Here is a 72089-nt window from a genome sequence, read left to right as displayed (position 1 = left end):
ATATACAGCCACAAACACACACACACACACACGCGCACGCACGCACACACACACACACGCGCACGCGCGCGCGCACACACACGCGCACACACACACACACACACTTACTGGCTCCTTTATTCCTTTATTTATTACTGCATGTCTGACAACCCAGATATTTACCTAGTTCTATAAACAATTGTTAAATATGATCTTAATTGTATCCATATGTTATACTATTAGACTTACTTAAACTAGTACTTGAAATTTTCGTGTAACAATCTGTTAATTAAGGAAGAGCGGTGTTGCCCAACACAGGCAAATTTTGCTTACCGGGCAGCACTATCCCCTACTTTATAAACACGTGTATATTTTACGAAAATAAATAATTTTAATTTTTTAATTTTTTAATTTAATTTCCATGATAAAATGAGTAATATTCCCGCCGCATTTGCACGATTTTCATTCCATTACTCATTTTATTATAGACCGCGAACCAGTGAACGGAAATAAAACATGGAAGCATTCTGTCCGCTCGATTATAGCCCCACGTCAACTAGGTACCCTAAGGTGGGCGGTACTTACAATCTACCCAATTGGCCACCTCAGTTCGACCGAGATGACAGTCAGTGACGGATGGCTCAATTGGTTTACAAAAACAACGTAATTATAATAATTTAAAAAAGGCTTTCATTTACCATTTCATTTTGTATTACTATTTTGCTCATACCAAGGACACAGCGTCACTTTTGATGTGTAAGTAAACAGATAACTTCAGTAATATTTGGAATAAATATGACGACATTTTTCCAATACTACCTACCGTAGCACGGTAAGCTAAAACGTAACAACTGCATACGACTTTCATAACAACATACGATTTATTAAATTACGATTTTTGATTTAGGTATTTTATATTATGTTGTAATAAATTCCTTTTTATAGATTTGTTATTCCTTTTTTTTTTCACGGGATGGAGCTATAAAAACTGTCTAGTTAGTAGTTCGTATTTACATTTTACATTATATTAAATTTCGTATTTACACTTTACATTATAGTATTTGTTATACTTTCCATTCAGATTCCCACAAGATGCTATTCGCAGAGAACTATGGAAAAAAGCTGTCAAATTTGAGACATGAAATTGATTCGATGCCTGGCAAGATATTTAGAATATGTCCCATTCAAAGAAATAACCCGTGAGATAAATTAACATTCATAACATATATTAGAGATATAAGAAATTTGCAAACAAGACTAATTAAATTCCTAGTTAGTAAAAAAGTTAAGCTAGAATGTCAAAATGATTATGATAAACTATTTCCCTTAGGTAAAATTTTACCCGTAGATAAGAAAGTCACATACCTCATAGGTTTAGAGTATTATTATAGTGAAAATTACAAATTATTAATTACCAATAAATATAATACTAGGAGTGTAAGAGAGAAAAAGCTAGTGCAACCGAAAATTATAAACTATTATGGCAAAAGAAGCTCAAAGTACCTGGTACCAAAAATATTAAATAAAATTAGCTTACTGAGACAAAGTCCTAAATTAAGTAAATGCATGTTAAAAACTAGATTAACAGAATATCTTCTCAATATAAAATGAAAAAAATAATGTAAACAAACCAATTTATACACTTAAATATTTTGTTAAAATCTATTTATTTTTAAAGTATATGTTAATTATTAATATTTCAGTGAAAATCTGCGTAAAAATTTCAGATTATATGTCAAATGCTGACAAATACTGACATATTTGTTTACATTATTTGCCATTTCTATGAAGCAATAGTTTGTATTTTGTATATTATATACATACATGTGTGGCCTACGTTAAATATATAATTAGTTAAATAGGTTAAGTGTATAAAAACTAAGCGCATCTCGCCATCAAACGTAACAGTTTGGCGAGAATATAAATGTTTAGTACGTAAGTTGTAAATTTAAATATATATATTTAAAAAAAAACCATACCCGGTCGCTTACATGTAGATATGTTTTTTCGGTCACTCTTTCAATGAATTAGTTTAACAAATACACACATTAACTGAAAAAAAATGATCGTTTGAATCCACCCTCTACTGTGACATATATATATGTAAAATATTATATCCCTGTATGGCTAAAACTTTATGACAAATCTTTCTTCCGTGCATTTTCATTTGCAGTTGCCCAGAAATCTTTCCACCGTCTTGCATTTACACAGCGCACACAGAGATGGTGACCATTTACTATAACATCTATCTATCTAGACATATTATAGCGGAATATGTCTACACAACAATGAATACTTACTTATGTTGGGTTAGTCTGTGATTTCATAACAACATTTTCACTAGTTATCTTTTAATCTGCACGGAATTAGTATGTGGATTATTTGACTGGTTCTTCAATGTAATCCATAAACCTATCCCTGTCCAGGTCATATTTTAATCAAATATGAACCGCCAACTCTCAGCGGCCAGTACGTATAGCAAGAAGGTTATTAGCGAATTAATGGCGCTGATTGGTAGTTATTGACATTATATGCATCTCATCTTCACTTAGCGGTGTACATTAGTGTAATAGAGATGACTCTGTAAACGTATCGTCTTATTTAAATGTAGGCGTAATTGTGTGTGTGCTAATTGTCCCAAGAATTTGAACGGTAATGTTCTCAAACGCGGCGTCCATGTTTTATTTCCGTTCACTGCCGCGAACAGATTTCCATGACCAATAATGAAATAATAAATGAAACTTTGCTCATAGCATTCCATCAGACGTTTTCATAAACACCTTATGGACTTTTTACAATTAACGCATACTTTGCGGACATAAAATAGTAAGGCTCGTATTTTTTTACATGTTCATACCACCAGCTGATGGTCTTTCCACTGCGATACAACCGGCTGACGGTTTTTTTAATTCAGAATAGCATCTAAAGTATTATCTGACAAATTATCAATCGGGAGGGATGACAAAAAGAAATTACATACGGGAAGAAGACTAAACAATATTCTTTTCACCTCAGCAGCTCGAACAAGGGTACTTTGCTTCTTAAAAACAGTGAGCAAAATGCGATTTTGCTCACTGAGTCATTTTGTCTCACTCAGTGAGCAAAATCGCATTTTGCTCACTGAGTGTGTCTTAGTCAGTGAGCAAAATGCGATTTTGCTCACTGAGTGAGATAAAATGACATTCTAGTACCATAGTCAAATGTCATTTCAACATGCGGGGTCTAATACAAGTTCGATATACTTGGGTTCTATTATCTCTGTCCCTCTAGGTATGTTCTCATTGCTTAGGGTGAAAAATTTTGTGTACTACACGAGATCAAAGTTATTTACATCTCGTGCGCTTTTGAATCCCTTACTACGCTCAAGATTCTAAATTAGATTCACTAGCTACGCTCGTGAATCTATTATAGAATCTTTCGCTTGCACGGGACTCAAAATAAGCACTCGAAGAAATATCAAACTTTGATCTCTTGTTGTACAAATAACTATTGGGCACTTTCCGAAAGCATCGATCAAAGATCTATGTAACTCCGTCTATTACTCTATTCTCTTTGCATCGACTTATTTCAAAATACCTTTAGCTACATTACCTTTGTGTTTTTCGATCTTGTCAAAAGTTCTGGTTTGCGCTGTGAAGTGAAACAACGTTCAAAATGAATTTATTTTACAATAAATGTATAATATCTACCGTAAAACGGGGTGAGTAGGTTCGCGGGGAGAGGTGGGTTATGAATGGCGAGAGAAGGTTTGAGAGGGGGGTGAGAAGGGATTTTAAGGCTACTGCTATAAAAATAATGTATTCCAATTTTAAATGGAGCTATAGTAATACGCATATTAAAAAAAATCGATCCAACAATCTTCCAAAATCACCTTTGTATGAAAACCCCTCTCACCCCAAATACGAGGCACTACGGGGTGAGGTGGGTTTTCCTCATTATCGTCAAAGTTATGAAATGGTTACCCAAAATAAAATAAAAACTAAAATACAAACGTCCGGAACACTTATTATATACACCATTCAGTTTTCATATGTAAAAATAAATGGTTATCGAGGTTTGAATTTCAGTTTTGACCCTACTCACCCCATTTTACGGTACTTATGATTACCATGACAACTTATTTAAATTAATATGATTCGAGTTGCATGAGTTCTTAGTTCATGCACGTATTCAGTAACTACAGTAAGCAACTAGCGTACATACAGTACATTACGATACAAGTGCGAAAAGTAGGAAATTCGTAACGAGTGGCGATAAATTGAAACACGACCGAGGCACCATAATAATATGTACCGTAAATGACTATTACAGTAGGTACATATGGTGCTAACTACTTTACCGCCCTAGGGCGGGATTAAGGACAATACGTGCCTAAAAGTAAAAAATTTAAAGGACCATAATGTACTGTAAAACGTTGTACAATATACGTGCGAAAAGGTACCCCGTATCTCGTGTTGATTTAAAGTAGTCCCTCCGGACGTGTTTCAATTTATCGCCACTCCACCTTTTCGCACGTGTATCATACATGGTTTTGGCATTTGTATCAATTATAGCAGAATACCTAAACCTACCTAGAGATCTTTTTAAGTTAACATCCGACGCAATCCAGTGGATCCGATCCCTAAATGTGGACTTATAATTATAGTTATGTAGCTATTTATTGTAAAAATGTTTATGTGTATACGCCATACGATAAATAAAATACCTACCGCCAACTGTAAAATGGAATATATCAAATTTAATGAGATGAATTTAAGGCATGGAATTTTTTACTAGTGGTATCCTAGTAACTCACAGGCCTATTCGGATTTCGAGATAATCACAAGATCTTGAGACGATTTAGAGATCAACTAGATCTACATTAGATATCGACTAGATGTGACTTGGATATCTAAGTCATAACTTGTCGAAATCGTTCAAGAGGACCTCCAGAATCGCGGAAACGTCAAATTTGACATATCTATCTTACAAATATCTTTAAATTATCTGTATAGTAACTTGTTGAAGTCTAGTAGAAATCTAATTCGTTTTCCGAATCGAGCCGTCAACTTCTTGAGGCGCAATATACAAGGTGATTTTGTTACCTGTGACCAAACTCTGAGGGGTGAATAATATGTAGGTCATACTGAATAACTTTTACTATGAGGCCAACTTCGAAATCGCGAAAAAAAAAACTGCTGTATAGAAAACATCGACTCTGGATTCACCGAAATGTATGAGACAGCAGATTTCTTTTTTCGTGATTTCGAAGTTGGCCCCATAGTAAAAGTTGTTCAGTATGACTATGACCTAAATAGGTACATATTCACCTCTCAGAGTTTGATCGTAGATAACAAAATTAACCTGTAGTAATAATTAATGACCTTGAATGACAGTACACTCATCACTTACTTACGCATTTCTTTTTGTAGATTCTCTAACCTTTTGTACGCCATCTGTCACCCAAGAACGTCATTAACACGCCAATATCTCTGGCTTTAGCTAGCAAATATAAACCATACTTACTGGAAATGCTGCAGGTTACTTTGACAACATACTTTATATGCGTTCTTGGCGTCACGGCATACTTTATATGCGTTCTTGGCGTCACGGGCAGAAGTTCTTACGACGCCTGGGTTCTTGGCGTTCAAAAGGTTAAAGTAGCTTAATAGGTAGCTGCTTTCAACTCAATGCAATGTTAGAGCTATTAATAGTAAAATATTGTTAACCAAGGACTGAAATGATGTCTTTCACCCGAGTTAAACACTACTTTTCATTTCGAAGATAAAAATATAGGTACATGTGTTTTTTTTAATAACATGACTAATAAGTATAATTTTTTTATAGCAATTCTTTGGGGGTACTTTCAATTAACCATTTAGGCAAAAGTATCGTTATTTGTAGGATCGTAAGATAATATCAGAATGGAAATTGTACATATAACAAGTCCATTTTAAACCAAATTTCAGTTGATTATCGTAAAAAAATTAAAAAAGTCGTACTTGGAAACTAAAATGACAGAATGAAGTACAGAAACGTATCACTTTTTGCACATATTTTAAAATAACAGTGACCCTTTTTTAGAAAATGATTGAAAAGTACCTACATATTTTGTTAATATATAACTTACTCTTTCGAGTTGCTCCTCACATTCCTCAAGTAATGTTGCAAGTGGTATGTGACTTCCAATGTTTTTTCCAGTCTACACAGACAAAAATATTTAGGTATAATATATAATACGAGTAGAATCACATAATGAGCACAGATCCTCCTCTCATTCGCGAGAGGGCTTGGGTTATAATCCCCACGCGGGCCCAATGCTGGTTGGGGACTACACATGTATGTATGCAGGTTTCCTCGGGATGTTTTCCGTCACCGAGAAGCTAAAAAATATTTGAATAGTTATAGTTAAAATGTACCAAAGGCCAAACAACAAGATACAGTGTGTAATCCATCCGACCGTTTCTACTTAAGTTATTATGATTTGATATATTTCATAATATAATAAATTACGCTGTCATCACGCATTATGATCATCAATATTTTATATAACAACAATATAATTCGCTTAATATACAATAAGAATGACCATTGGAAAGGAATACAAAATAATATGATGATTATGTCCTCCCAGACGTCTCATAAACTTATTTTATTATTTATATTGGTTGCTATACGTATCTTATTTAAGATCGTAAAGTTTTTTTTATAAAAAGGAACAAAAACCAAAATTAAAAATAACATTACAACGCATAACATTACATACATAACATTTTATTTTATTTTATTTAAAAGGTCTGGAAACAGCGGTTAAAATGATACAGTGTTAGATATAGGTACATTTTGATAGGTGTCTTAAGTTGATTGCACAGCTAATTATAGGCAAACACCACTCGTGTAAACTTAAAGTTAAAGTTAAATAGGAAACGGAAATACGTTGTAATTATACGGTTTAACTGAGGTGATGGATGGAATGGAGGTGATGGAATGCTTGGCTGGGTGGAGCTGATTTCTTATAATATAAGTCAAGTGTGTAAATTAGGTTTTAGTCCAAGAATTCAGCTAGCCTCTACCAGAAAATCACCAAGCAAGTTCCTTGCTAACTTATGTGATGAGTGGTAAGTACTTAAATGATCTTACATGTAATTCAATTATATTAATATTAGTATAGTACAGGAATGAAGAGGAAGAATGCAGAAAAACAAATGGCACAATAATATATAGTGACTCAGTCTTGGGTGTTAGTCCGGAATCTAGTTACTGAAAGAGCCGAAGTAAACATTGCCACATTTTTCATTTAGCAATCTAATTAGGCGGGGAGTAGGGGAGTTTTTACCGAAAATAGTTTTACGAAAAGAAGGGTTTAGGGGCTTTATTGGAGTGCGTGGATATCTATGCGGAGCTATGAAATGAATTTTCTCTAATATTTGGGGGCAATCCTTTATATCAATTCTTTGAACAATTACAATTTTAAAACTTTATCATGAACACGATGAATTGATATATCAACACGGTGTATATTATGTCACATTTAACATTTGTCTAAATTTAAAGAATTTAACATGACCTAATGATTTAGTCAGGATATCCGCTACATTATCTTCAGAATTCACTTTTAAAATATCTATAACACCATTTTTAAAATTCTCATGTAGGTACATAATGATAATGCACTTCAATGTGTTTTGAGTTTTACGTAAAATTACCGTACTTGGCGATAATCATCGCACCTGAATTATCTTCATATATATTGACTGGATCATTCAACGTTAAAAACACATCATTAAGCACACTTCGTAAAAGAATGATCTCAGTTACGGCTTCGGATAACGCTATATATTCGGCAAATGTTGAAGACTTAGTTACACTGCTTTGTTTATTTGACTTCCAATACACAGCGTTTCCGAATAACCTTATTACAAATCCTGTGGTAGGTTTCTATCTAAAACATCTCCGGCCCAATCGGCATCTACGTAACAATCCATAATATTAGCCTTCAAGTTTTGGCAGTACGTGAGCGTAATTACTTCCTCATTACAAACTAATTTATTTGGTCTAATATACGGGCCCGACACTATCCATGAGTAATGACATAACTTGTCATGACATTCCAGCGTTTGGTCCAGTCCTTTCATGACATTCTTAAATATCCCCGGATGGATTTCAAAATCCGGCGAAAACTTATGGTTCGGTCTTTATAAAAAAAACTAGTAGATTGTACGAGTTGCAACTTTTTAATATGTTTTTAAGAACCATTATCTTAATGTTCCTTCAATTACCATCTCCAATAACCTAATAGTTTTTTTTATATAAAATGTTTCATGTGTCTAAAATCATCACCGTCTACCGGCAAAATCTAAACCTTTTTGTTTGCAGTGAAAATTATAGCATACCTATCGTACGACTGCGATTTTTCTTTTAGTTATATCTTTTCCATGTTGTTGTTTAACACATGAAAAAATATGTAATAATTCCTTCACCGAGAAAGTACATTTAAAAATATTTAAAATTTTGTCACGAATATTCGTCAACACCGTCATGGTAATGTCAATGTGAGCTTATCTCCGTGTATAAACAACAAAATACCGCTAAAGGACCTTGCCCTATTTTCCACTTTAATATAAAATGCAAAAAATGATTTCACTATAAATTCACATCATTGGATCGTGAGAAATATGACGAACAAATTTGTCAAACGTAGTTTTGTCACAACAGAGCATCATCACCGTTATGCTTTGGTTTAAAGAAGTTACGAATGATATATTAGAAATAATGACTGAAATGAATGGCAAACTACATGAAATTTATTGTGTGACATAGACATTAACTACTATTATTCGAATTCTAGAAATAAAAACAAGAAACTCTCAAATCGTCAACACCATACCCATCATCACCGGGAAAAAATGACGACTGGTGATGATTTCATGTGTATGGTGATGACGGTTCTCAGAAACTTTTCTAGTTATTTTGCTTTAATTCATTATGAAATTAAGCTGTATGTTTGAAAAACGTTCTCTATGTCTTCTAACACTATATAATGTCTACCTTATAAATGTAGAATAAATGTAGAAAAAGATATAACTATTCCTTTCACACTAGAGTATGGTTAGGTTTTAAATAACATTTTGAATAAGTAGGCAACGGTAACTTCAAATATAAGCCACAAATGATTGTATAAATACCATGAATATCCTCAATATACAGCCCTCTATTACTTTACACATCTAGATTCGTGTTAAATTAAACATTAAGAAAAAAAATTGTATGGTGAAATTTTTAGTGATGAAATCCACCCCCACACACACTTGTCAATATTTTACATCATTACTTAGCGATGGGGAGTTTTAAGTTATTATTTTCCTAACCGTTTGGCTTACTTATCTTGTAGAGTAAGTACGATTTGAAGAACATAAAAACCTAAGTATTCAATCAACGGTTCTAAGCTAATTCTTCTAACCTGTCGTCGTAACCATACTATATTGTCGTACTCATAACTCTATGCCCGATGAGACAGAAAAATGGAGATACAGAGATAGGTAGGTAATTAGAAAATGATTTAGGGTAGTGGCACCAAAGATGACCGAGCCCCAGAAGATGTGAACGTTTGGCTTTAAAATCGAAATAATCAAATAGCATAATTTTACACAGAAAAGATTCTTGACTAATTTTTGTTGTTCAAAATTACAGATTTTATCTTATATTATTAAAATATTAGTATGGACAGACGACCTTGTTAAGGCCGCCTATGTTCAGCAGTGGACGTCTTATGGCTGAGATGATGATGATTAAAATATTTGTGTTTAACAAATAAAAAAAAATCCACATCATTTTGATTTTTAGTCTGCTTTTATATGATACCCCACACGTATATGTGCAATTGTCAGAATTGTGTACTATATAAATTTTGAAAATGGCGCCCGCTAATGAAACATCGGAGGGGGGAGGATTGTTTTTTTCTTACTATAGCAATATGGGTACCTACCTACCAAATGAAAGCTAGTGAAAATACCATTTCAAAAATATATGTAAACTGTCGGGTTTTTTTGTTTGTTTTAATAAATTGTATGTAAATAAATGTTTAATTTAGTTGTTTTAATAATAGTTGCAGTTACATTAATGTAACAGAAAATTATACTTTTTTTTCAACTTGATGTACTTTTCTTATTTTTTGATATATCTGGTAAAATATTTTTTAATATTATAAAAAGGATATTCAAAGTCACTTGATATGTATTTTGGCTAATCTATTCAGCCATTTTCAATTTAGAGCAATTCGAAGTCAGCTGTGGATTGTGAAATTTTTGAACGTTTTCTAATAATTAGTTAGACCAAGTATTGAACATGTTACAGTATGTTATAAATTTGTGATCTACTCACAAAGCCCTTTTATTTGGTACCCTACATGGTATGTTTAAAAGAAAATAAAAAAAGTGTGTACTGCTGACTTTATGACGCCACAGCAACCACCCCCACCACTTTCGCGCTAGTCATCTTATATGTTTGTGTTCCGGGCATTACACTTAATGCATCGATAGCATATTCACCCACATCCGAGACGACATGAGCGAAAACTAAGCTAAAGCCTGTGCGGCCGCTCTACTAATGGAGCGACGAGCGACACAGCCTTCTCGTCTCAAAGCTGGCACACGACTGCCGGCCCCCCCTTTTTGAGATGCATACGCACAAAATGTGGAAAAAAGTTCGATTTCTTAAAAACATTTTTGTTAGTTTAAAATAGTAGATTGTTAACCAAGGGATGAAAGGCATTCATTTCTGCCGAGGTAGTTTGGCGCGCGAACGCAGTGAGAGCGCTAATTGTCCGAGGCTGAAATGATGCCTTTCACTCGAGTTAAACACTCTACTTTTCATTTCGAATACGAGGAAAGTAAAATGCATGTGTTTTTTTTAAAACATGACTAAGTATACATTTTTATAGTATTTTTTTAGGGTACATTCAATTAACAATTTAGGTAAAAGTATCGTTATTTATGGAATGGGGAGTCAAATATCAAAATGGAAATAGTATAACAAATCCATTTATATATACCCATATTTGAATTGCTTATCGTAAAAAAGTTAATAAAATCGTACGTGGAACCTAAAATGCTCTAGTGCAGAAACGTATCATTTTCTGCGCACCTTTTAGAACAACAATGACCCTCTTTCAGAGCATGAGAAATGAAAAATAAAAAGCCGTTTAGTAGAAATAAGCAAAGTTAGCTGCAAATTGGCCTGTCGTATTTTTGTTAAAGGTGAAACTATAAATTTCAAGAAAAAGTCAAATTTTACAATTGTTGTACATATTTAGAATGAAGATACATAATAAATATTTTTTTGTTGACCCATTTAGAAGAAATAGGCTCTAGAAAGTAACAGTTTTTGGCGGAAAACGGTGCCTTAAAAACTGTATTCGCCGTAAAATATGTATTGTTGTTGAAGAGATATAATACTAAAAAAAATTATAAGCGAAAATAATTTTGAATTTAAAAATAACTTACTTTCTTAGGGGGTGGTTGGGTCTGTGTTAGAACCACCAATAGACACAAAACCCAAACGTACTGCATGGTGACGGTTAAAAAACAACGATCACTTCTACAAAATGCCACTTGCCACTTGCCTTTATACTATAAACATTTCAAATCTTAATTGAACATGTCATTTCTTTCAGCGAATAATCAATTCTTTAGGAAATTATTAATTAACCGTTTAATGAAACATTCCAGCGACAATGAAAATAATGCAAATAATGATTTACGTAGGTAATTTGCGAGCTACGACACAAAATTAAAAAATGTAGAAGTGCCTCCTTTAATCAAATTACTTTAAGATGCACACACTTATTTAGATAATTAAAAAGAAGCGCGAAACGTCCAGCAAAGCCAAATTGTAAAAAAGGTCGCCATTTTGATTTTCTTAATTTTTGATCTTACCGTGTCGATAATCGTTATCTGAGGATCCGAACGAATTTTCCTTTAACCTCTCGTGTGCCGTGATTATTTTTTTCTAATATTTTCCTCGTACGCGGATCCTCGCTCCGACGACGGCTGTTACGACGGCTTAATCTGAAGCTGAAGGTAAAATTGTTTAGAAATTATTAGGCCGCTTAGGCATCTTGTATTACTTCAATGTCCGATTATGTTTAAAATTGATCAGTCAAAAATTCGATAGTTATTTTCACTCAAAATTAATTCCAGCAAAACGTAAATTGTGAAAATGGGAGTTCAGTTCAATAAGTTCAATAAAAATAAATGCTAAGTTCTGTAAATAAGCTGATTTGTTGATGTGTGATTTTTTTATTAGGCGTTATTACATTTACATTTGCAATGTTATACAACAACTTTATATTAAGGTATTTCTATACATTCTAAACTTTTTCAGAATAATCTAGATAATTGCAATTAGCTATTCTTTTCGCCGTACACATTGCGTTTCATAATAATAATAAAAAACCTTAAATTCTTAAGCATTCAGGTTAAGGGCATCCTCCCTTGCATGTACCTAACGTTACGAGTATATTATTATAATAGTTATTTATTTTGTTTTACAAGTACGGCTACCATCAGTTTGGCATTGACATAAACGCTATCGCGAACGTAATTTACTTTCTATATATGTATATCTTTCGCACTAATATGTCAGTAGGTACGAGCGAGATGCATGGAAAGTAAATTACGTTCACGATAGCGTTTATGTCAATGCCAAACTGATGGTAGCCGTATAGGAGGCAAATTTGTTGTTTAACTCCTCGTGCTAAACCTTAGCAAGTGTAAGATTCTAAATTTGAACCACGAGCATGCCTAGCCGATCCTTTCCAATTCCGATATAAAATATTGTAAAACCGGCCAAGAGCATGTCGGGCCATGGGTACTCAGTGTAGGGTTCCGTAGTTACCCTTCCGTCACAATATGCCAAACTGGAGCTATTAGTAGGTATAGAAGATTGTTAACAAAGGGATGTAATCATGCTTGGTGCCTTTCACCAGTTTCACCCGAGTTAAACTTTCAACTAACTTTTCGTATCGAATAGGTACGAGGAAAGAATAACAGTTTGAAAAACATCCTAATCATACCAACACCTATCAATTGTAAATTTTCCTGTAAATAAATTATGCTTCGTTAATAATCGTTTCTGTGATTAGCATGACCATTACAGGCCCGGAGGAAAAACCATCACGTATATGGTACAGACTATTACAGTAATTATACGAGTATGCGGATTTTAATACAGAAAAAGATATAATCTTGGGTGTAAATGAAACGGGAATTAGAAATACATAGTACAAAGACATTATATTATTTATTTCTATAAATAAATATATTTATTAACAAAAGCTTTACCGTCGTCAACATCTTTATTAGCATTAACAAAAACCTCAAATTCACATAAACAGTGAGGTTTTTTCACTAAGTAGCTATATATTTTCTTTGCACTAAGCTTTATGGTGGGAAGTCTGTATCTTTAGGTATTGGCTGTTACCAGCCACTGTGCCAACTCGCGTCTTATGCATTTCTCACTTCCACCCCTGGAGCATATAGCGCGACTCCTCTCTGGATGACCAATGAAGGCAAGCCAGAGCTGAGACTCCTGCGGGTCCCCTTGGGGTCCACTCCGACCGACGAAGACACTCCGGAGACGGAGAACCTGACCGACTCTCGGGATCACTCGGGTCCGTGGGGTTGTTACTCCCCAACAGCTCGCCACAAGCTGCCCATTTATTTTTATAAATAAATAGGTTTACTAATGTGTTGCAGAAAGATTTTTGACATATTTTTGTATTGCATAATGTTACTTGGCAGAAATGTCGTTTGGCAGAATTACCTTTCCCATATATAATTTAACATACAATCATTTCGCAGAGTTTTAAAATCCAGAACCATATTTTGGCATACTGTTGATGATCATAATAGTCTTTTAAACGAGTATTAATTTCGCAGATAAATGTATTGCATAATATTTAGGTAGCATAAAGTTATCAAGATGCATTAAAGTTAATCAGATAACCTAACCTAACCTAACCCACTTTTCTGGTGGCCGTTCGTTTTGTATGAGGTCGCAGTTCTAGCCTAACCTAACCCACTTTTCTGGTGGCCGTTCGTTTTGTATGAGGTCGCAGTTCTAGCCTAACCTAACCCACTTTTCTGGTGGCCGTTCGTTTTGTATGAGGTCGCAGTTCTAGCCTAACCTAACCCACTTTTCTGGTGGCCGTTCGTTTTGTATGAGGTCGCAGTTCTAACCTAACCTAACCCAATTTTCTGGGAGCCGTTCGCTTTATACAGGAGGCCGCAGTTACAACCTAACATAATCTTATCTGGCACAGGTTCAATTTTGTTTGGGCGTCACAGTTCTTACTTAACGTAATCCACTTTTCTGTAAGTAGAAAAACATTATGCCATAATGAAATTATGCTGCAGGATGATTATGGTACATAAAATTATGCTAAACCAAAGTCTGCAAAAGTAATCTTCTGCTAAATAATATGCTGCAAAATGTATTGTATGCTTAGTAATAATAATGCAAAGTAATATTTATGCCTAATTATCATTCTACTAAAAGTGTTTCTGCGATACATGTTATGCGAAGTGTATTATTTCTGACAAACAATATTATGCCAGAAGAGGGGAACCCAAATAAATATTATAGGACATTTTTACACGAATTGACTGAGACCCACGGTAAGCTCATGAAGGCTTGTGTTGTGGGTACTCAGACAACGACATATACACGGTGTAACATGAGGAAACCGAATAATTTTAACAGAGTATTCCTGATCATATTTAGAGACAAAAATGTCCCATAAACTTTTTTGAAATTCGCCTAGTTTCAGAGTTAATGCCAATTTACAAAAAGAAAAACAAGTTTTTATTGTTACATAGTGCAAAACGCTCTTTTGATGGCGTTGTGTGTATGTTGCTACTATGGGACGTAGTCTAAATGTGCTTATTGATAGATGTCAAAAAGTTATAGAGTTAGACCAAGAAAAGTCTGCAGCGATTTTGACAGCCCTCGCAGTGCCAGTGTTATTTTAAACGTCAAGCTTCTATGAAATTTTGACGTGTAAATAACACTTGCACTGCGTGGGCTATCAAAATCGCTGCAGACTTTTCTTGGTCTAACTATAACTTGTTATAAGTAACACTTTGCAAAAACTAGGTTTTACGAAAAAAAAAGTAATAAAAATCCATTTTAAGTGACAAATTTACCAAAAACATTTACTTTTCATGTACAAATACATGATACAAATACGTTCAAAAAAGTAAAAAAACAAAGCTTCCGGCGCTTACTTTTCTATGACATGACAGGCGATCACGTGATGCTTTCCATAGAAAACGATGTGACGGAAGCTCCGGCCCGGACACGGCCGTCACGGCCCGGTCTAACGTGAGTCATCCTTTCTGAGTGACTAATCATATATGTTACTTAAAATGGAAATTCTTGGCAAAGTGACTATTATTTTGAAAACATCAACGAGACGAGAATGTGAAATATATCGAGCATACGAAGTCTCCTAAAAAAGTTTCTCTAGGGGAGATTGGAGAAAATTGGAACCTAAAATAATTTTTAAGAAAAAAAACCGACTTCTATGGGGCCCGGTGAAAGATTATGGTAGATGGTGCACTATGTAGAAAATGAGGTAGAACCACTCTCTTTTCTATTACCATTTCGTTTCTGTAAGGGTTGTAGTTCTAGCCTAACCTAACCCACTTCTCTGATAGCACTGCAGTTCGGTTCTGTGATGATCGCAGTTCGAACCTAATCAAACCCACTTTTCTAGTAGCATTTCGTTTCTGTAAGGCTCGCAGTTCTAACCTAACCTAACCCACTTTTGTTCGGTTCTGTAAGGATCGCAGTCCTAATCTAACCTAACCCACTTATCGAATGCGGTGCGGTGTATGGGGGTCTGAGCGGGAGGGGTTTGGCATCATCATACTTTATACCTATATTTTATGGTAGATAATATATCATAGTGGTTTATTTAGTTTAGGTATCATAGTGGTTTTCCGTGTCGAGTTCCGGGTCTGAGTCCGACTCCGACTCCGAGTCCGGGTCCGAGTCTGGGTCCGAGTCCGAGTCCAGGTCCGCGTCCGAACCGGATCCGGGTACTAGTCCGGGTGTGGGTCCGAGTCTGGGTCCCAGTCTAAGTCGATATAAATCGAAATTCGAAATCACCAAACGTGTACTATGCGTCGTCATCAGCGGTTCCACTTTATCAAATGTAAATGCTTGATTTTAATGTAAATGCTTGATTTTATGATGAAAATACAGAAAATTCTATACGTATGCCTTTAAGATTTGAGGAGTTCCCTCAATTCTTCATGGTCCCATGTTTAGAACTTAAACTTGTCATAAATATGGCTAAAAAACCTGACTTGCTTAACAAACATAACGAACAGGAAAAATCGCCAAACGTGAACTATGCGTCGTTGAAGAGTTCCGTTCTTATCATCATCAGCAGTTCCACTTCATCAAATGTCACGTTTTTGAATGTATATGCTTGATTTATTGATAAAAACACAAAGATCACTATATTTATGCCTTTAAGATTTGAGGAGTTCCCTGTATTCCTCATGGATCCCATCATCAAAACTGGGTTTTGACAAAAACGGGACTAATCTGTATGCAAATACATACAATCAAAAAAATAATTTTCAAAATCGGTCCAGTAATGACGGAGATATGGAGTAACAAACATAAAAAAACATACAACCGAATTGATAACATCCTCCTTCCATTTAGAAGTCGGTTAAAATGCTAACATTTGTATTTTCGACAGCTATGGACATAATGTACCACAGCTTCCGTTAAAAGTATCGTATTGGGCTAAACTTTTTTCATTATTAAAAACATGAAAATGTATAAATTATAACGATATATTTATTTAATAAGACATTGATTTTTGTCCAGATTTCATTCCGCATACGTTTGTGTGTATTGGCCTTAAAAGTTACGTCCTGTGTTAGAAAAATAATCAGATTAATTTGATGCCTCCTTGATATTGAGGAAAAGCGTGTGCATGCCCTGTAAAGGTACAACTAGCAACACTCTTAACGGTCCATTAGTGGACCTTACGCCTTTTGTAATGACGTTTACTTTAACAGTGCGGGCGATGGTGCCATTCGGATTCATACTTCATGAGCATTATTGCAGCTAAACATCGAGTTTGACATTTGCGGCACCATTATGACTAAGTAAATAACTACCTACAGATGTAGTGCATACTTGTTGTCCATCATGGTATAATAATATACTCCGCCTGGTACTCCATTCCCGTCTTTTCTAGGTCACCTAACTGACACGGGCCTACGTCATCATGCGACAGCGCTATATGATAATATGCGATAGCGCTATATATAGCGGCCATGTTGTTGTGACGTAGGCCCGTGTCACTCTGGGAATGGAAGACCATGTTTTATTAGACTATGGTTGTCCATCTTATTTTCTCGGAAACGTTCGTATTTTGTCAACCTCAGTACTTTTTGTGCCGAGACTGGCTGAAATAGCAAGAGACGTTCGTACGTTTCCGTGAAAAATGATCGAAAATAATTATGCGCTACATCTGTAGGTATATGTCGTGCCGCATTACTAGTGCACTCTAAATTCGAACGTCACCTTTTGAATTATTTTGTTCAGGCTTCTTTGGGATGCAACCAGGAATACGGAGATGAGGACGGATTTCCAGGAAGTAAATGATAAAAATGATATATAAAAAACGAAATGAGCACGAAAAAATTTATTAAGTCATTTTAAAATTGGTCGACATGTAGCTGATGTCATCAGGCACTGAAACAAAATTATGCTTGTATTAAAACTTCTACTCGCTCTAATTTCTTTGTATTAAATTAACGAAAACTATATTATACTTGGTCAAGCGAATCTTGTCAGTAGCAAAAGGCGGTAAATTTGAAAAATCGCGCGTTAGCAATACTGTTTTTGAATAATTCCAAAATCGCGTGTCATCTGAGTTTTATCTGTGCAATTTGGATCGTGAATGACAGCCATCTTGTTTGTTTACATTCTGCAATCGTTGCTAGGTATTTCAAGAGAAATTTCTGCTGTCACCATTAAATACCAATATATTTAATAAGATTGTGCATGAACTTAAGCAAAGTCAAGGTGCCTACAATGTACAATCATGCTCGTTGATCGTAAATATTTGTAAAATTTGAGGTTATGATAATTACATGTTTTGGTTCGATGTAGGTACATTGCTGCTTATCTTAGCGCAATACTGCTCTTTAGTGTTGCCCATCTTCACTTTGCTGTACATTGCTACTGACATACTTTGCTTGACAGACTATAGTTTCAGACACAGATATATGTTATTTGAATGTTAATGTCAAATTTCATGTTATTTCATGTAATTTTAAAACGAGAACTTTGATTGTATGGGAGCGGTTATTTGGTGGTGGACGTGTGACTCTTAATGCCCACCTAGCAATGCACGCACGAGAACTTTCCAAAGTTGCGAAACTTTCCACATGAGAATTTCTCGGTAACTTCTGAGAATGTTCTCGAGAACGAGAATTTATTTATTTATTGTAGTTTATACCATGAATATTCACGATAGTTTAGGTGTAGTATCCTTACCCCCAGAAAATTCCGACTTTTGGTCTACCGCTTCCGGTCAGAAAAATGTATGACGGCCCGGCCAAACGGTCAGACCTAGGTGGGGGGGTGCTCGACCAAATGTCATAGAGGGACCCTGGCAGTTTTTTTCAATATGGCCGACTTTTTTTTAAATTTTTTCAAGTTTGTCCTAGCGCGCTGAAATTTTGGTCACGGAATCTCGGAGTCCCCTAGATACCTATTAATTAGATATATATATATTTTTTGAAAAATGCTAAAATTGCGGGAAAACTGGCCACTTCTATTTTGTATGGCAACTTTTAAACAGTGCGCGATAGGTGGGGGGTGCTCGACCAAATGTCATAGAGGGCCCCGAGACAAAACAAACTGCATTAAAAAAAATCAAATTGGCCGATTTTTTATTTTATTTTTTCAAGTTGGTCCGAGCGCGCTGAGATTTGGCATGGCGGGAGATAGAGGCCTCTAGATGCCTATGACAAAATTTTTTTTTTGGAAAACATCCAAGATGGCGGAACAATAAATTTCCATGTTGCAGAATGTTCTGAGAACATTCTCGAGAACGTTTCCGCTTTTTGGAAATGTTCTGCAATCTGTACATTGCTATGCCCACCATACACCAGATGTAACAGATTTTACAGACACGTCTGTACGTGTACGTATTAATATATCTCTAGCTAATAGATCGGGCCTAAAAAGATTGCTTGCTGATGATCTGCCAAAAATCAGCAATATGTGTCAGCGAGTGGGTACTTTTTAAGGACGTATACGAGGGTCGCACTGAAAGATTCGGGAATGGGACACTTAGAAATAACATAATAGAAACAGGCATATAATTTATAAAAATGTAACTCTTTATAAAACTTTTAAGGTATATTCCATTTGGTTGTCATTTGTATTTAAGAATTACTGGCAATTTGAAAATTGTATGTCGAACATTATTTGAATTTTTGGCCAAGTGATTTTTCGGATCATATTTTTAAACGGTTTTCAATATGCCCTCAGCGAACAAATAAAAGTTACAATGGGCTTCTGTTATTTTTTTATGAACTAGAGTTCATCGTACGCTCGTTTGCAGTTAAAATTAAATATGAAAGTCACTTTCATTTTATCCCATGGGTGATCTTAAAGAAGCATGTCATTCCAAAGCGACGTTAAAAATTTAAATCGCATTTGTGCTGTTAATTAAAAAGACTGCCAAAAAAGTTGCATATCGGCAGATTTCAACATTCCTAAAGATTCATATGACAACAGTAAAAACATCTTTTATATATATATATATATATGTAAAAAAACTTCAATTCCGTTGGCTACTCCACGAATTTCATACAAAACCACTAAGGCCCCAAAATCGCCATACAAAAAGGACTTTGGGATTATGAGCCGTGTGCATTACAGAATGATTACTTTCAAAAGAAAATTTATATGCGTGGTCAGTTTGAGTTTAAGTATGCATTAAAATAAAGATTGACTGTCTAGATGCGACAGTTTTCTCTATTCCCGACATTTTCAGTGCAACCCTCGTACACCTACTCGAACATGATCAAACAGAATTGAGCAGTTTTTATAGATTTGTATAGTTCATTTTATTTATTATGAAATGGAATTTTGATGTTTAATTATAGTATACTAAGGCCCACTTGCACCATTCCACTAACCCGGCGTTAACCGGTTAAACCAGTACAATTTGACACTGGGTTAACGGTTTAACCGCTTAACCCCGGGTTATTGAGATGGTGCAAGTGGGCCTAAGTCGGTTTGCTGCTGACTGACACATATTGCTGATTTTTGACAGGAAGTACCACTCGGAAAATTTTGATGTTCTGGCAAATAGCAGACCAGTATATGACCTACGATCTGGTATGAAAAAAAATTAGGGATGTCACTACTTCACAATCACCAAAAAAATATCAAATTTTTTATTTTGTCTTAATTTTCTTTTTTTATAACAACCAATATTGTTATTTTTTGTGGTGAAGCCAATCATCATAAACAACGTTATTTCAAAATTTGGAATCAATCGTGTGAATAAAAATCGAAAAAAATTGATAAAAAACGCTTAAAAAGTGCAGTGGCTGTGAGGTTGTCGAGAGGTGAGTCTGCGGTAGCCAGATCCCGGTAATCGGTTCAGCGGGCCGCCGGCGTTATGACATTTTACACTTCCAACCTGGAGCATAGGTCCCGCTCTTGCGACTCCACTCTGGCCGGCCAATCAAGGCAAGCACAGAGGCGAGGGCCAGATGACAGGAACCTCTGGAATAGGGATCCGCGGTGTCGCCACTCACCGCCAGCTCGCCACAAGCTGCCCCCGCGGGGTTATTACTATTATTATTTGGAGCCTGTTTGTGTCCCACTACTGGGCCTTTGCCTCCCCCCAATTTCTCCACAAATCTCTGTCTAGTGATATGTCTGGCCACTCCTTTAAGAAGGAGTCCAGTTCATCCCGCCATCGCCGGCAGGGTCCACCAGATCCCCGATTTGAGTTTTCGGGCTTCCACTCTGAAGTGATGTAACAAACCCGAACATAATTAGGGCTGGCGGTGGCGTTGTTGATCGGGTCGCCACTTTCCCGAATGAAGGTTGAGGGAGGCGATGGCTGAGATACGGGTCATACAGAACGGGTGCTGTTTGTGGAGGCTGGTCTGTTTAAGCTAACATGAGCTAATATACTTATTGTTAGTAACTTTATTTTTGAGTTTAATTACAGTGAAACGCCACATTCTGCTCTCGTATGTTTTATTTTCTCTTAATGAATGTGTTAATTATACAGGATTTTGACTCTTGGAGACCCTATACATCTCTAACAGGGCCGGATTAACCCTAAGTCAAAGTAGGCAACTGCCTAGGGGCCCCGCCTCGGCTTGGGGGCCCCGCCTCGGCTAGGGGGCCCAGGCGGCTCAGCGCGCACCAAATAAAATTTTGTTCCATAGGCTCAAAATTCATGAGTAAATTTTTTATTCTTATAATAATGAATAACAAATTATTGTTTTTTTTTTTCATTCTTTAAATTAATGAAATACTGTAATAAAATTGAAGCAATACGTAAAAGTTTACGAGGCGCATTCTGCGTAGGACGCGTAGGTACCTGTTGTAAAGTTGTAATTTGAGGTTTTCAGGGAAAATGGTTCGAAAAAAATTTCGAACAACCAACAACTTTTGGGTTATTTCGACTCAAAATCACGAGGACTAGATTGATTAAAACAAAAAAAAAGAAAGAGACGAAAGTGTTCCCAGTTTTTCAAAGGAATGCTCGACCTTCAGCCTCAATTTACCATTGGTTTATTGTGTTCCACATCTCCTCTACTTCAGCTTAGCCTTTGGCGTCGCTGCGCCAAGCTCGGCCTGCGGTCTCACTTTTTAATACAAAGGACATTGGTTCGTGTCTGTGCTGAACTATTTATTCTGAAGCCTGATGAAGCACGGCTTTGACTTTGCATGAAAGCTCGCCTCATGCACTCCGGACTTTTAGAACCAGATGAAGATCGATACCGATCGAGCCTTTTAACACGGTTTCACAATTTGCGATATTGTCAAAAAATTTCGCGCTCGCTGCGCTCGCGTTTATTTTTGCTTCTTTAATTGACCCGGTATCTACATGTTAGCTTGACTGGTGAATTAATAGAGGTACCTAGACCATGAAAAGTCTACAATGATTTTGATAGCATACGCAGTGCAAGTGTTATTATACGTCATAATTTCGTAGAAGTTTTGACGTTTAAAATAACACTTGCACTGCGATTGCTATCAATATTGTTACAGGCTTATCTTGGTCTAACTCTAGTAAATTAAGTAATTTTAATATATGGAAATTCTTTATTATTAGGTTGATTCTAATCATGTGGCTCGGCGTTTGGTCTTATGGTCGGACAATGGCTGTTCAGCCTCTCAAAATATTAACTATTGAGAAAATCAATTTTGCGGCACTAGTTGAGCTTAGCTTTTAGCCTCGCTTAAAATTGGCTATTAGAGGTAGATAAGAAAGTGACGCTGAAGCTCTCATCTTTGGTATTCCACTGGGAATTGGCCTTAAGCCTAAAGGGCTCTCCCCACACTTGACGCGACGCGGAATCGGCAAAAATCGATAGGATAAAGCTTTATGTCCACGCAATAAGCGCGAAACAGACATCGTTCGATTTGGATCGGCTCGGCCGACGCCTGAAGATTGAAATTAAAAACGCAAACTTTTTTTTCCCTGTACTGAATATGCTCTGTGCAGAATTTACTGTAGGGGGCCCCGAGCTTCGCACTGCCTAGGGGCCCCGACATGCTTAATCCGGCCCTGATCTCTAAGGATAATTTGATAAACTATATAATCTTATAGTTCTGACACCTAGAGACATTTAAACCTCTAAATATTATAGTTTCTTTTTTGTGTTTTTGTATCTGTATTTTTTATATTATATTCTCTTTATTTATTTTTCGTCTTAAGTTAGGTATTTTTATAATATGAATATAAAAGTAAAATATAAAAACACTTACAAAACAATAAAAAATACATATAAACACATTATAAAAAAAACCTAACCTAGGGTGCCGCCGGCAGCGGGGCAGGGCCCAAGCTGCCGGTGGTCAGGGCCGCAGAGTGAGGAACCGACGTACTATACGCGCCGTGTCCAAAATTACCGCCTTCTGCATCTGACCCTTGATCCAACCACCCAGCGAGAGTCTCTCTAGGTGTTGATCGAGACTCTTCGCTATGAGACCGTTCGCTGACACGACTATCGGAACAATGATCGTCGAGTCAACATCCCACATGGCGGTAATCTCATGAGCTAAGTCTAGGTACTTGCTGGACTTGTCCTTCTCGGCCTTCACGAGATTCTCATCATGGGGGATGGTGACGTCGGCGAGCACGACCCGGCGCTGCGATCGGTCTATCAGCACGATGTCAGGCTGATTGGCGACAATAGTCCGGTCAGTGATGATAGATCGATCCCAATAGAGCGTGGCACGACCATTCTCGAGAACAGGCGCAGGTAAGTACTTGTAGTACGGTACTTCGCGGTCCACAAGGCCGTATAGAAGAGCAAGTTGCTGGTGAATAATCCTGGCTACTATATTATTATTATTATAGTTTTTTTATGTAATTATACATTAAGAGACCATATACATCTCTAAGTAATTGTAATACCTTAGTTTCAATTGGTAATTGCAGTTAGTTGTATTTTATAAAATTGTTGATGTATTGTTATTCTTTTTGCTTCTATGTAAATTCAATGTTGACGTGTAAAAGTGCCCTTGTGGCCCATTTGCTGAATAAATGTTGAAGTTTTGAAGTTTGAAAGGTTCGTTGTTTTATCACATACTGCCGTATTCGAACTTCAAGATATTCACAAGAGACGACACGTACTAGATCCATTCTAGATACGTTATAGTTTAGATATCAACTAGTTCTCTTTTGCAGCGCAATTCGGGCAACCAATGTCACTTTTACGTTAGATAGAGTAAGATATCTATTAGATGTGAATTGGATCTCTAAGTCATATCCTGTGGAAATCGTTCAAGAGTATCTCCAGGATCGCGCAAATGTCAAATTTAGAATAGAAAATAGAATAAAATCGTTATCGTATCTTGGTAATGTCTAAAAGATGTCTAATAGATGTCTATTTTAAAATCCGAATCGGGCCCATAGAACCTATTATGGTCACCTCCCGTGTTCATCATCAGATCACCGTGAAGTTTCAGCTCAATCGTATAATGGTAAGTGGGTCTAGTTTAAATAAATAGCTTCCAAGATTTGATCCGCCAACATTGCGAGTTAAATAAAAGCTTGTTATTTGATTCAGTCAAGTTGTGTTCTAATGTATAGGGAAGACAAACAAATTATAGCCTGCAGGTATGATGGTGCTTTACGTACACTATAGTGTCTAGTGACCCATGCCCTCCCCCTGACGCAACCTCCCTTTCATCATGAAATATTTCCCGGGTGACGGTTTTTTTAATATTTGAGAAAAGTATTAGAGTTAGGAATAAAGTGTCAAGGTAAGAAATAATCCTTAATTTAAACAAAAAAGGCTATATGCAACTTTTTGGTGAGACTCACCACATGCATGTATTAACTTGTTGAAGTTCAATATAACAAATATCTTATACGGAAAATAAGCTTGCAAGGTTATTCTCCGTATAAGATTTCGTTCAGTACTATCACGAACTATGTTGTATTTAATTGATCTTCAACAAGTTTTTCATCGGTTACATTTTGTCGAAGTTCATCTAGCCATAACATGAATATGGTGCGTCATATCAAAAAAATGAATATAACCTTTTTTGCCAATAATTTAATAGGGATTATTTCTTTTATTGACACTTTTTCTATATTGTATACTTTCCCCAAAAAATAAAAAAAAACTGTCAACCGGGACATATAGTTTGTCAAAGGACTGTCTCATTTCAATCATAGACAGAGAGAATCATACTATCTTGTCTTACACAGTACTAGCACCCACAAGAAAAGGATGAGTATAGTTTTCCTGGTTGTTCATCATCATCATCATCTCAGCCTATATACGTCCCACTGCTGGGCACAGGCCTCCTCTCATGCGCGAGAGGGCTTGGGCTATAGTCCCCACGCTAGCCCAATGCGGATTGGGGACTTCACATACACCTTTGAATTTCTTCGCAGATGTATGCAGGTTTCCTCACGATGTTTTCCTTCACCGAAACCTTCACTTTCCTGGTTGTTACTGACTGACAAACTGGTTTGACCAACTATATTTCATGCTAAAAGGGGGGGTTGCGTCAGGGGGAGGGGATTGGACACTAAATAGTGTGCGTAACGCACCATACCCAAAGGTATCATACTACATTCATCAAATGCTGGCTATAATTTGTTTTTCAAATAACACAATTTGACCGAATCAATTGGTGCAATAGAATAGTTATTTACGATACAAGTGCTGAAAAGAGTTCGGTCGAGTCTTAAATCGACACGAGTTGCGAATTACCTATTCGCACGTGTATCGTACAACGTTTTACAGTACATATGGCCCTTTGAACTTTTGACATACGCACAAAAAGTGCTATTTTACGCAATAGTGCTAGTACTGTAAAATATTTACTTACTTTCTCAATATTCAAAGCTCCTTTAGCTGACTAACGCAGTACCGTAGATTGTCGGGGGCGTAGATGCACAGCATCTTTTTGGACCCCTTTCCATTTCCATATCCATTCGCCATTGTCATTGCTCCTGAACCAGCATCGCCGTTTAATGTTGACTTGTCACCATCAACACCCTTTGAAAAATAAAGTGTTACTTATTAGCTCGAAAGAATGAGTGAAGAGAGAAGATTGTGCTGTAAAGAGGGCATACTTGGGTCGACCGATTGGACGGCGTCCTGTGGGTCATCCTAAGTATCGGTGGGCGGATGGAGTGGAGGCAGATGATGAGCAGTGAAAACTGGCGCGAATCCGCGCAGGACCGGGTAGGATGGCGTTCTCTTATGTTGGAGGCCAAGATTTATTTTGAGTCATTGCGCCAAACTAGTAAATAAGTATTAGCTGGGATAAAAAGTGGGCATTTGAAAATAAACCTAGTTGACTTTCGGTGAATAACAATTAGGCAACAAAAAGTTCATATTTAAAAATATAAGAGTTCAAATATTACCGCGATCGCATTTGGAATATCCTCATTTAAATTATATAATTTGTTTTACCCGATCATCTTCAACTGGCTGTACTTAAATTAAAATAAATAACTATGAAAAATGTCCTCGACACAAACGTATCATTTTCTGCACACCTTTTAGAACAACAATGACCCTCTTTCAGAGCATGAGAAATGAAAAAGTATAATGCTGCTGTCCATTTATTTTGTTTCTTATATTTAAATACTCATTACACGCTCACTGTGAGGTCTAGAACGATAATAAAATTAATTAGAGTATTTCATTATTATCAATTCTGTACTGGAATCATGTCCGTATCCACAAGCTGAGAAAAAAAATCCATCATCATCTCAATCCTCCTAAAAACGTCCGAAACTTTGCCGAGCTCACCTTACACCTCTACAGTAGTCATACAAAAGTCATCATAAAGTAGGTCAATAAAATAAAACTATGTAAACGGATTGGGTACCTAATGATTCTCCGACAAATTTTTAGCAGATTATCGATTCGCAGACAACAATTCGCCGAACATCGTTTCGCAGGGTGATTTATTTTGAAATCTATCTTTTGGTGGACTAACTTTACATGGACTCTTGGTTCACATCCCTTTCAGTTCGCTTCTATGTAAATTAGCAAAACTATTATTGGAAGAATTTCATTTGGCAAAGTAATCTTTTCGTTTAAGGAATGTTTAGTCGAATAACGTTTCACAATTTATACATCGTTAGGTAAGTTTTTTCGAAAAAAATACTGTTCTGTTTATACATTTAGGAATTGCGGTACTTACTACGAGTATAATTATAGTACTTATATATTATAAAATGTATTGATGTTGCTGTGAATTTTGGGTTCGTGGGATATCTTTCCCATCACGGAACAATGGTGTTCCGGACCTTTGACAGGCGTGCGCGGAGCCGAAGCTAACACGTAGAGGCCCTTTTGACACTTTAATGAAATGTAAGGGGTACACCGAGCGGCTGCTGCCCTTACGTAACCGTGTCATGGGACGCACGCAGAGGCAGCACCCGCCAGGGTGTAAGGGCTATTGAGAGTTGATGGTATCTAAAATGAACTAGGTTATTGGGTGAAAGCGATGGACTAAGTACTGAGCTATGGTGTAAAAAACCGGACGCCTGCCTAATAAAACGGTATGCAATTTTATTTCGTGGGATATTATTATTATTATGCTTAAATGGCAGCCCAAAAGTCAGGACTATACTTAAGCTGGCTGGTTGGTGTCCCACTTAGGTATGTAATTAATAATTACATACCTAATTATCATCGAACCACTGGGATAACTTTTTGCTATCAGGATCTGTCATTTTTATGTCTGTGTGTGTGTCACCAAACACTAGTATAGAATACCGTGATTGGTTTTAGTTTAGGTTGTACCTAATCAATTTTTAATCTAAATATGTACAAAAGGTATCTATGTAACATAGATTTTAATTTTATGGTCATTTGTGTACCTAAGTGAAATTAAATAAGTAGATAATTCAATGTAAGAAAACCATGTTTATCAGACTCAAACTAAAAGTTGTTGTGTAGGTTAGCCTAGTCATGACCTAGTCTAAGACTAAGAGCCATAAATAAGAGAGAAATTCTGCTAATCAATGTTAATACCAAATGAGCATCATCATCAGCATCATATATTTAAGAGTATGACTCTTGTCGGTGGAGCAATTTCCATGTTTGGCGGTCCTCTGCCTTCTCTTTGACATCTTGATACGAAACGACGTTGATCTTTTCCTTTATTTGAGACATGTACGCTTTCCTTGGTCTTCCCTTCTTCCCATCACTCGACCCATTTTGTTTTGACCAATGGTTTCTCGGGTATTTTTTACAGCTACTAAATGATTATTCTACGAAAAGTGAATATGCGTATCAAGGCAACTTGCAAACGACTATTATGCGTAATAGGACTAATAAGATTTTGCCAATCGTTACTCTGCCAAAGAACCCGACTGCGAATCGTTGTCTGCGAAACGAAAATTTACGTAAATTTTCTCGGAAAGTCAGTAGGGCACCAAACGGATTATATCGCCGTTCGTGGTGAACGAAAAACTGGGGAAAAATATATATTTTCCTCTTCTGTCAAAATCCCAATGTGCCAAACTACATAATTAATAATTATCTACGGGCCACTTGCACCAATCGCTAACCAGGGGTTAACCGGTTAAACCTGGAGTTACCATGGTTTCCAGTACAATTAGACACTCGGTTAACGGTTTAACCGGTTAACCCCGGGTTAGTGGGATGGTGCAAGTGGCACTAATAGTACGAGCACCCGATGGCCACGAAGGGATGCGGGGTGCGGGACGCAGCACACACCATGGTATAATAATATACTCCGCCTGGTACTCTATTCCGAGATTCGCGTATGACCTAACTGACACGGGCCTACGTCATCATGCTGTTTACAGGTTCTCAAACTTTAAAATGTGGGAGAATTTTAACCAACGGTGAAAATTATTTTAACGGCATTAATTTTAAGTTATTCATGTAGAAACATAGTAAAATAAAACAAATCTAATGTATTAAATTAAACTTTATTTATCTATACAACACAAACGTTTAAAAAACTAATTCACAGTTACACATTAATTACCAAGCTTACGACGTGAAAAGTTTGGAAAACACTGCGACTGCTGACACTGAGCGAGAAGGAAATAACAATTAACACGCGTTCGACAATAAGGATGACGGTCAGGGCATGAAGTTATCTAGATCCGAATTGTCAAATGTGACAGCGCTATCCTGTGTTGCCAGTAATGTAAACAGAATTACCCGAACGTCTGAAATTTCTTTCGTGAATCGGAAGATATTGCTAACGAATAATTAAAAATGACGTGTTATTGTAAAATTTAAGATAAAATACATTATAAATGAAAATTATAAAATTATAAAGAAATATTTTAACTTATTAACCATAGCTATAATGTACCCATGTAACATGTTATGTTGAAATAAAGTGGCAATGTTATTGTGACGTAGGCCCGTGTCACTCTGGGAATAGAAGACCATGTTTTATTAGACCATGGCACACGCGGCTAAACAGAAAACTGGAATTCAAGAGCAAAAAATCTACCACAAGGTTGCCACTGCAATAAAATTTTTGTACAATAGTATTTTTCTCTTTTACAAAAAACACGCTACGATAATATATTTCTTTGTAATTTTAATCCTTTAATTTAAATAAGTAATTGTATTTATTTATTATTACATAAATACAAACGGTCCTAATAAAAACACAAACGCAAAGCTGATATTGCACTTGCAGCACTTCGGGTATTCATAACATTTGGTGCAATAATTTACAAGCTACAGTACTGTTAAGAACAAACACAAATGTAATTTATACATTTAATTATTTAACACTAAATAAGCGTTCCATTTTATCCCTAGATGTTTTAGTATCTAAATTTTTATCTTTGATAAATTTTTAGGTTCGTTAGACATGTCTTAATGTTAGTTGCCTGTCGAAAATAAAAAAGAGTCGGCGACAAAAGTTAGTACCATCTTTTATGAGTTTTATGACAAAAAAAACCTTATTTATCAATAGTGATGAAGCCAATATAAATATATGAAATGTTTACTTGACAGTGACATAAGTGACTTTAACACTTTTGACAGTGACGCATCTGTCGTAGTATAGAAGAGCGCGGCCGATCGGCCGCTCCAACCAGTCGGCGAGTCACCTCTGGAGCACGCGCATGTCGCTCACGTTTTATAATTTCGTAATTTAACTTTAATATTGTGAACTTAATAATAAATCTGTAACAGTATTGCTGGAGTTCTTATTGTCCGCCTGGATTATAATTAATGTCTATGATATATTATTATTTAATGCAAAAAACTATTACGGTATAATATTTATTTTCACCACACCAGCTCGGAAAGGCTTACTTTGCACTTCAAAAATGGATAGCAAACTTGCACTTTGCTATAGTAATTTACATGTGAGGCAAAGTAATCAAATGAAAATTTTGAGTCGTTTTCTTATGTTTGCTGGTAGAATTGACTTTTGATGATGATTTTGAATGATAAATATTTAATAACATTCATTTGAATTTGATTTGGTTAGATTTTGTTTGATATTTTACATTTAATATTTCCTTCGGGTTGGTGTGGTGAAAAATTTTGCGTTTCACTCGGGGGCAAATTTTGTTTAACCTTCGTGCTTTGAAACCCTCGCAACGCTCAAGATTCCATTTTTCGAACCACTCGTCGTTCAATTTTGGAATCTTTCGCTTGCTCGGGTATCAATATTAGCACGAGCGGTTAAACAACAACTTTGCCCCCTTGTAAAACAAATAACTATTTCATCACACTCGCTCAGTAAATGAGGAATTGCACGCAGGTTTAGCGTTTTCCCCAGGGAGTTATGAAGTTTCTAGTGCCATAATTAACAGTTTTTTGTCTTTATACTTAATTTTTGTATCGCAAGTGTAATGAAAAACATTTCCAGCAAGCCGTCGCGATTTAACTTACTCTCGTTTGCAATATTTAACTTACGCCCCATGTTGCACAATGTACTATTGAAGGGATGTTTACAAAAACAACATAACTGCTTAGAGCGGTTGACACTTTTTTAAGAACATTGTTAATCGTTTCAGGTGTCAACCAGTGTAGTCAGTTATGTTGTTTTTGTAAACATACCTTCTATTGTTTTACAAGGGCGCAAAGTTGTTGTTTAACCTCTCGTGCTAATATTGATAAGCATTGATAGGTACCTGATCCGCCACTTCGTCGTCACCGCTGACACCCTAATAAGAAATAGTTATACATTAGTACAATATATGCGTTATTATTTCTATAATGTGATATTGTCACTAACTGTATCTGTGGGCAAGGACACCACAGTACCAGATTCTTTCTCAAGAACGCATCTTATGGAGAACTACTCGAATTGAAGTTGCCAGTATATTTCAGATCGGCTTGATAGGTCAGGAAATGAATGCTCAAAAAAAGTTGTAGAGGGAAATGCTTGGAACACAATTTTTGACTCCGTAACTTTGTTTGGACTAATAGTTAGGAGGTGAACATATCAAAAGTCCCCGACAGAAGCGCCGGTCCTGGGGGGTAGAGGGGGATAAGAAGGTCTCATTTTTCAGTTTTTCACTTCTATCTTGGAAACTTTACGTCTTAGCGACACGGCTTACTTAGACAACCCGGAATTTGTTACAAGTTTTATATGGTCAAGTTTTTCGATATCTTGAATAGTTTTTGAGATATACGCTCTTGAAAGTTTATTTAGGGATCTTAATTTTATCTTGATATCTATATCAGTGAAGCTGCTAGGCCGTGTTTGGTATCATTTTCGTATAAATCGGGGCGTAAAACCAGGAGCAACATCGGTGTGAGCGGCTCAGGGGTGTCGAGAGGTGTCTACCCGGTGGCTGGAAACAGCCACTGTGCCAACTCGCGTCTTAGGCATATTTCACTTCCACCCTGCGAGCTCTGACACCCCACTCTGGACGGCCGATTAAGGCAAGCCAGAGGTGAGAGTCCTGTGGCCCCTGCTCAGTGTTCACTCCAGCCGGTCAATGAAGGCAAGCCAGAGAGAGGGGCCTGACCGACTCTCTGGGGTATGGGATCCAAGGGACGTCACTTCCCATTCAGCTCGCCACAAGCTGCCCTGGGGGCTTATTATTATTACTATCATATAAATAAACAAGAATTGCTCGTTTAAAGGTATTAGATATCCACAGAGAAAAATGGGGACTACGTTTGTATGGATAAGCGGTCGTCCCGTGTCCCCTTTCCGCTTAAAGTTAAAAAATAACACATTGTCATTACCTCGGCATCGTCTGCGTCTGGACCGTCGTCTGGGCCCTTGAATGGAGTTAAAGCAAGAAAGGTATGTCATACATTTTGTATTTAAAAATACTGCACAACACGTGCGCGCGAATGTGTGAATGCATATGCATGTGTGTGTAAGGTTTTCAGAAAAAGTGAACTAAACTCCTACCATTTTTTTTCATGAGGACTATTGATTAAAAATAAAAAAAATATCTTTTGTCCCCAGTTATCCATACAAATTTAGGTGTCAGTTTTGTGACAGTCCTTAAAAATGTATGTAAAAAAAACATTTATTCAGGCGAAATAAACCCTATTTGTACATTGAATAATTTTACGGTTTAGACTCACTTGTTTTAAGTTACTTGCGCGACATGTTTCGCATAGTCTAGGTCTCCTTTCAGTTACAATGTTAGCAAATGTAAGTATGTCTCACAATAGTTTAAATTCCTATTTGTACAGTTTTTCTTGTTCCAAACTGCAGGACAGTTTGTTGGCAAAGGAAACTCCCTTAAAACATAGATGGGTAGACTTAGCCAATTGCCTAATTAATTGTTAACTAACATCTTATTGCTTATGGTGGTAGATTTTAATTTAATGTTGTTTTATATAAACATTTTCATTTTTAACATCCTAATTGGCTTACATTCCCTTATAGCATACGTACTTATGTGAAATTATGTCATTAACACTATAAATTTTCTCTGGACACTTTCTCTTATTAAAATAGAATTAAAAATGTTTCGATTTCATAACTTATAAATCATATATTCAAACAGTGAAAAAATAATGACTAAAATGAAACTGAAAAAATATTGTTATGGGTTTCATACAAAATTAAAATGTTTAAAGTCTTAGAGCACCATTAAGTAGTAGAGGTAATATTACAAAACTTGGTGTTTATTATCAACATAATAAGTGTAAAAAAATTAGGGGGTGGCGTGTCTTCTGGCTAGGGTTTGAGATTTTTTTTTCCATACAAACGTGAACCACATTTACATACCATCGATAATTATTATGGTGTTACCTTAGTTACTTTTTTTCTGACTTCCTGTAAAGGTAAACCATTTATTATGCAGGTTAGGAGTAAACAACATTTTGGAAGAAAATTTCAAACATCCACCATACCAGACACCTAGACCTAGACCTTGGTATGTTTGAAAAATTCTTGCTTGCTTAAGCCACTCCTGTTTTAATTTGAGGGAAAACTAAAACACAGACTAATTAAGGCACTCAATAGCAATAGAATAAAGTGCTCTATCGTTTCATACATATATCAATTGCTCTTAATTATAATTTTAATCAGAAACCAAAGTTATTGTAAACAAGACTAAAATAATTGTTCACTTTTGGGCTTTCCAAAGTGGACATTGGACAATGCACTGAAATAATGAAATTTTTTAGCCTTATTTAGTGTCCAACGGCTGGGCAAAGGCTTCCCTCGTGTCCTCAACCCTGTTGTTTGTAGTTTCCCGCCAATCCGGATAAAATGCGTTCAAGTCGTCCCGTCCCATCTCCTTTTCAGCCTGCCCCCACTCGGTAACCATTTTGGCCCAATTTAATAATTATATAATGAATAATATATCTCAAATACACTACCGCCTTGATTGCGTCACTTAATTTCTGAAATATAAAAAAAAAATGTTTTATCTTAAGGTTTATAGGTTTTTTTAGAACAAATATACCTAATAGAAAAAAAACACAAAATTAGACATTGAGTCCGCCATATGTGCATTGTTTTTTTATTTTGTGACAGTAAAGTCAGTACAGGTCTAAGGTGGCCACTGACGAGCCTTCCAACAGTCCGAATAGCTGGCATGTTTAATATTAGGATGGCGTCCATTTGGATGAATCCATTGTAACGGCATCCATTTGGAAGGCTCGTCAGTGGCCTGCTTTAAAACTAAAATAATGTGTTACAATAATATGAATGTCATACCTGTGATACAAGTTGCGCGACCTATTGATAACAAAAATAAATTAATTAGAATCTATTTTAAACATGTTCTTTTTTTTATTTTAGAAATATACGTATTACTATATGTGTAACATGTTCTTACGTAAAAGTTGTAGTACCTTTGAAATTTTCCTACTTAATAAGTTACAATATTTATCTTAAATTCTCATATTGTTTTTTTTTTTTCTTCAGAAGTCGTCTACTCTTGTCGGTCGTGGCTGTTTTGGATGACGCACATGGCTGATCTTCATTTCCTGTTTTGTTGTTGGACTTCAAACTTTCCCTTGCGATGTCTCTCCATTTCTGACATTGATCGATAACGTTGCTTGTGCACTCGACTACGGATGAGTTCGTCGCTATTTTTAAGGGGTCGGACCATCGCGTAGGATAATAATATTGTCCTCTGGATCTTTTCCCTTCGACCTGACCCTGTACCTACTGCCAGCCAGCTACAGCAGGTTTTTTAGAATACATTAATATGATTAAGAAGATTTTTTAGACTAAAGAAACAAATAAAAATAGAATAGAATAGATTGAATTAATTTTTAATCAGTAGTTACAAACCAGCTGTAAACAAATATATTCGTTAGCACAACATTTTGATAAAAGGTTTTGACCTGGTGCATCAAAATATTCAATGTATTAGAAGAAAAGATTTACAGATTGAACTTTTTTTGAATGATTTTAATATTGATATTTTATTTATTACTGAACATTGGTTAAATAATAATCAATTAATGCCTCAATTTAATAATCACCAGGTGGGAAGTTCGTTCACCAGACTTAGTTAAATCTGGTAGCAGCTCTGACCCCACTAACTTTAGACCGATATCTGTGCTACCAACATTCAGCAAGATTTTTGAAAAATTGGTTATTTCTCAATTAGTACGACATTTTAACGTCAATAATTTAATGCATAATAAGCAGTTTGGTTTCACACGGGGTCGCTCGACAACCAATGCTGGTGTTGAGCTACTTAAGCATATTTTCGATGCCTGGGAGGAGTCACGAGATGCTTTAGGTATCTTCTGTGATTTGTCTAAGGCGTTCGACTGCGTTTGTCATGAAACATTGATAAGGAAACTACACTATTATGGAGTTAGAGGATCGGCACTTAATTTATTTAAGTCCTACTTAAATGGTAGAATACAAAGGGTCGATGTGAGTGGACAGTGATCACCGGGGTCATTGGTCTCTATGGGTGTACCACAGGGGTCAATATTGGGGCCTTTCCTGTACCTTATCTACATAAATGACTTGCCATTCCTTGTAAAGACCCACCATGATATAGTATTGTTTGCAGACGACACCTCACTTATTTTCAAAGTCAAACGGCAGCAACAAGCTTACAGTGATGTAAACGATGCTATTTCAAAGGCAGTAAATTGGTTCAATGTTAATAATTTATTGTTAAATGAGAAGAAGACTAAATGTATTCAGTTTGTCACTAGTAGTAACGTAAGGCATGTGCAAACAAATGTCATTGTGAAGGATGAGGAATTGGAATTAGTTGATAGTACAGTTTCTCTTGGTATAACTTTAGATTCTAAACTTCAGTGGGGTCCCCATATTGCTACTCTTTCGAATATACTGAGTTCTGCAGCTTTTGCAGTGAGCAAAATCCGTCAGTTAACTGATGTGAAAACAGCTCGATTAGTATATTTTAGTTACTTCCATAGCATTATGTCATATGGTATTTTACTGTGGGGTGGTGCTTCAGAGATAAATACCATTTTTGTTCTGCAGAAGCGGGCTATTCGAGCAATATACAGGGTGAAATTTAAATCACTGGCCATATTCATTCCAGGCACTAGGTTACACTTAAGGAATCTATTTAGCGAAAAAAGAGAGTACATTTTTTTTTTTCATTTTTCAATTTTTAAATACTTTCCACGAGTCGTGGTCACCCTATTACGACAAATGTAAACAAACCTAATAGTAGGTTTTAACAACAACATCAGCAAAACCCTTATCTGACCTTCACTAAACCTTATAATCGTTGCAATAGGGTCCACCTAGTTAGTGTTGGCGATGGTAGGCAGGTTTATCAATTTCGAGGGTAGTCTAAACCATTCCGCGCTAGCGGTAAACATAACGGTTAGCATAAATGATTAGTCACTCGTCACTCGCCAACCTTAAAATAATAATCGCGCGCGTACTAAGGTTTAAAAAAATGTTTTCGAACCGGGAATATTAGGAAATGGTACGGTGTTATTTATTAAGTGGTGAGTGTTTACGTGGTGCACAAAGATTATACGAAATGGAATCAGTTCCACGCCTTCGCAGACAAGGATTGAATCCAAGAGTACCATCTCGTGGGACTTTCGTTAATTGCATCGACTTTTAATCAAATGTAAGTACATAAGATGATTCAATTTTTTAAATACGCCTGAATGCAAAGATTCCTGACCTAGTTTTTACTCATTGTTTTTAAGCCACGGACGTTTTGTTAATAATCAATAGTCAGAAATAATTATTTTAGATTAAAAATGGGTTGCCTTTGCATTTTGACGGCTCTAAGCCCGTTAAAGTATGAAGGAAAAATTAGCAACTTATGTAGGTAAGCGTCTTATCTCGCTGCAATAGGGTTCATAATTGGTGACGCTATTGCAAACAGCGGGAGGGGCGGGGTGTCAATGACCTTAACTGATAAGAGAGAAGCGGGTGTAGTGGGTAGTTGTCGGTTCACCATAACGTACGAGGTTTTTAGGACAACTTGATGATGAGTTATTTCGAAAAAAATGTACTGAGTGGTATTAAAAGAAAAAACACGTGTTTAATATTTTTTCGAGTTCTTTCGGGTGTTTCAATTTGGCCAGTGAATTAAATATCACCCTGTATAAATTGAACCATAGAGACTCACTTAGAGATAAATTCAAGGAAATTGACATAATGACAGTGCACTGTCAATATATTTATGAGAATATTCTGTATGTACATAAAAATATTGTTAATTTTAGGAAAAACTGTGATATTCATAATATTAATACTAGAAATAAACATAAGCTCGCAGTGCCCTTCACACGGCTCCATAAAATTAAAAAATCATTCATGGGTAATTGTGTAAGATTTTATAATAAACTTCCAAACCATATTACTGAATTATCAATTAATAAATTTAAGAATTACGTAAAGCGCAAACTTATTTCTAATGCTTATTATACTACACAAGACTACAGTAAAGGGCCATAAAGTTTGCACATCGGTATTTAGAAAGAGAATATTGGAGGCAACGAGAATGAAAGAGACAACGCTCTACGAAGCCGAAATTCCGATGTGCAAACTTTATGGCCCTTTACTGTACATGAGTGATAAAACAACGTGGGATTAATTGTGACTCGAAATGGATAATTCAATGTATGTACTTCTTTGTTATGTTTTATTGACATTTAGATTTTATTCTAGAAACATTCTAGACTAGTATTTTTTATAAAAAAAATATGTTTGACGATCTCTTTGTGAAATTCTTAGTATTAAAGTTGATCTGTATAATAATCCAATATTACGATGGAATAATATTAACTTCAATAATTATTGCTCTGATAATTAGCTTAAAATAATATAATTATTATTATGTAAAACGTTCATAAGTGCTTGTTACTAGGCCTACATGAATAAAGTATTTTTGACTTTGACTTTTGACTTTGAAAGCGTGAAATTTATAAACGCACGCTCCGAGCGTTTAAGGTGCAGTAGGTTCAGCAAGCAGTTTTTGAATGATCGGAGCGCTTTTTTAGACGACAATTGACAATACGATTGCCAAATTTTTTCAGCAATCTTAAGGGTTTTCTCGAATAACTTCATCGAATTGAAATATTTACTTTCGCTCCCAAAACAAAGGTAACAAACGCACCTTACTAGTATATTAAAAATTTGTAGCAATTTGTGCACAAAAGCAAAAATTTTAAATTTGCTTCTAAGAATGCCTGATATTTTTTTGATCGAACTCAGCGATTAGGTCATAAAAATAAAATTCAAAATCTCATATACATGCCCAGGACAATGATTAGTATGTGCCATCTCGCTCACGCTTACGTCCAGCATGAGTGAGAGGAGAACCTGAACAAACGGGGCCGGGGCCTTAAGTTCGACTTTGACGCTGAACGCCATTGGTTGAAACAACATTTTGTAATCTATGTTGGTTGACTTGACAGTGCAAAGTCGAATGTGCTGTTTTACTATGTATCATTTTTTCAATCATACTAATGATTATTTTATAATCAAGACAAATAAAACTATTGAAACAGATTATATCGCGTATATTGAATACATACTACATCCCGACTCCCAACGATTCGAACCCTTTACAGCGTGCGTGGTCAACGGGTGACTGAGGAAAAACTTTACTGTGCAAAACTACCCACTTAAAAAATAATGAACCATCATAAACTATAAATTCTAAGGCCAGTTATACATGTAAAATTGGTTCATAAGGCTAGTTCTACATTGAAACTATTTTCAAGTAAAGCTAAAAATACGCGATAAAGCTATGCCGGGTCTAACCCTACACCTCTGCCCCGAGAAGATTTAATTCCCTCCTAAATTGTAGGAAGGTATCCCAATAGTGGACCGGCAAGAAACTCGGCGGAATACATCTTTTCAAAACAGAGTTTTCATGAATAATATAGTCATCATGAATATTTAAGAGCTATGCTCTTGTCGGTGGAGTAACGGCCATGCACTCCTCTCATTGCTGGGAACTTTAACTACTTCGTACGACACTACAGAAACTTAATCTTGTATTTGGCTGAGATATGTGAGCCTGTGCCTTCCTCTGCGTCTTTTCCCCTCAATTTTGCCCTCCAGGACTAGTTATATCCAGTAATTAATTACTTCTTAGTATATTATTTTCAAAAGATACTAATAATATAAGCGTACCATTTTTGCTGGCATAGGAGCATTTTCTTTATCCTGAAAAAAGAAGTATAAATAAAGCAATATATAAAATAGTTAAACGTCTAGGTTTTTGTTGCTAGAAATAAGATTTAAAAAGAAGCGAATTAGAGAATATCACTACGTGTTCGTGTCACTATAAAATTCTAAAAACTTGAATTGTATTTATTCCGCCAAAATGTAGGTATGTCTTAGAGCTGGCGGCTGCCTCGCACCACGTATCAGCATTGCGATACAGCGAGGAAATGCCTAGCATCCTTAGTACAATGCCTCAAGGGCCTATTTTAGATTTAAGCTAGTTATTAATTTCTTTTAGTAATACCACTGTTTATATCTTGTTTGTAAATAAATGTTCTTACTTATTAGCAAATTTCACTAGATTTAAAAGTAGTTTCAATTTTAGAAATTGTGCACACAGGAGACACAGCTCGCTCTCTCTATGGCCAAAATTCCCAGGTCTCAAAAAGCTGCAAAAAATCATGGACACTTTATGAATGAATTCATTCATAATGTGATCATGACATTTTGCAACTCGCTGTACTTGTATACATATAACTTACCAATGCTTTCATCACCCGCTCTTGCACACCGCCCGTCGCCTTCAGTGCCTCATTTGTAATTCCCTGAAATGTTTTATTTTTATTAGGTACCTATTAAAAATACGCTTTTTTGCAATGTTTCTAATTGTAAGACCTAGATATTTACCAATAGAAAGGCAGGTGATTCTAGGTCCCTCAAATACCAGATATTTGGTTTTAGAACGCCATAAAATCTATTACCTGTTTTTACCGGATAACGACTGCAGTAGCTTGTACCTAACTGTTGTAGCGCTAACGCGGGAGATGTTGCTATTAATTTACTAATAATGTAGGACAAGAGCACCTACCTACCTACTATTAGTCGGCATGTTGTATTGGTGTCCATAAAACCAATACTACAAACAATTAACTCTTCTAATGTAATATATTTTTTTATACATACCTCGAGGAGTAAATTATTTAACTACAGAAAAAAGGTTAAATTATAAATACATTTCTATTTTCTATTTATAGAGTCCTTTTAATTCTGCACCTCCTAGAAAGTGCCATGTTTTTTTTATCTACATATTTAAAAGAAGCCTTTATCAATGAGACATGTCGGCTCCGTTGGGCCTCTTAATTACAGAGTACCAATAAGTGTTACTAGACACCAAAAAAACTGTATACGAATTTCGCAGTTTCAGACAGGGGTTCCGCCAATATCGAGTGAATATCCCCAACATCAGTTACTATGCTGTAATTCATTCCATACTATAATATCTTGTATCACATACTGTGCTTTGTTATTATATTAGTATGGCTTGTATTGAGGGTACTTTGACAACGATATGTATTATATGATAATTAATAGTTACATAAAAACATTTATAAATGCTTTATGACTCATAAAAACACCAATAACTCAAGAAATATCCGTGCTCATCACATAAATAAATGCCCTTACCAGGAGTTGAACCCGTGACCACCGGCTTCATAGTCAGGGTACTAACCACACTCGGACAACGTGTAATAATATGCTAAATAAGCTTGGTCCCACTCTTATGGTGCAAAATACACTTGAGAAAATTGTGTTCACATGTATTGGCCTTTTGCTGAATCGATATCTTTGAACTTGAGTGCACTATTTTGGATCTGTGTTCCTAACTACCAATTTTGTATTCTGTTTTTAAAATTTGGTAAGGAACACAGATACCTAATAGTGCACTCAAGTTCAAAAATATCGACTAGGCAAAAGCCCAAAAAATGTAAGCAAAATTTAACGCAGGCACTTAACGCTTGCCTCTACCGGCGTATAACGCTGGCAATACAGAGAGGTAACGCAGCCAGAGTTATGGGTTAAATGCCGTAGGCGGAGCTTTTAGAAGGGGTATTCTTTCTATAACTTCTTTTTTTATTCAATTACTTTATTAGTATGTTTTAGTTTTATTTAATGTTATATAGTAAAAATTTTTTAGTAAGTAGTTTTATTTTAATTTATATTTAAAATGTTTAGTTCAAAGTTAATTTTAATGTTTATTTGTAAATAAGTATTTAGTAATAAGTAGTAAGTAGTAGTTATAAGCGTTTGTTTAACTTCGAAAATAAATGACGCTTTAAAATTTTATAAAAAAAAAGGTATTTTTCAAGTGTATTTTGCACCATAAGAGTGGGATCAAGCTTATTTTGCATAGGTATACATATTACACACTCTGACAAGAGTGTACGACTAAGGAGGAGGATACATATTACACGGTGACAGAGTCTGGATGTGTAAGTAGGGTTTGCACGACGGATTCGAAATGTATGGAAAGATCCGCGGATCCGGATCCAGATCCGGATAATTTCATACATTTCGGATCCGGATTGCAAACCCTATGTGTAAGTAATTCTTTGATATTCGTCTCAAGGTCATGTTGTTAAAAATAATAGTGAAATATGTACCAGCTGAAATAAAATAAGTATATTCAGACGTTTTACTTTCAAAAAGTTATTTTGCAAAGTTTACCTAAGTGTATCGAAATAAGAAAATTAAGTACATAATAAGAGTCAGGCTACACTAACTCTGCAACATATTTGATAGCACCGAGTGTTAGGTATTTCAAACGACATAATTTTATAGTAGTTTGACTTTTATGATAACACTTCCACATTCTGTGCTATCAAATAAGCTGCAGAGTTTGCGTAGTCTGATCCTGATTATCATACTTTTAATATAATGTTAGGGGTCATCCATTAATTACGTCACACGTTTAGGGGGAGGGAGGGGGTCAAGAAAATGTGACATATTGTGACATGGGGGAGGGGGGAGACACAAACTTTGTGACGTCACTTTAACTTCATCAGTAACCGAAATTTTTTTTTAAATTATTTTATTCGCCGTACATTTAAATAACAAGTTTTTAAAACGATAATCTTTTTTATTCTTTTAATTTTCTTTCCTAAGCAGTTTTGGGTTATAAAATTACTAATATTTATATCGTCAAAAATATTTTGATAAAATATTAATAATACTTAGGTACTTACTTAATTCGATTTGGCGATTTCGTAGAAGAAATGTGACGTCACACTAGGGAGGAGGGGTTTGCCAAATGTGACCAAATGTGACAAGGGGGGGGGGGAGGGGTCAAAAAACCTAGAAATTCGTGTGACGTAATTAATGGATGACCCCTTAACAAGCAAAAATTTAAGTTCGTAAAGCAAGCTCGCTTAAAGTGGAAAACCCGAGTAATTATGCTACATAACCCTCTCAACTGAGCTACAGAAGCTTAAACTACATGCATAGACGCATAGCGACATCTACTGTAAGAATTTTCTATATCAACGAGATTGAAGCCCCAAGTTATATTGAGATTTCACCAATAATAAGGTGCTTAGGTATTAATACTAAAGTAATTTTTATCAAGCAGATACGCCTGCTAGCGATAATACAAATTAACTAGTAAATTGATAACTCTAAATAAATACCTTTTTTTCCCCGTTGCTTAAGTTGTCCGTCTGAAGATTAAGCAATAAGATTAGGTACTTATTTTACAAGATTTTCTTTTGTAGTTTTATTCTGGTGTCTGTCTGTAATCAAATCCTACATGTCTGACTTACGTATACCCAAACCCATTTAACTTAAATGACAAATACCTAATGGAAACTGACAGAATATAGTTAATGACTGACAACGAGTTAGAGACCGATTCAGATTTCACCATTTACGGTTTCGATCTTATTTTAACCTATTGCGTGCTGTACACACTCATCGAGAGACCCCGAGACAGATCGAGAACGAGTGTGTACATGCTGCTCCCTTCTCGTCTCGCTCTTCCTTGTCTCTTCTCGCGCTTCTCCGATTGGATCGGAACGGTGCCGATACTCCCGGCGAGAGGCTCTCGATAAGTGTGTACATACAGCTGACATTAAAGACGCTTAAAGTAGGACCACACTACATACGACCACCGGACCAGCATGGCATCTCCCCCAAGTCCTCTTACACAACGAAGAAGAAGAAGATGACGCCTACATTAGCACGATGCACACGCCAGCCTAAGCTACCAGTCGCCTTCACCACGGCCTCGAAACCGGGGCCCGATCAAACGGCTAGGGGTCGTGGGTTGGATAACGGTCGGTAGTGATAAAGCTGGCCCACACCAGATCACACAGTCGTATGTTCAGAAGACGACGGAGGACCGTCCCACAAGGTGGGGTGCGACCCGACACAGCCTCCTCAGCAGAAATGCGGAAGAGGCCCCTCACACCGTTCCAGAAGGGTGTGGAATGATTATCCATTCATCCATTCGGTGAAATTATTTTTTTGCTCCGGTTAAATAAAAGCCTGTGTTTCTTTTATGCGGAGCAGTCAGCTCCCGTCTTAGTTGCACGTGTTAAAGCAACAATGTCATTTAACAGCATCTTTCGTGATAATGTTAAGGTTTAAATTTATGTATAATTTATAACAGTTTATTCGAAACCCCATCAGCAACGGGGGTGGCAAAAACAACGGAGCATTATTTTTTTAAATAACAATATTGTTATCTCCGAATGGACTGTCTCATAAATTAGAACTATATTAATAGGATGGCAAAATTGGTTTTTAAACGGTTTGTTCCCGTTCACTTATGACAGCATTTTTAGCAGTAGCCGAAGTAATGAAACAATACACAACTGTCAAACTCGTCACGTTTTATAGCTTCCAGAATGCCCAGTGGACCTCGAATATAGAAGAGTGACCGTGGGGCAAATACTCACTACCAATCTGTCACTTTGGTGACGTTGATGCACCAAAAAGCCACGTACCTTTCTGGTACTGCATGTGGGACAACATAGGCACAGGAAGAGCCACTTTTCCACACGCGTGAGGGAAAGTAGCTTTTTAAGTTACCAAATATAGCATCGTGTTGTCTAAACCAAGGTAATATTTTAACAACTACAATCGGAGAAATTTTTTTTTTTTATTTTATTAATAAAACATTTATAATGAAGGGTCAAAAAAAGCGATTGGCGTGGGTTACAATGCAAGCCGGAGCCGCAGGCGTATTAGGCGAACATTGTAAAAAAGCGTGCCACGAGCATTTTTTGGAAATTAGGTATCTCCCAACGAGTGACGGTGAGTTTAAAACAAGAACGAAGTAAGTGTTTTAAGCTGACACGAGTTGGGAAAAGCCTAATTTCCACACTTGTATCATAAATAAATAACTATTGTAGTAAAAACTTTTAAAAGGGAAAACGATAGTTTTGTGGTGGGATACAGCTCTTATATTATCTCTCACTTCGACTGCTAAGAGGTGGAGGCAACTGTTGGAGGAGCTGCCATGGAGTCACTGTAGACTTCAAACGTGTTTGCTTTGCTGTTCTTAACTTATCATTTTGCCACACAAATTTCCAGAAACTTGGGTAGTGTTGGGTGTTGGGCTATTCGGGATTTGTCTCGGCTTCACCCCGCCATATAGACGATGAGACTCCAACTCTGCTCCCGCTCTTACTACCGGCGGTGTAAATTCGCACTTCGTAATTACTGTAATTGTTTAGGTCGTTTTGGTCTACCAGGCATGTCAATTTTAGACTGTACTTTTCTTACGACAGACAACTAATATTCATCGAAACAATTCTAAAAACCCCTAACACAATTAGGTTGCGTTGTTTCATCACAGAGTTCCTATGGCCACCTCCTGTCTTCATCATCAGATCAGCTCGATGGGTATCATAATATTGCATTGTCATCCGATTTATCCATGCATGCAAAATTTCAGCTCAATCGGAAATCGGGAAGTGGGTCAAATTTAACTTGCAAGATTTGATTACAGACCGACAGACAGACAACGGTCAGGTGAAACTAAATAAAAGCTTGTAAAATAGATTCCTTATCCTTAATTTATCCGAAAAAGATATATAACATGCCCTAAAGGTACCTATACTTTTAGAGAAATGTTGCTCCAAGTGAAGCGCGGCAGCGTCGAACTTCACCGCCCTCCCCCCACTAAATCAGAGGTGGCTCTAGAAGGCTCCCAGTCTGTATCTGCTCAAGACCAGCTAAGAATCAACTGTGCCAAGTTTCAGCGCATAGTCACAAAGTGCAAGGTGTCGTGCACTATCAAACCAGCTATATCTATTCGCAACAAAATCATGGTATGCTTCAAATTTGGCTTGGCACCGACTTCAAACATATCAGTCGGTAACGCATATACTAAACAAAGGATAATAATAATTTTATGTCGTCCTTTTTTAATTCGATTTTCTTTTTTTTGGTAAAAGTTTTTATTGATAGTCGAGTGTGCTCAGGCCATAAAAAGGTCAACTACGGTGTTCACTGAATAAGAGATTTCCTTCGGCAGAATTAATCTTTGTATTTCTCAAATATATGTAAGAAGTGGAGCCACCCAGATTATTGATGCAGGTCTATATCATGACGACCGGTCTGGCCTAGTGGGTAGTGACCCTGCCTATGAAGCCGATGGTCCCGGGTTCGAATCCTGGTAAGGGCAATTATTTGTATGATGATGATACAGATATTTGTTCCTGTCATGGTTGTTTTCTATGTATTTAAGTATTTATATAGGTATTATATATATCGTTGTCTGAGTACCCACAATACAAGCCTTCTTGAGCTTAACGTGGGCCTTAGTCAATTTGTGTAAAAATGTCCTATAATATTTATTTATTTATTTAGGTGGGGGGTGCACTTGCATCAAAAATCTGGGTTTTAAGCGTCGGCGAAGTCTGAGGTTAATAATTGTTTAAGTGTAGGTTATATATCAAATTTAGTATCATTTTCAACTAATTCAAAGATGTAGACATAGATTTCATCTAAATCGGTTCAGCCGTTTTTGATTCCTATACAATCCAACACCTTCGTTTTCACTTTTAAGAGATTTTTTTGGAATAAAAACTATCCTATGTTCTTCCCCGGGACTCAAAATATCTGTATGCCAAATTTTCAAATCTAAATCGGTTCAGCGGTTATTGAATCCCCATACAAATTTCCACCTCCATTTTCACACCCTTAAGGGACGCTTTTTGAGATTAAAAGTATGCTATGTTCTTCCCTGGGACTGAAACTATCTCTGTACCAAATTTTAACTAAATTGGTTTAGCGTATTAAGCGTGGAAGAGAAATTAAAAAAATAGTTTTTTTTTTCATATTTTATGTGTTTTGTACTTCGGAATGGTGTCATTATGATATCATAAATAAATTCCGGAGCCCCAATTTATACGAAAACAATACCAAACTTGGCCTATGGCTTAAATGATATAGATATCAAGAAAAAAGTTGAGAGCCCGATAAAAATTTACATTAAAAAATCTTGGCTGCACTTCTTAAATCCATCCTTGGGTCCTAAGGACCAATCCTGCCAAAGGAAATCATTTATTCACGCAACGCCGTATTTTAGGACCCACACTATCGACTATGAACTTAGCCTTGTAATTTGAAATTGTATCTGTCCACCCTAAAAAAAATGAAAAATACTTACATCAAGTTTTTTTGTGACCGAAGTTAACCTCCCAAAATTATAGATAATCTACAAGTAAAAAAAATGTATATTACCTATACTGAACGAAAAATACTTAGGTACATTACGTACCTCAAAAGGAAAAAACGGAACCCTTATAGGATCACTCGTGCGTCTGTCTGTCTGTCTGTCTGTCTGTCTGTCTGTCTGTCCGTCTGTCACAGCCGATTTTCTCCGGAACTACTGGACCAATCAAGTTGAAATTTGGTACACATATGTAAGTTTGTGACCCGAATACGGACATGTAACGTAAACAAATGAATTTTAAACATGGGGGCCACTTTTGGGGGGTAAATGAAAAAAAGAAAAAAAAAATATTCAAACTATATCATGTTACATATCAAATGAAAGAGCTTATTGTAAGGATTTCAAATAATTTTTTTTTATAATTTTCGAATCAACAGTTTAGAAGTTATTCAAGAAAATAGGCAAAAAATGACCATTCCCCCCCCCTTATCTCCGAAACTACTAGGTCTAAAATTTTGAAAAAAATACATAAAATAGGTCTATACCTATAGATGACAGGAAAACCTATTAGAAATGTACAGTCAAGCGTGAGTCGGACTTAATTACAGTTTTTAATCCGACCCCTACGGATTTTTTAAAGAGATTTCACTCACGTTTCACATAAAAAATACATTGTTAACAGTGCCGGATTACTTAGAGTAGTAGTTTTCTTAGAGTAATTGGTGATAATTTTCTGATAAGATAATCATTTTAAATATTTAACGGTCTTACCTACTTACGAGTAATTGTAAGGTCAAATTAAAAATAATGTTTAAAAAAAATGTTAAATTGAGACCTAGCTTAAAGTTTTTTGTACTCGTCGACTTTAATGGTTGAATTAATAAAGACTTTGTAACCAATAAGCAAAACAAGCACGTTCAGGAGGGGCACCAAAATGCCAGGTTGAAAAAGGTGAACAAATTTTAAAATTAGGGACAGACACATCGTTTTTACCACACGATTTTTTTTAGCTGTCCAAAAGCTAATTTGCAAAAATAATGGCGCGTAATTCTTTGGGAAACAATCGGTAGCAGTAGAAGAGTCGTGATTACATGCATAGATTCGATTTCAACCCACTCTTTTGCGGTTCGGCGTTAGGTCTTATGCGAGGCCTTCTGCCTTAATTACACTTGGGCGTGGATCCAAATCCAAGCTTTCCTCTTTCGCAGCTAGGCCTACTGCCTTTCTCACACTTCGCCAATTCAATTCCAAGCTCTGCTTTCTTACATATTTTATGCATGAAAACAACCTCGAATATCGAAGCCTAAGAAATATCGAGCCCTATGCGAAGCTAGGCTGATAGAAAACTGTCCCATCCCTTCTCTGTATGAAATCCTGGATTCGCGCCTGGTTGGGACTAAAAGTAAAATTGCGTTTGTATATCGAAAAATTTTCGCGCTCGCTTCGCTCGCGTTTTCAATAACTTTATAAGGTATGATAAAGGTGACATTCGGGTGGCGACTGCAGCAACATTACTCTGTTGCAACGTTACTGCTGCAGTACTGTCAACTTCCGTGATAAAATGATGTGACTGATTTCCATACTAAAAGTAAAAATTTACAACTGTCTATCATATTGCGTTTTTATATCGAAAAATTTCCGCGCTCGCTTCGCTCGCGTTTCTATTACTTTCTAAGCTATGATAAAGGTGACATTCGGGTGACGACTGCAACAGCATTAGGTACTCTGTTGCAACATTACTGCTGCGGCACTGTCAATTTTCGTGATGAAATGATGTGACTGATTTCCATTCTCAGCTGTAACGCGGCAATGAACTTCTCTCAATTTACCAAAAAATCAATGTAATCTTGATGACTCGAGGGAGAGGTGCCCCCTCTAGAAATCCTTAGGGCATCAACATATCTTAATCCGGCACTGATTGTTAAAAATTGTGTAATATACGGAACCCTTGGAACGCGAGTCCGACTCGCACTTGGCCGGTTTTTTTTTTTCTCATTGAACTAAATTGTGTAACGATTATTTGGAATCTTCCACTCTAAAGGGAGTCTGAAACTAAATGTTGCGAAGACCGAGTACATGGCATGTGGCGGCACGGACCCCGACCCCATAAAGGTAGGAGACGATTTTGTCGTGAAAACTAATAAATTCAAATACCTTGGGTCCGTGCTGCACGAATCGGGTGAAATCGATCACGACGTCGACGAAATATATAACTGTATCTTGGATATTTAACTAAAAGTTTAAAATGGGTTCATAAGTTAGGTTATTAGAACCTGATGGAATGACGGTTTTGTTTCTTTTAAATTCTACAATTGTGTATGATGGGTAGTGTTATCTTCGAGCAACACGGAAGGGAGGCGGCATTCGCACTATTTCCCCTCTGCCGAGGTACAAGATTAGCGCGTCAATCTAATCTAGCGCGGGTAATAAAACTAGTTGCACTTGGATTTTTCACTAGACCGAGTCCAGACGCGCGCGTGAACACTGCTGCACAAAAATGCCTGTTTGCTCGGGTTTTTGTTATAAAAAGAGGTCGGGGACATCAAATTTACAAAAAGAAAGTGTTACATTTCACATGTAATATTTTTTTTTACATATCATACGTTTAATTACATTCAAACACAATTATTATATTTTAGTCTCATGTAATTGTTGGATTTATCGATTTTGCTCGCTCAGTACAAATTGCGGATCGGTCGAGCGACAAATCCGACTTCTCATCTCTCAGAATACAATAACATACTTCAACGAAAATGTGTTAGTGTGCGTGTTGTGACACTTGTCACTCGTCCGTACACAAAAAGAGATCGAGGTTTGCAAGATTTGTCTTTGACGTGTGTCATTTTCTATGTATTTGTGTCGTCATTACAGATTGGATTTTGTATGCAAGTGTGTGAGAAGTGCGACTGTGTGCACCTTTCCCCCCGCGAAAAATGGCAGAAAGATTTGTACGGTGAGATATCGCTTGGGCCCCTCCCTTCCGATGTGTCGGAAGCCGGTGTTGCTCGAAGAGTGTTATGAATAAAAAAAATAAGTTCAAAAACTAAAACCCGACTACTGCAAAACGCGCTCTAAAAAGTATGAAACAAGATAGAATTCTTATCTGAAATTATCATACAGGAAATATTATAAGAGTTACCATTTTTTAAATTTTAAACATCGTGAGGAAACCTGCATACATCTGCGAAGAAATTCAAAGGTGTATGTGAAGTCCCCAATCCGCATTGGACTATAGCCCAAAGCCTCTCGCGCATGAGAGGCCTGTGCCCAGCAGTGGAACGTATAAAGGCTGAATTATTTGTTTTTTTTATTTTTTACCATTTTTTAAATAAAAAAATACAAGGTAATATAATTTACTAATTTTTTTATATATATTTACAGAGATATTCAAAGCATCGCCGTGGTCGTATGCCACGATTATAAACTTTAACGTAAAGTGGCATACGACCATGGCGATCCTTTGAATATCTCTGTCAAATAATATATTTAAAAAAAATGTAAATTATATTACCTTGTATTTTTTTATTTGAAGTCACTTTATATTAAATACTTTTGCGAGGGCGTCCTCAGTACATGCAGAAATGCACGCAGAGCGCCGCATATATCGGGCTACGCCTGGCACCTTTGGCATGGAAGCGCCCTCGGCGCCCGGCTTTGGAGCGCGTACAGCGTGCCTCGTACGTCGGGCTACGCCCGACTCTTTTAGTATGAGAGCGCCGAGGGCGCCCGTCTTTGGAACGCGTACAGCGTGCCTGGTACGTCGGGCTACGCCCGACTTTTTTAGTATGAGGGCGCCTTCGGCGCCCGGCTTTGGAACGCGTACAGCGAGCCTCGTACGTCGGGCTACGCCCGACTCTTTTAGTATAAGGGTGCAGACTACTTTGGCATGGAAGCGCCTTCGGCGCCCGGCTTTGGAGCGCGTACAGCGTGCCTCGTACGTCGGGCTACGCCAGACTCTTTTAGTATGAGAGCGCCGAAGGCGCCCGGCTTTGGAACGCGTACACCGAGCCTCGTACGTCGGGCTACGCCCGACTCTTTTAGTATGAGGGCGCAGACTCCTTTGGCATGGAGGCGCCTTCGGCGCCCGGCTTTGGAGCGCGTACAGCGTGCCTCGTACGTCGGGCTACGCTTGACTCTTTTAGTATGAGGGCGCCGAAGGCGCCCGGCTTTGGATCGCGTACAGCGAGCCTCGTACGTCGGGCTACGCCCGACTCTTTTAGTATGAGGGCACAGACTCCTTTGGCATGGAGGCGCCTTCGGCGCCCGGCTTTAGAGCGCGTACAGCATGCCTCGTATGTCGGGCTACGCCCGACTCTTTTAGTATGAGGGCGCTGAAGGCGCCCGGCTTTGGAACGCGTACAGCGTGCCTCGTACGTCTCGACTCTTTTAGTATGAGGGCGCCCGGCTTAAAGAACGCGTACAGCGAGCCTCGTACGTCGGGCCACGCCCGACTCTTTTAGTATGAGGGCGCCGATGGCGCCCGGCTATAGAACGCGTACGTACTCTTTTAGTATGAGGGTGCCGAAGGCGCTCAGCTTTGGAACGCGTACAGCGAGCCTCGTACTACAACGGGCTACGCCTGACCCTGTTAGTGTGGGGGCGTCACGACCCTGTTAGTGTCGAGTTCGGTGCGTCACATAGGTACGTTTTAGTATGCTTCACCTGACCACTGCGAAGGCATTTTAGGGTTCCGTACCCAAAGGGTAAAACGGGACCCTATTACTAAGAATCCGCTGTCCGTCCGTCCGTCCGTCCGTCTGTCTGTCACCAGGCTGTATCTCACGAACCGTGATAGCTAGAAAGTTGAAATTTTCACAGGTGATGTATTTCTGTTGCCGCTATAACAACAAATACTAAAAAAAGAATAAAATAAAGATTGAAGTGGGGCTCCCATACAACAAACGTGATTTTTGACCGAAGTTAAGCAACGTCGGGCGGGGTCAGTACTTGGATGGGTGACTGTTCTTTTTTTGCCGTTTTTTGCATTATGGTACGGAACCCTTCGTGCGCGAGTCCGACTCGCACTGCCCTGTTTTTATTTTTTGTCCTGCAATATTTTACGAGGTGAATATTATAAGTACTTAGCAACTTTTACTGTGGGACCAATCCCGATCTCGTAAAAAAATTGGCTGTTTCATACATTTTGGCTGATCTGGACTTCTATACCTATTCACGTTATAAAATATTGCAGGTCATTAAAAAACTCCATGTATATGCGGCCAAACAAATTTCTTTTGCAAAAACCTTCTTTTATCTCCGTAGTCGCGTAACACGCGTTACACGCGGATAGATAGAATCCAGAGCGCTTGGTAGATTTGTAGTTCGTTTAAATTAATGTTTTATCGGGTGCATGCAAGTAAAGTCGGGTGCAAAGCTAACAATATGTATATATTTGAAATGTGCTAAATGATATACAACACGTTATAATTACTTTTTTTTTTGGTTCGTAACTTTAGGACTTCTAGAGGGCGCCGTGTTCATTTTTTTATGACCTCATATAGCCTATAACCAGCGGACGATTAAGACGATTCGAATGACACATCGTTTGTCAAATTATAATGAGTACTTTAGACGTTATGAGGGAACAGATGAACATACATACCCACATACATACCGGTCAAAATCATAACCCTCCTTTTGCGTTGCCGTAGTCGGGTAAAAATAAGTAACTACTTGTTTTTTACTTTTGGTATTTTATTATTCGATATGGTTTGACATTAGTACAGTATTATGTAGGAGTCTTGCCCATCACTAGTAAATTCATCATTCAGAGACAATTTCAATATGGCGGTTTGTTTACATAGTTAGCAAGTTCTATTGAAATAGACTTTAGGTGAAACTCAGGGTCTGATAATGAAGCCGGAAGGTGGTCACCAGTACCAATCAACCATGTAACCAAACCACTTCATGTTTAGGCTCGATTGTATCGTCTCGACAAGAGCTTTGACACAAGATTAATCAAGTCTCCTTAATCATCAAAATATTGTTTTAAAGATCTTGTAGAGACGAATCAAACGAGCCCAAAGACGAAGGGGTCTAGTAAGTAGGTTTTTTTTAATACGTCATAAACCGTAAACCTCAATTTTATTATGTTACTTGCTGCTACGGAACGCTTCATGGGCGAGTCCGACTCGCACTTGGCCGCTTTTTTGTTTGTTTTAATAATAGTTGCAGTTTAATGTAACAGAAAATTATACTTTTTTCAACTTGATGTACTTTTCTTATTTTTTGATAAAACTGGTTAATTATTTTTTAACATTATAAAGAGGATATTCACAGTCACGTGGTATGTATTTTGGACTAATCCATTCAGCCATTTCCAATTTAGAACAGTTAGAAGTCAACTGTGGATTATGAAATTTTTGAACGTTTTTAATAATTAGTTAGACCAAGTATTGAAAATGTTACAGCATGTTATATATATATATATATATATATATATATATATTTCTGATCTACTCACAATTCCCCTTTCGGGATCCCTTTGTTTCCCATAACCTTATTGTTTCGAATTTCGATAGTCAGAAATTGATATCCATATAATTTATGGACATAAACATCAATAGTCATATATTTTGTTAAGTATAACGTTTCATTGTTCTAATGTTAAACATCTATAATATTAAACGCTATAATCACAAAAGTTATAAAATGGATGAGTATAACATTCAAAGGTATATCAATAATTATTCAGAAATATTTTAAGCCATATATTTTATCGGACTAATGGTCGTTAATCATATCGTTTTAATGTCATTCCTTTGTTTCCCATAAACTTACTGTTTCGAATTTCGATAGTCAGAAAATGATATTCTCTAATATTCTAATATTTAGGAGCTATAATATTAAACATTATGACTTTCAATAATTATGTCAAACAAAGAGCCATTTTTAATGACTAAAGGGAATTCCGTCTAAGAAACCAAATCAATAACATCCTTCATATAATGAAAAAGGAAATCTGGTTCTTCAGGTAGGTTTGTTAGTTACCTTGTGTCCCTCAGAGCGGAAATAAGAGCCCCGCTAAGCGGGGCTCCGTCGACTCGTTGGCGGGACAAAATTGCTTAATAAGCTACATGAAAAATAAGAAATGGCGGGGAAATCAGTATGCCAAACAAAAGAAATATGTTGCCTCAGGTAGGTTCGTTAGTTACCTTGTGTCCCTCAGAGCGGAAATAGGAGCCCCGCGAAGCGGGGCTCCGTTGACTCGTTGGCGGGACGAAATAGCTTAATAAGCTACATGAAAAATCCGTTGACTCGTTGGCGGGATGAAATAGCTTAATAAACTACATGAAAAATTCGAAATGGCGGGAAAATCAGTAAACCAAACAATAAAAAATCTGTTTCCTCAGGTAGGTTCGTTAGTTACGTTGTGTCCCTCAGAGCGGAAATAGGAGCCCCGCGAAGCGGGGCTCCGTTGACTCGTTGGCGGGACGAAATGGCTTAATTAACTACATGAAAAATAAGAAATGGAGGGGAAATCAGTAAGCCAAATAAAAAAGAATCCCCAGGTAGGTAGGCAAGCATGCAATTTGTATTGTTTAATTTTATAACATTGTATAATAAGACCTTACAACGATTATTGTAAGCAAGTTTATTGCCTTCAACATTATGTAATGTAAGTAACAAATTTTATGACTAACAATAATCGGATGGATGGATATGCAAAAATCGGAACTGCAATTTATATTGTTAAAATTTATGACTATTGACAATATGTCTAATAAAAATTATAATGGAAAACGTTATGGACTGAAAAAATCGGAACAAAAAATGTATGGGAACCAATAGAGACCCATCCCTTTCATTTGGTACCCCACATGGTGTGTTTATAAGAAAAAAAAAAGTTTGTACTGCCGACTTTATGACATCACAGCAACTACCCCACTTTCGCGCTTGTCATCTCATATATTTGTGTTCAGGGCATTACACTGAATGCGTCGATACCATATTCAACCAAATCCGAGATGACATGAGCGAAAATCGATTTCTAAAAGAGTTTTCTTTTGCTTGACGCTTTACTATTATATATGTCAGCACGTCTTTTATTTACTTCAAGGATTTACAGTCATAATCAATTTCCGACGAAACCTAATGTCACTACTAGTCCCCAGGACACTGGCCGACATTGGCTGCGATATTTTATGTAAGGTTTTTGTAATCAAAAATATCAAAACTCATTATGGCTAAATTGATCATGTTGAAATGTGTTTCGTGGAAAGTTTAGTACTTTTCCCAGTTCAAAAGTTAGGGAGGGGGTACAGTATTGTGGACTATCGAAGCGATTATTTTCAAAAGCATTTATATTTTTAGAAACATCTAAAAAGTTATTTTAAAATAATACCTATATAAACTACCGAATGATGTTCCTACCCATAGTCTAATAAAACATGGTCTTTTATTCCCAGAGTGACACAGGCCTACGTCACAACAACATGGCCGCTATATATAGCGCTATCGCATATTATCATATAGCGCTGTCGCATGATGACGTAGGCTTGTGTCAGTTAGGTGACCTGGAAAAGACGGGAATGGAGTACCAGGCGGAGTATATTATTATACCATGTTCCTACCCACATCGGCGTGACGTTGATGATAATTATTTCACATTTGTTATTATTTTGTATGGAGTGATTAACCACAGACTTACACGAATAAATACTTACTTTTCCCTGGTTGAATGGTGCATCGACATTCTGAAATTAATTTAGATTTTTGAAACAACGAGTAAATACATGTACAAGTCGTGTGTCAATAATAATATTGCATTTTGTAACTCAAGGGGGTTATGAAAATACATACAACATTTATGTACGTATACCTATGGACAAGAAGTGAGATATTCAAGATGGCGGCCAATATTAGCCTACATAGCGACCCTAATGAGTTCCTTGTATGAAGACCCATATTTTTCTATAATATTTTTTTTATAATCATTTTTGCAAGAAATAACAGTAAAAATAACACGTATTTCCTGAAAGTTTTGAGTACCTACCTGAAATAGTTCAAAATATACAGCCCTTTAAATATAGAAAAATTCGTCGTCTGCGTCGCATCGAAATACGAAATCTCAGTAGTATGGCATTGTTTGTTACAACACAAAATTCACTCGAAGGGCTTTAACTTGTTTTTAATTTTTTAATACATAATATATTTATTTAATTATTTATTCAATATTTTAATAATTAAATTAGTTTTTGCGACATTTAAACCATGTTTTCCCGAGGGTCTACCTACAGTATGGGGTTCTTCAAAAAAGGAGTGTACAGGTTTTTAAAAGGTCGGCAACGCGCATGTAACACCTCTGGAGTTGCAGGCGTCCATAGGCTACGGTGACTGCTTACCATCAGGCGAGCCGTATGCTTGTTTGCCACCGATGTGGTATTAAAAAAAATGCACGCATACTAAGACTCTTTTGGTGTAAAAATGCGTCTAGTATGGCAACTATGAGAATTGGTACAAATGATGAATTAATCGAACGTTTATTAATCAATTATAAGCCCCCAATTATAAGTTCTTTAGATACTCGTAGCTCTAATGCTGATGCCACGCAAAATTTGACCCATAAAACCAAAAAAATATTCTAAATGTTACGGACGTGAAAGTGAGTATGATAGTATTTTGAACAATGTCTAATTTATGAAACTTAACAAACAAATAAAAAAGAAAAATTTGGGGCTTTTGTAGGGTTCCATTACTCAAAGAAAGAAAATAGAAACTTTATAGGATCACTGGTGCGTCTGTCACAGTCACAGCCTATTTCATCCGAAAGTACTGGATCACTTAAGTTGAAATTTGGTACACATAATCTAAATCTGTGAACCAAAGACGGATATGGAACGTAGTACATAAATGAATTTATAGATAGTTTTTTTTTGGGCTAAAAATATAACTCTTAATATATATCGCGTTATATGTCAAGAGTCGCAACGGTTAATCCAAATCGTGGTGTAGAGATCTATTTGGAAGACCGAGTTCTGCGTAGGGCCGAAGACCCCAAGAGACTGGGGGAGGCGTGCCCAGTGCCTACACTTGAGACCAAAGGTCGAGCTTCGAGAGATTTAGTGCTCAAACACAGGATAATAGTACAAGTGTCTAAGTGCGAAGGTCGAAAACTAAGCTCCGCGTAGAGCCGAAGGACTGGAGCCTCCGACAGGTGCGTGCTTCCTGCAATTTCCACAAATATCTTGATTGCCAAGGCCCATGACGTTGTTCTGCGTAGGATCGACGACCCGTATCGTTTAGGAGAGAAGCGCCCATACGCGCGAAGGCCGAGCTGTGGCAGGTTAATGTGTTTAAACATATTAGAGCATCAAGCGAGATCGAAGGTTTCCAACCAAGGACACTGAAGGCACATTTCCTGCAACTTCCACAAGTAGATTGTGAAAGCCGAAGGATGAACTCCACATAGAGCCAAACTATGAAGGCCTAATACATCCAAGAGAGGCGCGCCTTTTGGGTTCAAACACAGAATAATATTATAGTAGACACAAGTGTCTAAATGCGAGGGCTGAAGAACTAACTTCCCGCAGCTCAGCCTTCGGCCTCGCTTAGTTACGCTCGCCTAGCAGCCCTAAACGGAGCTCGGCCTTCGGCCTTTACAATATCTCGAAACTTACTTACGTTTCAGGAAGTTGGAGCTTATGCCCGACCCACTAATAAAAGTGTCTTGATAAGTTCACGGGCGTGTTCAATCAATCAATTATTTCAATTATTTATTTAATTCAAGATAACAGAGATCCCATTGTGTTAGTATTATATATTATAAGGCTGAAAAACTATATTAATACTTAAAAGTTATATTAGACTTAATTAATTTAATTTAATTTATCATTATGGGACAACAAACGTGATCAGCAATCATCCTTAGAATGCTGTTTGTGCTATCCCTGGTTCTAAGCAGGGAGGGTTCAACCCTTATGTAGTTACCTTACGCGAAAACGTGCACCTGTCGGACCTGTCTTCAGTTTTCGCATTAAGGCACTTGTACGCGTAGAAGCACGCTTTTCTTGGACGCTTAGGGCCTTTGGACCTACATGGAAATCGTCCTACCTCCTACGAATTTCGTATTTGCACCAGGCACTTGTAATATCGTTTTGTGTTCGAGGATAAGTACTTGCCTGTCGGACGTACCCTGAGGCTAGGTTCACACGGCAATGTCTTGCACGTTTTTACACGTATTCGATTGTAAATGTACAACGAGTCGGGTGTTCACATGGTAGATTTTCATTCGTTTAAAAACTGTTTTCACGTCGAATAGCGACAGTTTTCACGCAGTTGTCGCCGTGGACAGACGTCTCAGATGGATCCACACTTCATTGTACTTTTACGATAACGATAACGCTTTCGCGCTGACAAAATATAAGGTTTTGGGAGATATCCCATAAATAAAAAATCAGTGCGAAATAAACTTTAGAGGAACTGAGTCGAATGAGTAAAGCTACCGTTGACTGGTAAACTTAGACTAATTTATTCCATTATAACTAAGCGTTTTATACATCATCGTTATCTTGACATCACATCTCTAACCTGCGGCGATACATACACTATCTGAACTAGCTCAGCGCGGGCTACAACCTATACTAAGTTATCGACACGCGCTGATTATATTTTGCTGACCGCCATAAAACGAATAAAACATTTGAAAATTTATAGGTACCTACGCTAAACTTAGGTACGCGAAACAAAGTTTATCAATTTCTTTCGGATGTCTATATAAAGTTTCGTTCCACGAAATTAATTATTGGCATAGTATCAAAAATTGTAATGTATGTTCCTTACTACTAGCGCCATCTATCCACAATGTGTGTGAAACTCATAAGTACCGTTACTCGTTGAATAAAGTCAGTCTGTTGCGAATATCTAACGTGTTTTAATAGGTTATGGGCGTTTCCAGTTTTTATCAGTTATTTTAGTGTAAAATAGATAAAAGTGAACGTTTATTCGTGGAAACATGACTACGAACTATATTGCCAGTGTGCCTAAGTTGAAAGGCAGGGAGAATTACGACGAGTGGAGTTTTGCGGCCCAAAGCTTGTTGGTGCTCGATGGAACTGACGAGTACATCAACCCCCCGGAGGGATTTGAAAATAAGCCAACAGAAGATGCAAAAACGAAGGCAAAGTTAATATTAACTATTGATCCAGTATTGTACGTGCATATCAAGAACACACAGAGCTCAGCGGAATTATGGACTAAGTTGAAGACCATGTTTGACGACTCTGGTTTCTCAAGAAAGATAACCTTGCTTCGACATTTGATTAATATAAGACTTGAAAACTGTGACTCGATGTCTAACTATGTCACACAAATGGTCGAAACAGCTCAAAGGTTAAACGGCACAGGATTTACAATAACCGATGAATGGGTAGGATCATTATTGTTAGCAGGTTTGTCTGACCGTTATTCACCCATGATTATGGCAATTGAACATTCGGGTATTTCGATAACTGCAGATGTCATTAAGTCAAAGTTACTTGACATGGAAGTAACGAAAGATTCTGAAGTTGGCAGCAGTGCGGCATTTGTAGCAAGAAATAAATATCACTCTAGCAACACTAAGCCGAAAAATAATGGCGGGCAGTCAATGTCAAACAAGAAGACAGTGACAGATACAACAACAAAAGAGGTTAAAGAGGTTATTTGCTTTAGATGCAAATCCGGCGGACATTATCGAAATCAATGCCCGATGTCGAAGAAAAACGCTAGTAAATGCGTATTTAGTGTTGTTTTCCTCACTAGGAAGTTCAGTAAGGAAGATTTTTACGTGGACTCAGGTGCGAGCGGGCATTTTGTGGTGAACAAAGATTGGGTGAAAAATGCAAACTTTACGCCGTGTTTACCAGAAATCATTGTGGCAAATGATGAAAGAGTGCCAGTAGTTTGTTCCGGAGACGTGGAAATTGTTTCGGATTTGGAATGTCAAATAACCGTGAAGGATGCGTTATGCGTGCCTAGTTTGACAACAAACTTGTTATCGGTAAGCGAGCTCACCAAGAATGGCAACAGTGTCACTTTTGATAAAAAACATTGTTATATTTGTGACAAAAACAATGCTTTGGTTGCCATAGCCGATCTAATTAATGGTGTATACAAGCTGCGGCTACAGAAACAAAGTTGTTTGTTGGCAGCTCCAGTAGTTACAGGACAGCTTTGGCATAAACGTCTGGCTCACATTAATAGCCAAGATTTAAACAAAATGAGAAATGGCATTGTTGATGGTGTGTCGTATGAAGGATCTTTGGACATAACTAAGGCGCAATGTGAAACCTGTTGTGAAGGGAAACAAACGAGGTTACCTTTTACTCATGTTGGTACCAGGAGCACAGAGACATGTCACAGAATACACAGTGACCTGTGTGGACCCATGGAGGTTAATTCTTTAAATGGTAACAGATACTTCATGCTGTTCATTGATGATTACAGCAGAATGACCTTCATTTACTTTCTTAAACAAAAGAACGAGGCTTTTAGTAAATTTAAAGAATTTAAAGCACTAGTAGAGAATCAGCAAGGGAAGAAGATCAAGATATTTCATACTGATCAAGGTCTGGAATATTGCAACCGTGAGTTTAAAACCTACCTTGCTGCTGCTGGCATTATACATCAAACTACAAATGCTTACACTCCAGAACAAAACTCAATCCCAGAACGAGCCAACCGCTCCGTGGTCGAGAAAGCTAGGTGTCTTCTTTATGATGCAAAGTTGGACAAGAGATTTTGGGCAGAGGCGGCCAGCACCGCAGTTTATCTGAAAAACAGGTCCATTGTATCAGGTTTAGAGAAAACTCCGTTTGAACTATGGTATGGTTCAAAACCTGATTTAAGTCACATTAGATTGTTTGGTAGTAAAGCAATGGTACATATCCCGAAGGAGAAACGCTTGAAGTGGGATAAGAAAGCTGCACAGCATATCTTGGTTGGGTATGGAGAGAATGTGAAAGGATACAGATTGTATAATCCTTCAAAGAAGACCATTGTTACCAGCAGAGATGTCATTGTGATGGAAGGTGAAATGGATAGTAGCGACACCTGTGAAGATTTGGCTATTTGGATACCTAATGAAGAGGCACTGACAAACAGTGTGGAGGAGAAGAGCAGTGTTTCAGTGGGGGATTCGCATCCTGATGATCCAGATGCGGATCATTCTGTACTCTCTTCAGATTCTTCAGTATACGCTGATGGTAATGAGACATTAACCGAACCTCTGTCAAATGAGGAGCCAGAACAACCAGTCCAGAATACATCAACACCTGAGCTGAGAAGTAAGCGTCTGAGAAAACAGCCTGACAGGTATGGCTTTAGCAGCATGTGCGTTCCCAGTACTGTTCCAGCATCAGAGGAAATCTCATACTCAGAGGCTCTCGAAGGGCCTGAGAAGGAGCAGTGGAGACGTGCCATAGCTGAAGAGTTACAGTCGTTCGAGGACAATGATGCGTGGGAGCTCGTCGAGAACCCTGGTAACGTGTCTGTAGTGAAGTGTCGGTGGGTGTTCAATAAAAAAAGTGATGTGGACAATAATGTGCGTTATCGTGCGCGGCTCGTGGCCAAAGGCTTTACGCAGAAGCCTGGTGTTGACTATACGGACACTTTTTCTCCTGTAGTGCGTCATTCAACTCTGAGACTATTATTTGCTCTTAGTGTAAAGTTAGGAATGAGTATAACGCATTTAGATGTTACAACCGCTTTCTTAAATGGTTTTCTGAAGGAAAACATATATATGTCAATTCCTGAAGGTTTTGCAAACAAAAGTGGGGGAAATGTGTTGAAACTAAAGCGGGCTATTTACGGGCTGAAGCAGTCTTCTCTAGCATGGTATGAGAGAGTCAAAGAATGTCTTTGTAAATTAGGCTTTAAAAACAGTCAATATGAACCATGTTTGTTTGCAAAAACTAATGGGAAAGTAAAGATAATTGTCGGGCTCTATGTAGATGATTTTCTAATTTTCTCAAACAATGACACTGAAACAGAAAAATTGAAAAATGTATTAAGTTCAGAGTTCAAGTTAAAGGACCTAGGCCCTGTAAGACAGTATCTTGGCATGAGAATAAATTTAGATAAAAATAAAAGTGTGATAACTGTGGATCAACAGCAATATATTGAACAGTTAGTGTCTAAATTTCAGATGTCAGAGTGTAAAACGCAAACTACTCCCATTGAACCCAAGTTAAATTTAGAAAAAACTGAAGGAAGTTTACCTAATGTTCCTTACCAAAAGTTAATAGGAAGTTTGATGTACTTGGCAGTTTTGACAAGGCCGGACATAGCATATTCGGTAAGCTACCTAAGTCAGTTCAATAATTGTTATAACAGTGAACATTACAATTATGCAAAACGCATTTTAAGGTACTTGCAGTTAACAAAAACCTATTGTTTGAGATATAGTAATAATAATAGTGATTTGCAAGGTTTTGTTGACAGTGATTGGGCAAGTGATTCCCTAGATAGAAAGTCTTATACTGGTTTCTGTTTTGTTATGTCGGGGTCAGCTGTTTCGTGGCAAAGCAGGAAACAGAAGACTGTTAGCCTTTCTAGTACAGAATCAGAATACACTGCTCTCTCTGAAGCTTCCAGAGAGGCCGTTTACTTAAGAAATTTATTACATGAAATTACAGGAAAGTTTCATACAATTAATTTGCATTGTGACAACCAGAGTGCTTTGAAATTAGCATCTAGTCATCAAAGTCACAATAGATCTAAACATATAGATGTACGCTATCACTATATTAGAGATGTTGTTAAAAGTCATTATGTTAATATTAAGTACATTCCTACTGAGGAAATGCCAGCTGATTTATTGACCAAGGGTTTGTGTTCGCTTAAACACTACAAGTTTATGAAAATGCTTGGTATTGTTTCTTTGTAGGTTTACCTATGTACCTATGTATGGGGTTGTTTATTTTGTAGTGGTGGTGGTTTTTTTGGTTTCTTAATTTCTTAAGAATGTTTATCCTTGTGAGTTATTGAGGATGTTTAGCTTATTTTGATAAGTGGGGGTATTGGCATAGTATCAAAAATTGTAATGTATGTTCCTTACTACTAGCGCCATCTATCCACAATGTGTGTGAAACTCATAAGTACCGTTACTCGTTGAATAAAGTCAGTCTGTTGCGAATATCTAACGTGTTTTAATATTAATTAATAATACTTTTTATCTATAAGTCGACGATTCGTCCACCATTATGAGATAGCCACGAAATTATAAACAAAATACGTGCAATTCCTCCGAAAAACGCTTTACCAAACAAGCGTCTATAGTATAGTTTGTAGCTTTCTAAATAATAGAGCCCGACGGCTAATCTTATTGTCTATTGTTAAGTAAAACCGCACGTGCTACTTACCTGCAGAAAACGGTCTTAATTATTCTATTTGGCACCTGAGCGCGGGCTAGTCCAACGCTCAACAAACCACCTACACGTGCACTAGGTGCGCTCTACGATAACGCGCCTTTTTTATATATATATTTTTTTGAACTGATCTTGTTCACTTACCTGTACTAACAATGGCATTGTTCTATTACAATCCTATTATCTGCTTTTGTTCTCGTAGGCGCCAACCAATTTACTTACAAAATAAGTTAGAAGTACATTGCATGTATATTGAATTCTAAACCTTATTTCTTGTTGAATGGGGTTAAAATGGTCTAAAAAGATAATATCATATTCAATCTTTTGGAAAGTCACATGCACCTTAGCCACTACAGGGACGTATTCTGGTGTTAAATAAAATATGTAGAAAGATAAAAATGTATAATTATTATACATATTAGTTAATGTCCACTTGCACTCGCATTGACCCACGGTCGCCACATAATTATTATCAAGTCCAGTAAAACGTAGCCAAGGTCGTTAAAATCACAAGGTACAAAATCCAATCGAAAGCAGGGAATGTCCGGTAAAACTTAGACAAGTTGCGTAAAAGATCAGTAGGAATTGAATAAGAACACATGTACTGAACGAGCGAAAGCCAGTTAGACACTAAGATTTAAAACTACAATCATATCATAATGTGTCCCACAATTTGATAACGGGCAAGTTATTTTTTTTATTGGTGTCTCGCTCGCTCTTTTTTTACAATTCTAGTTAGGTATAGATCAGAAAAAATTACCACTAAATAACATTCCGACATAAACAGATAAACCACGTGCTTATCAATTGCAACAATGCGAGTACGACCCTGGCGGCACATCTGTTATCTCTAAATGCAAAACGTGTGAAGTGTTATTCTTACCTTCAAAGCATTTTTATCCTTATGATAAGACTATAGAGCCGATAATATAATGAAATTTTATGGAATCTCATAGCTGTTTTTCTACTGGGTGCATTCTTTTTGAGTGTCGATGATTGTTAAATGCAAAAAAAGTTAGGTTAGCCATTATTTAGTTAGTGTATTTTGTAGTCTATTGTTTAAAGAAATAGAGTCGTTAATCTATACTAACATTTTAAGGCGGTTATAATCTGCTTTTACTACGAGGTGATTATCCTAATTTGTGGTTTACCACTCAATGGTATTGTATTCTTGAGACTCTTTGAGTAAACTAGATCAGATCGTTTGATTCACACTATACGCATCTCGATGACACATTTTAGACTGGTTCTGTAGCGTTCGACTCGCCGGCACTCAGTAACCGAAGTACTGAGTGCCGGCGAGTTGAACGGAACACACACATCCTAACAAAATGTTTATCCATTAGTTCATTTTGAATCTTATTGCAATTTCCATAGGAGTTGTAATTCGATTACCTGGGTAAAGTGAACAAACGATTTTTTATGCAGGTGGTTGTGGCACGTGGCACGAACGGTTTTACTTAACAATAGACAAAGGATTAGCCGTCGGGGTCTATTAGAAAGCTGAAAACTATACTATAGACGCTTGTTTCATAAAAAACGTATAAAATCGTGCCGTATGAAACAGAACTATACTACTCGCCACTGCAAACCGAATACGTTAAAGTTCATTCGATTTGCTTGACAAGTCAAGTCAAGTTATTTATTGTTTGAATGTGAGTGGTTATAAATGGCGGTAGGGTTAGTATTTGGTTACATCACAATTAACCAGAATTTGGCGTACAATACTTTGACTCTCAATATGCATGTAATCAAAACGGGTGCGCCAAAGTTCATATAAAATTGCAAATTCGATTATTGAAACTCCGAAAATGTATCTCATACAATTTTACATCCTAATGATCATTATACATTTTCATTTTAAACAATACTCATTGGAACTTCGAATTTATTATATTCATAATGTCATTCTACATAAATATCTCTATTACTAAAATTTATGCATAATATATTATTACTCGACATATCGATTTCGACATATTTGATTTTATTTATAACAGCATGCACCTGCAATAGTAAATTCTAAATAAGAAAAAAAGACAAAAATAAACAGAAAAGTAAATCAAGTCAGGTTAAAATCCTGCCAGAAAGGTGGGTTAGGTTAGGTTAGAATTGCGACCCTCAGAGAACCGAAATGCTGCCAGAAAGGTGAGTTAGGTTAGGTTAGAACTGCGACTCTCACAGAACCGAAATGCTGCCAGAAAGGTGGGTTAGGTTAGGTTAGAACTGCGCCCTTCACAGAACCGAAATGCTGCCAGAAAGGTAGGTTAGGTTAGGTTAGAACTGTGACGTGCGAGGTGTGCCCTGCGTGGGCGGAGCCTCGCGCTGCTCTGGCCGCGGCTGTGGGAGGAGACCTCTCACCGCCGGCGCTAATACGCCGTATGATCAGCAGTGAGGAGGCATGGGCAGCAGTGGCTTCCTTTAGCGTCACCGTTCTGACACAAAAGGAAGCCGCAGAACGATCGCGCGAGGACGATGCGAACTCGCTTTCTCAGCGCCGAAGGAGGCCAGGTAGGCGGAGGAGAGCCTTCGCAGCAAGGATTATGCCACCTTAACGGGAACCTGCGGGTGATGGGTCGGGAGTTCCATCACTCGCCTGAAGAGGTTTCGAGCTAGAAGGCCCTCAAGTGTTCCGAGGTGCCTTCAGCGGAGTAAGCTGCTAGAGCAGCCCCATATGATGGGCTCGCAAGAGCAACGCCGACGGGGTATCGGAGGCCTATAATCGAGTTCCCGAAACCCCGCCTACAAAGCGCGCGGCGGAACACCCCAGGGGGTTTAGTCCGTGGAATACGGATATACCCACTGAGCTTCTCCCGGGCCAGTGGGATCCATAAAAGATTCCCCCTGGGTCATCAAGAAAAAAAGTTAGAACTGTGACCCTCACAGGACCGAAATGCTGCCAGACAGGATGGTTAGGTTAGGTTAGAACTGCGACCCTCACAGAACCGAAATGCTGCCAGAATGGTGGGTAAGGATAGGTTAGAACTGCGACCCTCACATAACCGAAATGCTGCCAGAAAGGTAGGTTAGGTTAGGTTAGAACTGCGACCCTCACAGAACCGAAATGCTGCCAGAAAGGTGGGTTAGGTTAGGTTAGAACTGCGAACCTCACAGAACCAAAATCCTGTGACCCTCACAGTGAGTGAGCGTAGCGAGAGCAAATGCTCCCGCCTTAGTCTTCGAGAAATTCTTACAAATAACATTATGGGCACAGATACATTCTCAGTGACAACATTATGAGTAAAAAAAACGGAATATGTATCGTCATGAATAATGTAGGTAGTAGTACAAAAAACTATTAAAAAAATATATAAGAAACAATTTACGGAGTAATGATGATTATGACTACAAAGCGGTATTATTCGAAATAATCGAATAATAAATTGTATATGAGCTAATATGGACCCCATTAAAACCAATTAAGGTTTAATAATAATATAAAAAATAATAATAACAGGTCAATGTCATGCATATAGAAAAGTGACAAACACAAGATACTAATAATAATTCATAATATTTACATGTCAAACTAATACAGTACCTAAAAAGTAATTATAATAATAAAATAGAATTAGGATTCTCTGCCTCTGGCTTGCCTTAGCCGGCCGGCCAGAGTGGAGTCGTTAGAGCTATAAGCTCCAGGGGTGGAAGTGAAATATGCATAAGACGCGAGTTGGCACAGTGGCTGTTAACAGCCACTGGGTAGAAAGCGGCGCACACCTCTCGACACCCCTGAGCCGCTCACACCGGTGTTGCCCTTGAGCCATCCTAGATGTCGCTTTTTGTGGGGGCTCATCTTGTGAGGGCGAGTCACCGTCTGCCGGAAATAAAATTGCATACCGTTTTATTAGGCAGGCGTCCGGTTTTTTTACCCCATAGCTCAGTACTTAGTCCATCGCTTTCACCCAATAACCTAGTTCATTTTAGATTCCATCAACTCTCAATAGCCCTTACACCCTGGCGGGTGCTGCCTCTGCGTGCGTCCCATGACACGGGCAAGGGCAGCATAAGCAGCAGCAGCAGCAAGGGGTGTACCCCTTACATTTCATTATTCAGTGTCAAAAGGGCCTATACGTGTTGGCTTCGGCTCCGCGCATGCCTCCCAAAGGTCCGGAACACCATTATTCCGTGATGGGAAAGACATACAAAAAATAGAATTAAAAAAATTTTGGCATTGGTAGAAACAAAGTGTTCAGTGTGTGTGCCCAGGTACTGCAGCGCATCGGGCATGTTTGCGGAAGCGCGAGTAGACTTCCATGCCATTGTTCGGAAGCGGGTCGCCTCCATCATGCGCCGTGTGCGTGAAAGTAACAAGTTAACAACGGCATTCTGAGTGTGATTGCTAGCAGTTTGGACTCCCCCATAGCGAGACACTGGAATAGTTTGCATGTAAATAATTGACTGAATTTTAACTATTATTATTGTTTATTTTGTGTTTGTAATTCTAAAATGTACCTTTTTTTGTGTAAGACTGAATATTTTAATTTATTATTTTAATTATTTTTAAGTGTTCCCATTTATTGTTTGTTTTTTTTTATTATGTGCGTAATTTTAATTATTTTAATTTAATATGGATCATTTGTTATCTGCAATAAAAAATTGAATATGAATATGAATATGAATTAACTGAGTAGAACATTTTTTGCAAACACCACTTAAATAATTTGTTTTTAAAACCTTGACAATCCAAGGATTTTAGGTCATTTGGCAAATGGTTGAAGATTTTGACAGACATGAAAAGAATAGATTTTTCAAAATGAGCAGAGTTATGACACGGGAAACTTAAATTGAGTCCATGGAATTTAGAGGTTGACCTAGGGTTAGATTTCATCATTTTGTATTGACTAATATGAGTTTTCACGAAGAGACCATGTTTCGTAAATGTATAATGTGGGTAATGGAAGGACTTTTAATTTTTCGAACAACGGTCTACAATAGTCTACATGAATCCAACGTTTTCGCGCCACAAACTGCTCTAACGCATTTTTTTTTGTAGTAGAAACGCTTGTTGGGCAAATTTTATAAGGAGTTTCGCCATAAAATCAGACCGTACCGAAGATTAGACACTTAAGTGCGACATTTGTCAAATTTGTTTGCAAATTAACAATTCATTTCGAACTAAACGTCATCTCGACTGTTATTAGAATAGAGGTCAAATCAAATTTCTTTGTTTTTCAAAAATTTATCGAAAATTGAATGCATACTTAATATTATCGAAATCGATGTTATTATTTAGCAATAATAACATTTTTACAGGTAAGAAATTTGTTCTAACAAAACAGTCTATTTTTATGGTGGTCATAATGTGCGGTTCTTGGACGCATCATGGAGGGTTTATGATATTTGCGTAGATAGGTAAACGTATTTAATGATTAAAATATTTAATAAATAATTAAATTAATATATTATGTAGGTATTAAAAAATTAAAAACAAATTAAAGCCCTTTGAGTGCATTTTGTGTTGTAAAACTGCCATACTACTGGGATTTCGTATTTCGATGCGACGCAGACGATGATATTTTTCTATCTTTAAAGGGCTGTATATTTTGAACCATTTCAGGTAAGTACTCCAAACTTTCAGGAAATACGTGTTATTATTGCTATTATTTCTTGCATTAATAATTATAAAAAAGAATGTGGGTCTCCCATACAAGGAACTCATTAGGGTCGCTAAATATGGCCGCCATCTTGAATATCTCACTTCCGGAATAAGATTTCGATCGGGCAACCGACAAATTCGGATTCAGCGGGGTCAAATTAGGTTAAAAAAACCCGGTCGCCAAAAAGTAATATGATTTGCCAGTCGTAATCGTTTTTTCCAAAAAATATGACCAGAATATTAAGAAAAACCGGCCAAGTGCGAGTCGGACTCGCGTTCCAAGGGTTCCGTACATTACACAATTTTTAAAATGTATTTTTTGATGTGAAACGTGAGTGAAATGTCTTTAAAAAAAACGTAAGGGTTGGATCAAAACCTAAGTAATTAAGTCCGACTCACGCTTGACTGCCCATTTCTAATAGGTTTTCCTGTGATCTATAGGTCTTGACCTATTTAGTGTATTTTTTTCAAAATTGTAGACCCAGTAGGTTCGGAGATAAGGGGGGGGGGGGATAGGCATTATCTGCCTATTCTCTTAAATTACTTCTAAACTATTTATCTTAAAGTATATTATTGAGATTCTCACAATAAGCTCTTTCATTTGATATATAACACGATGTCGTTTGCAAAACTTTATTTTTTAATCGTCTCAATTACCCCCCAAAAGTGCCTCCTATGTTTAAAATTCATTTATTTACGTTACATGTCCGTCTTTGGGTCTAGGACTTGCATATGTCTACCAAATTTCAACTTAATTGGTTTAGTAGTTTTGGAGAAAATAAGCTGTGACAGACGGACAGCCAAACACAAGAGTGATCCTATAAGGGTTCCGTTTTTTCCTTTTGAGGTACGGAACCCTACAAATGAGATAATTTAACGTTTTAAGGCACTTTGCCTTCAGGGCCTATTTATTTTTCCACACTGTATACGTAGCAGTCGATAGTTGTTAGAAGATATTCATATTTTTTGATATGAATACTTTCTAAAAACAATGGATACTTATTTTCATAGAAGAGACGGAAAAGTTACCAATTATCTTCTAAACATAACAATCAATCAAACAATTTTTATTATCATACAATATAATAAAATACGTAAAAACTTTAACAGAAAATGACTTACATTCTGAAAAAAAAAATGATTATTTGAAAATTAATATATTTGTTAGGTCATTCAGAACAAAAGAAACGTTAGCTTGCCTAGGACGCCTAGCAGGGTATCTTTTTTTTCCATGAAGTTTTAAGTCATAATGTATTATTTGTCCGCATTTTCGTTAGTAATAATTTATTTGGTTCAGAAACGCGTAATTTTTCAGGATTGCCATAAAACTAACCTAACTTAACCTATCTATGGGGTAACCTTACGAAAATCCTGAAAGTTAAGTTAACGGTTTCAGTTTTAGGAGTAATGATAATATGACAAACAATACATTATGACTTAAATCTTTATCTGAAACGAAGGAACCCCGGTCTAGGAAAGTAACATAAAGGCTGACATAAAATAAAATAAATAAAACGTGGCTCTCTCTCTCTGTATAATTATGATTACGGCGAATCATATTAAGAAATCGTCGTATTAATTCTTCGGGGCTATTCATAAATTACGTCATTTCAAATTAGGGGGGGGGGGTCTGGACATCGGATGACGGTAGCATGAAGTAGGAGGAAATGGGGTCATTTGATGCATGATTTTTGGATGATTATAGGGGGGGGGGTCCAAAATCGTCAAAAATCGATGACGTAATTTATGGACAGCCCCTTCTGGAAAATCCACTCATCGATAAAGCGTTTAAGGTGGGTGCAAGTTTTACATTAACCTTTTTTTTTATTCCCGGATATTAAAATAAATATATTGACTAGTGCAATAAAACAGCGAGCGTTTTTTCTTTTAAATTTTAGTTGGTTCGCTTCCCGGGTGAGAAAAAGCGAATTTGTAAAAATTTTTGAATACAGTTGTTTCTTTTTAAGACTTTCTAAAAATAATAATTTTGTTTCATATAAGAGACGGGAAGGTTACCAATTATGTTCTAAACATAACAATCAATCAATATTTTTTTATTATCATACAATATAATGAAATACGTAAAAATTAAAACAGAAAATGACTTACAGTCTGAAAAAAAAATATTATTTGAAAATTAATATATTTGTTAGGCCATTCAGAAAAAAAGAAACGTTAGCTTGCCTAGGAGGCCTAGCAGGGTCTCTTTTTTTCCATGAAGTTTTAAGTCATAATGTATTATTTGTCCGCATTTTCGTTAGTAATAATTTATTTGGTTCAGAAACACGTAATTTTTCAGGATTGCCATAAAACTAACCTAACTTAACCTATCTATGGGGTAACCTTACGAAAATCCTGAAAAGTTAACGGTTTCAGTTTTAGGAGTAATGATAATATGACAAACAATACATTATGACTTAAATCTTTATCTGAAACGAAGTAACCCCGGTCTAGGAAAGTAACATAAAGGCTGTCATAAAATAAAATAAATAAAACGTGGCTCTCTCTCTCTCTCTGTATAATTATGATTACGGCGAATCATATTAAGAAATCGTCGTATTATAATTCTTCTGGAAAATCCACTCATCGATAAAGCGCTTAAGGTGAGTGCAAGTTTTACATTAACCTTTTTTTTTTATTCCCGGGTATTAAAATAAATATTGACTAGTGCAATAAAACAGCGAGCGTTTTTTCTTTTAAATTTTAGTTGGTTCGCTTCCCGGGTGAGAAAAAGCGAATTTGTAAAAATTTTTGAATACAGTTGTTTCTTTTTAAGACTTTCTAAAAATAATAATTTTGTTTCATATAAGAGACGGGAAGGTTACCAATTATGTTCTAAACATAACAATCAATCAATATTTTTTTATTATCATACAATATAATGAAAAACGTAAAAATTAAAACAGAAAATGACTTACAGTCTGAAAAAAAAATATTATTTGAAAATTAATATATTTGTTAGGCCATTCAGAAAAAAAGAAACGTTAGCTTGCCTAGGAGGCCTAGCAGGGTCTCTTTTTTTCCATGAAGTTTTAAGTCATAATGTATTATTTGTCCGCATTTTCGTTAGTAATAATTTATTTGGTTCAGAAACACGTAATTTTGCAGGATTGCCATAAAACTAACCTAACTTAACCTATCTATGGGGTAACCTTACGAAAATCCTGAAAAGTTAACGGTTTCAGTTTTAGGAGTAATGATAATATGACAAACAATACATTATGACTTAAATCTTTATCTGAAACGAAGTAACCCCGGTCTAGGAAAGTAACATAAAGGCTGACATAAAATAAAATAAATAAAACGTGGCTCTCTCTCTCTGTATAATTATGATTACGGCGAATCATATTAAGAAATCGTCGTATTATAATTCTTCTGGAAAATCCACTCATCGATAAAGCGCTTAAGGTGGGTGCAAGTTTTACATTAACCTTTTTTTTTTATTCCCGGATATTAAAATAAATATTGACTAGTGCAATAAAACAGCGAGCGTTTTTTCTTTTAAATTTAAGTTGGTTCGCTTCCCGGGTGAGAAAAAGCGAATTTGTAAAAATTTTTGAATACAGTTGTTTCTTTTTAAGACTTTCTAAAAATAATAATTTTGTTTCATATAAGAGACGGGAAGTTTACCAATTATGTTTTAAACATAACAATCAATCAATCAATTTTTATTATCATACAATATATGAAATACGTAAAAATGTAAAAAGAAAATGACTTACACCCTGAAAAATAATGATTATTTGAAAATTAATATATTTGTCAGGCCATTCAGAAAAAAAGAAAAGTTAGCTTGCCTAGGGGGCCTAGCAGGGTCTCTTTTTTTTCCATGAAGTTTTAAGTCATAATGTATTATTTGTCCGCATTTTCG

General features: G+C 36.9%; 4 long non-coding RNA genes across 4 annotated transcripts in view; all 4 read right to left on the bottom strand.

Moving 5' to 3' along the window:
* The window catches only part of LOC134801963 (uncharacterized), a 10280-nt gene extending 6669 nt beyond the window's left edge, over positions 1–3611 (bottom strand). The window contains exon 1 of the long non-coding RNA XR_010145776.1: positions 3571–3611. This is a non-coding gene — a long non-coding RNA (uncharacterized LOC134801963). The remainder of the gene's footprint in view (positions 1–3570) is intronic.
* A 14063-nt stretch (positions 3612–17674) lies between these two features.
* On the bottom strand, positions 17675–33926 carry LOC134801954 (uncharacterized). Its single transcript, XR_010145766.1, has 7 exons — positions 33886–33926; positions 33546–33569; positions 32974–32997; positions 31947–31982; positions 30881–30913; positions 25606–25775; positions 17675–17739 (listed from the first exon to the last, which is right to left on the bottom strand). It is a non-coding gene; the product is annotated as an uncharacterized LOC134801954 (long non-coding RNA).
* A 4833-nt stretch (positions 33927–38759) lies between these two features.
* LOC134801956 (uncharacterized) lies at positions 38760–39800 on the bottom strand. The gene is made up of 3 exons (XR_010145768.1): positions 39778–39800; positions 39357–39419; positions 38760–38814 (listed from the first exon to the last, which is right to left on the bottom strand). It is a non-coding gene; the product is annotated as an uncharacterized LOC134801956 (long non-coding RNA).
* Positions 39801–42273: 2473 nt separating this feature from the next.
* LOC134801958 (uncharacterized) lies at positions 42274–54975 on the bottom strand. Its single transcript, XR_010145770.1, has 3 exons — positions 54940–54975; positions 46268–46315; positions 42274–42308 (listed from the first exon to the last, which is right to left on the bottom strand). It is a non-coding gene; the product is annotated as an uncharacterized LOC134801958 (long non-coding RNA).
* Positions 54976–72089: the final 17114 nt, after the last annotated feature.

The sequence above is a fragment of the Cydia splendana genome, chromosome 23 (genome assembly GCF_910591565.1).
Source record: "Cydia splendana chromosome 23, ilCydSple1.2, whole genome shotgun sequence".
Classification (NCBI taxonomy): Eukaryota; Metazoa; Arthropoda; class Insecta; order Lepidoptera; family Tortricidae; genus Cydia; species Cydia splendana.
Note: the sequence above shows the minus strand (reverse complement) of the source record. Positions and strands in the feature narration are given on the sequence as shown.